This window comes from Nuphar pumila, chromosome 15, assembly GCF_984573655.1.
Source record: "Nuphar pumila chromosome 15, dmNupPumi1.hap1.1, whole genome shotgun sequence".
In the NCBI taxonomy this organism is placed as follows: Eukaryota; Viridiplantae; Streptophyta; class Magnoliopsida; order Nymphaeales; family Nymphaeaceae; genus Nuphar; species Nuphar pumila.
The window spans coordinates 18297572-18369660 of NC_143263.1; the positions used below are offsets into that span (position 1 = coordinate 18297572).

Sequence of the window (72089 nt, forward strand, 5' to 3'; positions counted from 1 at the left end):
AGATAAGATGCAGAACCGGCCCTATCAAGATCATGGCCTTCTCCTATTTTGCTCTAACCTCCACAACAAATTTTCAGTTTGTAATGTGAGAGGAGTGCATTTGGCATCACATGAAGGATGACCAAGTTCATGAAATCCAGTGTTTCTGTTACTAGAAACCGAAGATTTCGTGAACTTGATATACCTCTAGAGTACCCCTCAAACAAATTCTCTCTCTCTCTCTCTCTCTCTCTCTCTCTCTATATATATATATATATATATATATATATATATATATATATATATATACATTCTTCTTCCTGAGTAACTTCACCAACATCAGAAAAGAATTAGGAAAAAAGAAAAAAGAACAAATAACACAGTGAAGAGATTCAGCTTACCATGATGGAGGAGAAGCGGTTGTTAAGAGGCAAGAACTCATTCTTGAGAAGCTCAATGCCTTGCGCTTCATCAACTGGGCTCTCGAGCTCAAAAACAGCAAGAATATGAACAGAGAGTGTGGAGCTATTGAAGAACTGACCAGTGGGGCTAACAGGCATTCCGTCATCATTCTCTCCTCCTTTTGCCGATCCCATTGGGCTTGGCTTTTTTCTGCTGTACAATGAGGCTACTTAGTTTTCTTGAATGGACATGTTTTGCAGTTTTCTCCGACTTTATAAGTCACTGCATCATGAACTGGGGCTTCAGTGCAGTTATAAAATGACATAAAAAATAAATATGAAACCTGGTAAGGGTGGATGGCATTAATATTTTTTAGAACATTAGCAGATGCACCACAGGGAACTCATTAATGGTCACCTTATTATGCTAACTATAGTGAGGTGGCGTTTAGGAGAGAGAGAGAGAGAGAGAGAGAGAGAGAGAGAGAGACTATCACAGGTGCAAAAAATGGATATTTTATGTTGCCGTTTTAAACAACAAAATGTATCAGTTATTTTAGTGAAAAAATTGGTGATTTTATTTTTATTTCTTACTATTTTCATAATTTAAATTTATTTATTATTCAATATTTTTCCCATAAAAACATGAGAAACACAAAAAATTTTAATTTCTCACCATAAAGGTTTTTACTGGCCATCCACAAGCATTACTAATGCAAGGTCTGAAGCAGTTTGAACCAAGGTTGTAAGTATAATATTGTTACTCATATCGGTCGGGCCCAAAATATGATACATTTTATATTAAAAAATTAATTTAAAAAAATAAATAAATAAATAATTTAAAAAATCATGAAAAATAAAAAAAATAGTTAGAATTCTAAAAAAGTCATAACACAAAACTATAATGAATTGCACAAAATGCAATCATAAAATCACATATGAAGTATTTGTATATGAATTGCATAAGACATCATCATACATCAATTATCTCACAAGAACAATGCAAAATATTAAATATCTTGCAATTAAGTACATGCCACAATACTCGTACTTTCATATTACATGAATAAAAATATTAAGACAATAGTTGCACTAGATTTTCAGTCAGTTTTCACTTATTACTTGAATGCCTCGTTGCTATGACGAATCATGTGATGCCATCTTGTTGGAGGAGCATAAAGTTTGATTTCTACTTTTATGTAAATTTTTATTTTTCGTAGATCCAACATCATGATAAGTTGGTGGAGGGGTTGCGGGAGGACAACATACCACAAGGCAAAAAAAAATTTGAAGATAATTTTACTAATAATAAAGATTTTTTATCTTAATCCACTTTCTTGAGTGAAAACTGATAAAAATGCACTCCTACTAGAGAAACCCGCAAAAATCATTTCCATTGCACACAAATCTACCCCCAAATTGCTCTCAAGACACCTGGGGTGCATGAATATCCCTGTAATGACCTCTACATAAACGAGGGAGTCATCTCTCAAAATGTCTTTAAAACTAAAAAAATGGTTCAATCCTATTTAAAGTGCACCGAAGGTGTATCACACGCGATACACTTTACATCAGTGTTGTGAGAGGCGTACGCCTCAGTACCTGAAGCGTACGCCTCAAAGGCGAGGCACACGCTCAAGGTGCTGAGGCATTGCTGTGATTCGCTTAAAGTAAAGTTTCACTTCTAATATGCCATTAAGTCAACTGTACTCCCCATGTTTTTGACATCCAGCAGTGCAAGTTAGTGAAATGTTTCACTAGTGTGAGGCCTTGAGTGTGATGGCACGTATTTTTACGATATTTTAGATAATACTTAGCGTTGAGGCATCACACTCATGTTGTGAGAGGTGTACGCCTCAGAGGCGAAATGCAGGCTCAACGCCTCGCTTCGCCTCATCGCATTTAACAACCTTGCTTTACATCATACAATACGATACAATATAAAGTTGTATCATACAATACATATATGATACACACTCGTATCACGGTATGCGTGTTTATCATATCATTATTTTCTATAATAACAACACATATTATACAATGCAGTACAATATGTATGATACCATATCTTACGAGATGGTACTATACTTACAACATTGGTTTGAACTTTGATTAGTTAAAAAAAATCTGAAGAAAGTAAATACTTGTCGATATTTGGTAGTTTCTATTAGAAATAAAAATGAGCGGTCATGTTTCATCAGTCACTAGCCATGATAAATTATTAGTAAAGGTCAATATAGTTTTCCAGAAGTACCCTAGCCTTTTGGATTCTTTGTTGGCCGATTCCTTATCGACTAAGTTCCTTTATGATTTATGACTTTTGTATTCAATCATTTATTATTCTTAATATATTTTCTTTTCCCTCAAAAATGAAAAAGTAAAGGTCAAGAGAGTTGGCCATTTGAGTAAATACAACAATAGATAGTTCAGTTTTGATCCATTTTCTGCAACATTTGGGACCCATAATATTGGAGTAGAGCTTGAACCTTGTTGATCAATAATATTGAACAGGTTAAGTTAGGCTCGTTTACCGGCTATGTAATTGAAGTAGAAAGCAGCCAGGCCCAGCTATATTTATCGAAACCAATACCAAATTTCACATGGATTGTGATAATGATACAATAACCTTCATATCAAATTAATGAAGACACATTGCCCAATTTTGGACTAGGAACGAGCTTCAAGTGAAACGGATCAGACAAACTGAATCCACAAATCTCACTCATCCTCATCTTCTTGTGATTATATTTGCTTATATATAATTAAGAGTTTCGCCAAAATTACTATTATTGAAATATTATGGTAACAATTGGTTTTATTCTTGTTGCCAAAATATATACTTACAAATATCCTTTCACACACAGGCAAACACATACACACACAAAACAAACATTTCCTATTGTCAGGTGGATATGTTTAAATAAGTTCATCATCACATGTCATATGCTCTTTATTAGGTGTAACTTATACATTGTAATGGACAACACAAGATGGGGGAGGGCATCATTAAAATCCATGTGCTTTCCTTACAAATCGAGATACTTGGAAATAGGGATGGCAGTAGACCGGGGTGGGGGACAAGGTCTCCACCCCGCCCGATCTCAAAATTCTGCTCTCTATCCCCACACGGGTTTTGATTTTAACCTTCATCCCCTTTTCATGTCCTCCATCCCCGGCCCAAACGGGGAGAGGCAGTGCAGGTCCCCATTTCTCTTCGGTCCACTGTCATCCCTAAAGGCATTCCAGTTATTTTACTAACAGGGTGGGATCAAGGGCGGGGCGGGAGAAAGTGTAAGTGCATCCCTTTTTCATGTCCTCCATACCTGGTCCAAACAGGGGGAAGCGGTGAGGGGCGCCATTTCTCTTCGGTCCACTGCCATTCCTAAAGGTATTTTAGTTATTTTACTAACAGGAAAACAGGGCGGGGCGGGGAAAAGCATAAGTTCATCACCACATCAATCCCCACACAGGTTTTGATTTTAACCTACATCCCCAGTCCAAATGGGGCGAGGTAGGGCAGGACACCCTTTTCCCCAGTCCACTCTCATCCCTACTTGGAAAGAGTAAATAAAAGAAAACCCACTTAAATTTAGCAGCAACTGCCCTGTTGCCTACACACAGACTCAACACCCTTATGGGTCTGTTTGTTTAACCAGAAACAGTGGGGAAAAGGCCCATTTTTCTACTGTTTCCCACCCTTGATCAAACGGACAACCACTAAGGGGGGGCCCATGTTTTCCCTACGAAAGCCAAGTCCCATGTTGTTGAGGTAATCCTTTGAAAGGTGTGCCCTTTATACCCATCGGGATGCTCGATTGAGAATCTGAGATATCAAAAACTTGTCAAATAATGGATCTGTCATAGGTCCCACATTGGATTCTCCAGCCATGCAAACAAGAGATGTCATGTCGAAGAATCTGAGATGTCCAAAACTTGTCAAATACATGATTTTATTGATTGAATTTGGTTTTTAAAGAGAGTGGTTTGGTTTGTCCAGTTGTAAGTTTGAAGACGTCCAGTTGTAAGTTTTCATGTTTTAATCCTTTCTTGGCCAAGTCTCACATTCTCCAATTTCTAACCCTTACTTTAGGTTTTATTTAGAAGCAGGTACCAGACGGACGAGTTGGGAGGATGTGGAGACAGTTAGATGACTAATGAATATGGAGGAAGGAATGATTAATGAATATGGGCAAAAAATCAGCAAACTCCAAATCCTAACAACTTTAAATTTAAACTCCTCTCATAAAAGAGGAGGTATTTACAACTCCTTCAATCACTTGAATTTGCAGTGATTAGAATCTTTTATCGCATCTACCTAAATAAATCCTCTATTCATGAATAGGGAATTTACTGAGACAGTAAAAACTAACATGTTGATAGGATGTGTAGAATCATGAGCATATATTCCATAATAACAACACTACATATAAGCATTTGTGAAAGCATGATATATCTGTGCTAAGTGTAAGCGTGTGTAACCATCATAAATCAAACTACCAACAGTATACACTACATTTATAGTTGTGGATGTGCTAATTTTTTTTTACCAAAAATGGGTTTACAAAAGATTAATAAAGTTTTTAAATCAGTTTTTTTGCAAAACTAGGGTGCTCGACTTGCAAGTTGAATGCCTTTCCTCTCCAAGCAGTGAGGGGTCAGCTCCAACAGGATCTCAGATCCTTAGATTGGATCTTCACATATTCAGGTTGTGTATACCTTTCAACGGACTCCTGAAAATACAAAACAAGACCCTGATGGTGTTAGATACCACTAAGCTTGAGAAAAATACAAAGATCACAACAGAATGCAAGGTGTAAGGCTACGATCATGGTGTCCAAAACCATAGTAGCAGTCAAATCGATTCAGATCTAGCCTTGTCTGAACACCTGAACATATTTGGTCCACCTCGGTCTATAGAAGATGAATCAGATGCTAAAATTTTTGGGTAAATAGTCTCCACATCCCAAATTCCAAAATTAAATTTTGTTTCGCCTTGATCAGAGTAGTATGAGCCTCGATCTAAATGTCCCAAGTCAGGTTCTATCGATTTATTATAGATCTGAATAAGAACCAATTTTGGTTCTCTGATTCTAAATTTCTTTTCGAACAAATATGAGGCATACAAATCCCACAAAATCACTGTGATATCTTCCATCTTTGAAGAATTGTGGGTAAAAATTTCAGCCTCATATATGATACCCATCGAGCTCAGATTCTTTAGTATTGTAGACGGGTACCTGTTTACCAACCCAATCCTGAACCTGATGCTGAACTTAGACCTTAACTTTAGAATAATACCACATGGCTACCCTTCCTACAAAAATATGAAATTTTAGGCCTGTCTTGAATTAGGCCCAAGTTATAATTTAGAAAAACCATATCTCAGTCCTGAGATATATCCAGAAAAATGAGACCCTACCAGATTGTGACTGACGAAGACTAAATATGTCAGAGAATCATCGTATGTAGTATAATTAATTTACAACCCATAAAAGCAATTAAAATTTAAAAAGAAATACATGAACCTTACCTCCTACCTCAAACATTAAAACCGACCACTTTACCCGACCCAAAACCTCAACTAAACCCTATAACTCATTTAATGTAAAACCTATAAACTTTTAAGAGAAAATAAATAAAGGAATTGCATTATTTTGAGTTAAAAATATGTTTTTTATGTTTTATTAGAAATTTTGTGTCTCTTATATGCTTAACATGATCTTTCTAACAAAGAAAGGTAAAATGGTTATTTTAACAATTTTTGTAAATAAAATATTATTAAAATATTTAATTATCATGAAATTTAATCGTTTGAATGAGTCACAAAATCATTTAAGTGTTCTTGAGGTGTTCCAAACTTAACAAGATACATTTTTAGGATTTTCAGGATAAATTCTCAAAAGGGTATTTTGGTCACAAATTAATTTAGAGGAAACACCCTAATAAATAAATTGCTATTTTTAAAAATACCAAAACCCTTGAACTGTTTAAAATTAGATGAATAATTAATGAAAATAAAATGTAAGGAACTCTTGCAAAAATAAAAGCTAGGATTTTATAATGGATCCAAACTCTATACGAGTTTTACGAGATAAAATGAAGATTTCACTCTAACCTATTTGTGAATTTTTATATATTTATTAAAAATAAATTGTATTAACTATTTAGGTTAGGTTCAAACTATTTTATTTCTGTTATTATTAATTTTTCTTATTTATTTTATTGACTTTTGGTTTGGGACCGAACCGGACCCAAGCCGGGTCCGATCCGGACCCAACACCATTCACGCAATACGCAAACCCTAAATCCCCTCTTCCTTTTTTCTCACCCCAGCCGACACCCCCATTCTCCCCTTTCTCACTTCTGCAAATCCTCTTCCCACCACCGCCGAAGACCCTAGCGATGGCACCCGCCGGTGCCACCCTCAACGAAGCACCCATTGCCTGATAGGGCCACCTCCCTTTCCCTGTTTTCTCGAGGTATCTTCTCGGCCAAAAGCCACCCGCCGTGAAGCCTAGTTGTTGCAGAGCCCCTCTCCCTTCCAGGTGTTCTCGGGTTCGAGAACCACCAGCAGCCACCCATCCGGTTACAGTTGCCGTATTCTTCTCCTTTGTTTCCCTGAAGGCCACGGACGCCTCCATTTCTTTTCCTCCGCTTCTCGCCATCTTCCTATACACGGACATGCTGAAACAGGGTTTCCAGGGCAACAAGCTCACCTTCCCGCCCCTCATCCAAGCCTGGATCGTCCTATCCAGCCGGGAGGCTCGGGCTCCAGGTTCACGGCCCACGTCGTCGTCTCTGATGGTCGATGGGTACACCAGAAACGATGAGTTTTTTGCAGGTTCATGGAATGGCAATGGTCTCAGCTGTACAGGAAGCCCAAGCGGATAAGTTAAGATGCCATCAACAGCTTCTAAAACACAGATTTCTGCTGGTCAATCGGGTATGGAACTGTTGCCTTTGTCTGATAAGAACATTCTCAAAAAAAAAATGAAACAACAATCACCAGCCTTACTACAAAGCTAACATTCTCCAATTACAGAAAAGATAGACAAGATAAAGTTGTTATGACCTTTAATATTAAGTGGTCACCCCTTCTTTCAGTTTTAGAATAAGGGCCATACTTAGTGAAGTTCCACACACTGGAGTGATGCAGAGGTGCGGACTGGAGATGGTCCTAACCTTCTGCTTTTTGCATGGAGCAGCTGCTCTCAAGACTGAACCGTCTGTTTCTGTGATAATGCCAGAACACTAGATAATGGCCGTCTTTTCAGTTTAAGTATATATTAATATAGTATTATATATGTTTACTAGTTTGGCATGGGTTCCTTGTTTAGGTTCGTATTCTCAAAGGAATACTGATTTTCTTAAACAGAGTGCCTCGGATTTTGTGCCATCACAAGGGGTGATGCCTTGGACAGCGTGCAGATTGTGAAGTTACTCCAAGCGGCTGTCCAGTTTTGTTTGGAATTGTCATTGTGTTACTTGATTTTTGCCAATAGAGTTACCGATTTGCGTTTTAATTTTTGTCACTGAGAGCAAAATTAGATAAGTTGTTGTGTGTGCAGTTGTAGCACTTTCTCATTGTGAGAGGGACAATTAGATTGTATCGTGTAGCAGTTGGATCTCGAGTTATGATTTACTTTTTGTCGTATCGCAAAGGTAGGATTCCTAAACTAAAATTATAGAATGTAATTTCGGTTGTCACAATGCTAAAAAATATTTAGCATTATATTTGTATGTCAATATAGATGTGAGATTGCAGGTGCGTAACTGAGCAGTATAAGTGATGCTTAATGCTAAGTATCGCTTGTGGCTAGAAATGGCATGCAAAAGAAAAAAAGGAGAAAAATGCAAATGCAAAAACATGAAAATCGAGTAAATACCCGTGGTAAATAGGTGGTGCAAGCACATTTCACATTATGTACTTTCTTGGATGCAACACTTTCTTGCTTACACACCTACTTAGTCATGGATTTCTATGACAGTTAACAATTGTAGTTCAAAGATCATGTTGAGTACGATTTGAATGTTTGAAAATAGAAGTGATCTTATTTTTGTAATTTGAAACCATGTTTATCATGGTTTTAGTTAGCGGGATATTGAAGTGTGTTTGCTGCAAGTACATGTTTTTGCTTTGTAAAATGAATGATTGAGTGAATTGATATGTTTGACATGATTGTGTTAAATGCTTGCGTGAAATTATATTCGAATTAAGTATGCTCTGCATGCGAAAATTGTATCATGAAAGCATGTCTAAATTGAAGGTATTATGCTTGTGAATATGCACGCATTTTAGTGCATATCTTATTTGTGTCTGCAATTATGATGTGATGTATTTTGCACATGAAAATGTTGAATTATCTATGCATGCATAATAGCGCATGTGAGAGCATCTTGTATTAAGCATGTTGAGATCAAATCATGCATGAAAGCATGTTAGAAATGAATCATGCATATGAGCATGTATAGTTTAAATGATGCCATGATAGGATTATTCATGAAAGTGAATGCAATTTTGTTACGAAGATGCACAAGAGCATGTAAGTTTAAGTTATGCAAGTGGCATAGAGTTTTCAATTCATGTATGAGGGCATCAAAGAGTTATCTTGTGAGATTATAATGCTCGGTTTTGAGTCTTTTGACCAAGGATTTAATAATAAAGATAACCCCGGACCATGGGCCCAATTGAGGCATCATTGAAACTAGGCTCTCTGAGATGGTTGGGTCCGTCTCGATCTTTTGTCCTCGAGGGAGAAGGAAGGGTGGTACAAGCCTAGTAGGACATGTGTTTTTCGAGGGATGAAGGCGCCTCTTGTCCTTGTCCCACAGAGGTTAGGGGACATGTCTACCAATAATAAGTCTTAGGTGGTAGTACTACAACCCTGTAGAGTTAGGGATTTATGCCTGATTTTTCGCCGACAATGTTGGCTTGGCATAAGCCATGACTTGGGATCATGGGTCCGTTCTTCCAACTACTGCATTGAAGGGTTGAATCGCTCCGAAAAGAACCAGTTAAGTCATAGCAGGGCTAATAAAATACATAGAATAATAAATACTTCTATGGTTGTTTTTAAACATTTGATACTTCTTGTGGGTCGACTATGTTTTCGGTTTTGCCAGCCAGCCCATATATATCATTTTGGCCTCCAAGTCTGCCGACCCAAATTGGAACCCGATCCAATTTGCAACCCAATGCTAAAGGGGCAAACCAATCTTTTCACTAACAAAGAGGAGATGCTTCATTTATCGTACATCAACACAAGATCGACCGGCTGGTCGTGCTCTCCTCTTTAGGGTTTTAAGGGTTATATCAGATTCTATAAGAAAACGCTGCCAACGACTCCTCTGCGTTCGTGCCTACCAATCCATTGGGTTTATGCATCGTTGGTGGTTTCGATTCTTCGTTTTGGCATTTGAGATTCTTTTGTATTTTGGTTTCTTTGTTTCCAGATTGATGGAGTTCTTTTCTTACTCTATTAAGAATGATAATGGTGATGAGATTTGTACCTTTTTTTTCATCGTTATGAAGATTTAAGGGCGTTTATGCTTTTTTCTTGTTGTTTTTTTTCTTTTTCCAATAGGGATAAGGTGTTTTGATCTATAGGGGTTTTCTTTCTCTCATTTTGAGTATTTAATTGAATTTATTGAATCAGATGTATTGGGGTTTCAGGGTCCTTTGAATGATTCTATTTGGGGCTATTATCGTTTTAGGTTTGGTTTGTAATGTGGTTCTCCTAATGATGATGATGATGAATATGAAATTATTTGTTATGACCATTTGTATATGATTATGACATGCATTGCTACATTCTTTCTGAATCATTTTCAATTTTCTCTTATTTTCGTCTTCTACAATTCTTGCTTGTTTGAGTTTTTTAAGATGGATAGGGATGAAATAAAACTTAATCCAACACTCTAACTGAACCAAGTGCATGATGATGGATAATTTTTGTTTCTGATTATGTGGTCATTGATTTTGTTCTTTTTGAGAAACTTTACTTTTTTTATGGTTGATTCTTTTCATCATATGATGAGAACATAAAAATCTTAGGACACCTTCCTACACGGTTGGATTCAACAGTGGATGAGAAAAGAATTTTTATTTCTAATGATGAAAGAATCAATCAAGGAGCTTGATGCAAGTTGGTTGATTTTTGGTATTATTTTTTTTTATAAAAGGTTTCAAATATCCTTTTAGTTAGTAATTTTCTCTTTTGCAGCCCTTTTTTCTTTTTTTATTTTTGATTTGATATTTTTCACAACTTCAGAATTTGGAAAAATGTTTTTGTTTTTTCATGTCTATGCCTATGACTTTTGGGAGTTAAAAGGATTTATTTATCTTTAGGGAGGATTAGTCCGTGCACTTTCTACTTTTACATTCCATCTTGTTTTATATTGGATAATGAATGCCTTGTGGTCAAACGTGACACCATATACATAACGACATAGTTTTTTAAATTTGAGGTAATTGAACGTCCTATCTTGTCACTCACATTTACATTCCATCTTGTTGTAGATGGAATTATGATTGCCTTGTGGTCAAACACGACACCCTTTTCATAACAACATAGTTTTCTAAATTTGAGGTATTTGTACGTCTTGTCTTATCACTCACGTTTACATTCCATCTCGTTATAAGTGCAATTATGAATGCCTTGTTGTCAAACACGACACCATGTACCTAACTGAACATCATATCTTGTCACTCACATTTACATTCCAGCGTCTCCTCTTCGTTCGTGTCTACCAATCCCTTAGGTTTATGCATCGTGGGTGGTTTCGATTCTTCGTGTTGGCATTTGTGATTCTTTTGTGTTTTGGTTTCTTTGTTTGCGGATTGATGGGGTTCTTTTCTCATTCTCTCAAGATTCATAATGGTGATCAAATTTTTACCTATTTTTCATCGTTATGAACATTTAAGGGTGTTTATGTTTTTTCTTTGGTTTCTTTTTCTTTTTCCAACAAGGGTAAGGTGTTTTGATCTATAAGGGTTTGCTTTCTCTCATTTTGAGCATTTAATTGAATTTATTGAATCAGGTTTATTGGGGTTTAGGGTCCTTTGAATGATTCTATTTGTGGCTATTATTGTTTTGGGTTGGGTTTGTAATGTGGTTCTCCTGATGATGATGATGAATATGAAATTATTTGTTATGACCATTTGTATATGATTATGACATGCATTGCTACGTTCTTTCTGAATCATTTTCAATTCTCTTATTTTTGTCTTCTACAATTATTGCTTGTTTGAGTTTTTTTTTAAGATGGATAGGGATGAAATAAAACTTAATCCAACACTTGAACTGAAGCAAGTGCATTGTGATGGATAATTTTTGTTTCTGAATCTGTGGTCACTGATTTTGTTCTTTTTGAGAAACTTTACTTTTTTTTATGGTTGATTCTTTTCGTCATACGATGAGAACAGAAAAATCTTAGGACACCTTCCTACACGGTTGGATTCAACTGTGGATGAGAAAAGAATTTTCAATTCTGATGATGAAAGAATCAATGAAGTGTTTGATGCAAGTTGGTTTATTTTTGGTATTATTTTTTCTATAAAAGATTTCAATTATCCTTTTAGTTAGTAATTTTCTCTTTTGCAGCCCTTTTTTCTTTTTTGGTTTCTAATTTGATATTTTTCACGTCTTTAGAATCTGGAAAAATGTTTTTGTTTTTTCATGTCTATGCCTATGACTTTTGGGAGGTAAAAGGATTTATTTGTCCTTTACGGAGGATTAGTGCGTGCACTTTCTACGTTTACATTCCATGTTATTGTAAATGGAATTATTAATGCCTTGTGGTTAAATACGACACCATGTACATAACGACGTAGTTTTTTAAATTTGAGGTAATTGAACATCTTATCTTGTCACTCACGTTTACATTCCATTTTGTTGTAGTTGGAATTGTGATTGTCTTGTGATCAAACACGACACCATGTACATAACAAGATAGTTTTCTAAATTTGAGCTATCTGAACGTCCTATCTTGTCAGTCACGTTTATATTCCATCTTTTTATAAATGCAATTATGAATGCCTTGTGGTCAAACACGACACCATGTACATAACGACATAGTTTTTTAAATTTAAGGTAATTGAACATCCTGTCTTGTCAGTCACATTTACATTCCAGCGTCTCCTCTTCGTTCGTGTCTACCAATCCCTTGGGTTTATGCATGGTGGGTGGTTTCGATTCTTCGTGTTGGCGTTTGTGATTTTTTTGTGTTTTGGTTTCTTTGTTTGCAGATTGATGGGGTTCTTTTCTCATTCTCTCAAGATTCACAACGGTGATCAGATTTTTTCCTATTTTTCATCATTATGAAGAGTTAAGGGCGTTTATGTTTTTTCCATGCTTTCTTTTTCTTTTTTCAATAGGGATAAGGTGTTTTGATCTATAGGGGTTTTCTTTCTCTCATTTTGAGTATTTAATTGAATTTATTGAATCAGATTTATTGGGGTTTTGGGGTCCTTTGAATGATTCTATTTGGGGCTATTATCGTTTTGGGTTTGGTTTGTAATGTGGTTCTCCTGGTGGTGGTGGTGGTGGTGATGAAATTATTTCTTTTGACCATTTGTATATGATTATGACATGCATTGCTACGTTCTTTCTGAATCATTTTCAATTCTCTTATTTTGTCTTCTACAATTATTGTTTGTTTGAGTTTTTTTTAAAGATGGATATGGATGAAATAAAACTTAATCCAACACTTGAACTGAAGCAAGTGCATTGTGATGGATAATTTTTGTTTCTGAATTTGTGGTCACTGATTTTGTTCTTTTTGAGAAACTTTACTTTTTTTTATGGTTGATTCTTTTCATCATATGATGAGAACAGAAAAATCTCAGGACACCTTCCTACACGGTTGGATTCAACTGTGGATGAGAAAAGAATTTTCAATTCTGATGATGAAAGAATCAATGAAGTGTTTGATGCAAGTTGGTTTATTTTTGGTATTATTTTTTCTATAAAAGGTTTCAATTATCCTTTTAGTTAGTAATTTTCTCTTTTGCAGCCCTTTTTTCTTTTTTGGTTTCTAATTTGATATTTTTCACGTCTTTAGAATCTGGAAAAATGTTTTTGTTTTTTCATGTCTATGCCTATGACTTTTGGGAGTTAAAAGGATTTATTTGTCCTTTACGGAGGATTAGTGCGTGCACTTTCTACGTTTACATTCCATGTTATTGTAAATGGAATTATGAATGCCTTATGGTTAAATACAACACCATGTACATAATGACGCAGTTTTTTAAATTTGAGGTAATTGAACGTCTTATCTTGTCACTCACGTTTACATTCCATTTTGTTGTAGATGGAATTGTGATTGCCTTGTGATCAAACACGACACCATGTACATAACAAGATAGTTTTCTAAATTTGAGCTATCTGGACGTCTTATCTTGTCAGTCATGTTTACATTCCATCTTTTTATAAATGCAGTTATGAATGCCTTGTGGTCAAACACGACACCATGTACATAACGACATAGTTTTTTAAATTTAAGGTAATTGAACATCCTGTCTTGTCAGTCACATTTACATTCCAGCGTCTCCTCTTCGTTCGTGTCTACCAATCCCTTGGGTTTATGCATCGTGGGTGATTTCGATTCTTCGGGTTGGCGTTTATGATTTTTTTGTGTTTTGGTTTATTTGTTTGCGGATTGATTGGGTTCTTTTCTCATTCTCTCAGGATTCATAATGGTGATCAAATTTTTACCTATTTTTCATCGTTATGAAGAGTTATGGCGTTTATGTTTTTTCTTTGCTTTCTTTTTCTTTTTCCAACAAGGGTAAGGTGTTTTGATCTATAAGGGTTTGCTTTCTCTCATTTTGAGCATTTAATTGAATTTATTGAATCATGTTTATTGGGTTTTAGGGTCCTTTGAATGATTCTATTTGGGGCTATTATTGTTTTGGGTTGGGTTTGTAATGTGGTTCTCCTGATGATGATGATGAATATGAAATTATTTGTTATGACCATTTGTATATGATTATGACATGCATTGCTACGTTCTTTCTGAATCATTTTCAATTCTCTTATTTTTGTCTTCTACAATTATTGCTTGTTTGAGTTTTTTTTAAGATGGATAGGGATGAAATAAAACTTAATCCAACACTTGAACTGAAGCAAGTGCATTGTGATGGATAATTTTTGTTTCTGAATCTGTGGTACTGATTTTGTTCTTTTTGAGAAACTTTACTTTTTTTTTTATGGTTGATTCTTTTCATCATATGTTGAGAACAGAAAAATCTTAGGACACCTTCCTACACGGTTGGATTCAACTGTGGATGAGAAAAGAATTTTCATTTCTGATGATGAAAGAATCAAAGGAGTTTGATGCAAGTTGGTTGATTTTTGGTATTATTTTTTCTATAAAAGGTTTCAAATATAAATGCCTTGTGGTCAAACACGACACTATGTACATAACGACTTAGTTTTTTAAATTTAAGCTAACTGAACCTCCTATCTTGTCACTGACATTTACATTCTATCTTTCTAGATAAAATTATGAATGCCTTGTGGTCAAGCATGACATGTAAATAACCACATAGTTTTCTAAATTTAAGGATACTAAATGTCTTATGTTGTCACTCACATTTACATTGCATCTTGTTGTAGATGAAATTATGAGTGTCTTGTGGTCAAACACGACACCATGTATATAACGACATAATTTTTTTAAATTTGAGGTAACTAAACGTCCTATCTTGTCACTGACGTTTACATTTTATCTTGTTATATATGAAATTATGAACGCCTTGTGGTCAAGCATGATACCATGTACATAACAACATAGTATTTTAAATTTAAGGTAATTGAACGTTCTGTCTTGTCATTGATGTTTATGTTCCATCTTGTTGTAGATGGAATTATAAATGGGTTGTGGTCAAACACGACACCATGTACAGAACAACATTTTTTTAAATTTAAGGTAATTGAATGTTGTTTATAGTCACTCACGTTTATATTCCATATTGTTGTAGATGGAATTATAAATGCCTTGTGGTCAAACACGGCACCATCTACGTAACGACTTAGTTTTTTGAATTGGATGTACGTGAACGTCCTATCTTGTCACTCACGTTTACATTCCATCTTGTTATAAATACGATTATGCATGCTTGTGGTCAAACACGTCACCATGTATATAACAACGTAGTTTTCTAAATTTAGGGTTACTAAATGTCTTATGTTGACACTCACATTTACATTGCATCTTGTTGTAGATGAAATTATGAGTGTCTTGTGGTCAAACACGACATATTTGTTTTAAATTGGAGGTAACTAAATGTCCTATCTTGTCACTGACGTTTACATTCTATCTTGTTATAGATGAAATTATGAACGCCTTGTGGTCAAACATGATACCATGTACATAACAACATAGTTTTTTAAATTTAAGGTAACTGAACGTCCTGTCTTGTCACTCATGTTTATGTTCTGTCTTGTTGTAAATGAAATTATAAATGGGTTGTGGTCAAACACGACACAATGTACAAAACAACATTTTTTTAAATTTAAGGTAACTGAACGTTGTTTATAGTCACTCACGTTTATATTCCATATTGTTGTAGATGAAATTATAAATGCCTTGTGGTCAAACACGGCACCATCTACGTAACACCATAGTTTTTTAAATTTGATGTAACTGAACGTCCTATCTTGTCACTCACGTTTACATTCCATCTTGTTATAAATACAATTACGAATGCCTTGTGGTCAAATACGGCACCATGTATATAACAACGTAGTTTTCTAAATTTAGGGTTACTAAATGTCTTATGTTGTCACTCACATTTACATTGCATCTTGTTAACCCTTTGTTTCTATGTATGATATGAAAATAAAACCTCCATGCGATATGAAAGTTAATTAAGAAAGATGGTAAGAAAATGACCTTTTAAGACATGTGAGTTGGAAAAGACTCCAATATTTATGAATAAAATTCTTATGAAGAACATATGAAAAATCTGCAAGATGCATAACTAGCATACGAGTAACATTAATGTACAAAGATAAGCACAAAAATGCGAGAAAACTTTATAACACTATTCACCCTTTATTGTCAAGTGGAAGATGTTGGGTTGTGGCCATAAGGTAACCATTGACAGAGGCCACATCCAATGGGTACATGTTTCCCATTAGATAATCAAGTTATGCAAATAAGTAATTAAGATGCATAAGGGTGTGACTCTTGAGACGAAGGGACGTTTCTCCATAGGACATGACCATTCCGACCCCATTTTGGTTATTACATAAAGTCCTTCCAACGTGACGATTGATGACACCAGAAAAAGCTTCTAAACATAAAAAGGAAAGGGTTAGAGGCCGTGAGCATATTACCCGTCCTTGACAATTGATTGTGTAACAACACACACTGACTCGTGTTCCATCAGATACCTTCAATCCTCTCAAATTCTGATATGTTTCACAACATTGACACACTTCTCTACTTTAGAATGTTGAACTCTTGGGAACACAAGAGGACGACATGGAGAGAAATCTTTTGGTTAGAATCTTGGAAAGATAGAAACAATTATCTTGAGGCCATTAGCTTCTATGTCAACTTTGCACCCTTCATTGCTACAGGTTGCTTGCATGGTACTGTTTAGATAAGTGCGGATGTCACAATCTGGGTCCAGTAAAAGTAATGTCTTGCAACATGCATTTATGCATCTTATTTGGTATATTTTGCAACCAAAGATACATATGCACAGGAAGGGTTGTAGGGGAAGTTAATAAAGGCTTCAAATTACTTCAAGTTGAGAATTTTCCAGCTACTTAGGACAGCCTTTTCTTGTTTCCCCCATTGTTATGAACATGCAGTTTACTTTTTGTGGAGGCAGACAGAACATGGAACCTTCACAAGCCCTTCTAATATTAAATAATGTACCATATTACATAATAAAATATTAGAGAACACAACTTGGTCTGAAATGCACCAGCTAAACTATATGAAAGCAATAGAAGGGATAAATATTAGATAAAAACAAACATGATCTGATCTGGATTATTTAACTAGTACCAAATGCCCTGTTACTGCCTAATATAAAAAAAGAAATTCATCTCTCATTCTCAGTACACCAACCATACTTTTCTCTTCTTTCTATCTTTCTCGACAGTGCCTTGAATCACTAAAACCTTACGATGAAGAAATTGACACTCTCTCCCTCTCTCTGCTTCAACCCCAAAATGTGGTGAGGAATGGCCGAAAATAAAAGCGAGCTCCTCTTTTTCCCCACTTTGGTTTCTTTTCGTCTGATTCATTTGTGAAGCCTGCAAAAAAGTGAAAACCTTTACAGCCACCATTCATTTAAATGTTGATCTTATCTTGTAGTTGTCCTAATCTTATTTTTCTGCACTGCTGCCAATTACTTTTCCTTTCCTTGTGTAATTTTAATTCTTCGTGTCATACTGTGTTTGTTTTTGTCTGTTTGTATGTTTTGGTGTTTCCTTTTTTATTCTGCGGGCAAATATGGAGGAAAGTTGTGGAGAAGGATATTGCTGTTAAAGATGGAAAAAAGATTTGTGATTCCGAGATATAAGCTTCTTAGTATGCTAGTATTGCTTTCGGCAATTATGGTGTTTTATGAAGCCTCTTTGGCTTATTATTAGGATTGTGGTGTTTATTTTTTTCTTTTTTTTTAATCCATTCTTTCCCAACTGTTTTGGTTTTAGTTTTTTTCTATTTTTTTAAGGGTCTTATATCCTTTCATGAGGATAAAATAACACAATTTCTATTTTCTTTGACAATATCAATAACACTAAGTTGTCGCAGTCATGAGCTGGTCTACAAGGACCTATGTCACAAACTCTTCAACTAGGTGCAGCACCCGCGTCACACCCTCACCCGATGCGCTCAACCTGACCCTAGGTGCAGTCAACGCACTCAGGGTCATTTATATCAAACTTTTGAACTATATATATATATATATATAATTTTTTATATTTTTGCCGCACCTCGCACCCAAGTTTTTTGAAAGTGCCGCACCCCCACACCCGCACCCATGTGACATAGACAAGGACTATTCAATTGTTAAGATGTATCATAATACACCGTGGTATTATACAATTCTCTTTTTTTACATTTCATAAAACTTGAATGCCAGATTCAAACACATTAATGTAATAGTTTATAATCTCTTTCTTCCTACTATATATATATATATATATATATATATATATATATATATATATATGGGTAGCATGATACCATAGGGTGGTACATTGTTTTTATAGATTTAGACACTAAATGGTAGATCTATCCGTAGAGATGTGTTTAACATGATTTGTTTATGGTTTTATTATGTCTAATACGTCATAAGATTTTATTTTAAGAAAGTGAAAATCAATGGCTCGCAATTCATGAAAATAAAGGTGGTTTAGAAATGACATAAAACATTTTAGCACATGAAAATAATAAATAGGACATGTTAAATATGACCCGAAGGTTAGATTATTTGCATTTGAAGCTTAAATTTATGTAAATCAAGTGGGTACCACCATAGAAGCATCGTATATATATATATATATATATATATATATATATATATATATCGAGGCTTTGAAGAAAATGAAATCAAGGGCAGTTGGCCCAGATGGTATGCCTATCGAGGCTTGAAAATGCTTGGGTGAGAAACGTTTAGAATAATTTACAAATCTTTTCAACAAGATTTGACGGACAAATAAGATGCCTAATGAGTGGATGAATAGTACTTTGGTGCTTCTATATAAGAATAAGGTTGATATACAAGATTGCACAAACTATCGTGGTATAAAACTCATGAGTCATGCTATGAAACTTTGGGAGAGGGTGGTTGAGTATAGGTTGATGAAGGTTGTCATGATATCAGATAATCAATTTGGTTTTATGCCTGGAAGATCAACTATGGAAGCTATACATCTTTTTAAACAACTTATTGAGAGATATAGAGAGAGAGAAACAAATATTTGCGTATAGTTTTTATTGATTTGGAGAAGGCATACAATATAGTACCTAGGGAATTTCTTTGGTGGACAATGATGAAGAAAAGTGTTTCTCTCAAGTACTTTAGTATAATTAAAGATATGTACGAAAAAGTAATAACCAATGTCCGCACTTGTGGACGGATGACAACCAATTTTCCTATAACGGTTGGGTTACATCACGGATCTGCATTAAGCTCTTTCCTATTTGCTATAGTGATGGATGAGCTTATGAGATCAATTCAAGAAAATGTGCCATGGTGTATGTTGTTTGCTGATGATATTGTTTTGATTGATGAGTCTAGAGCTGAGGTTAATGCTAAGTTAGAATTATGGAGACAGACATTGGAAGCAAGATGTTTTAAGTTGAATAAGAGTAAGACAAAATATATGGAATGTCGGTTTAGTAAGCAACGGAGTAGTGATGGGAGTGTAGTGAAGCTTGGTGAGCAATAAATATCGGTGAATGACTGTTTCAAATATTTGGGATCTATCATTCAAAAGTATGGAGAAATTGATGAAGATGTAAAATATTTGGGATCTATCATTCAAAAGTATGGAGAAATTGATGAAGATGTAAATCATAGGATAAAGGTTGGGTGGATAAAATGAAAAAGTGCAACTGGAGTGTTGTGCGATCGTAGAATGCCATTACGGTTGAAGGAAAAGTTTTATAGGACGACAATTAGGCCCACTTTATTATATGGTACGGAATGTTGGGCTGCCACGAGACATCATATTAAAAAAATGAGTGTGCGTATGCTTAGTTGGATGTGTGAAAATACAATAAAAGATAAGATTCGAAAGGAGAAGATACGTAAGAAGGTAGGCGTTGCATCCATTGAAAATAAGATGAGCGAGAATCATTTACGGTGGTTTGAACATATTTAGTGAAGGCCTAATGATGCTCCATTTAGAAGGATGGAGAAATGAAAACATATATTAGTTAAAAGAAGTATGGGTAGGCCTAAGAAGACTTGGATGAAGATGTTAGGAAAGGATACAAGTGCTTTGAACCTCACCGAGAACATGGCATTGGATAGAAATGATGGGAGGAGGAGGATTCATGTGGAAGACCCAGAATGATTTTCTTTTTTGGTTCATATCATCGACCCCAATTGTTTTGGGATGAAGGCGGGATGGAAAGCATACCAACCCTACGCATTAAGTTTTTTTTATGGTTTTTTTTTCTAAATTCTGACCTGACAGGTGTTCAACATGATTGATTTACTAGGATCATACATTTTGAATGAACAAAAAGGCATTTGAAGACTCAAAAATTTATAAAAATTGTCAATGTTGATTTTGAACCTTATAAAAACCTATCCATGCACAAGAATCAAATGATCCAAGTGTCAATTTCTAGTAAATCAATCATATGTCCAATACATCTGTAAGGTTAGAATTTTGAAAAAAAACACTTACAGTCCCAGGCAATCTGATACCATCTGGTGGGGATGCAATCTGATACCATATATATATATATATGAGTCTCTGGTGTGGATGTGCGTGCCGTGTCAATGAGTTGAAACAAACAATATCTTATTGTGTGTTATTTTAAATCTAAGCTTATAGAAGTTTTCTAGTGATTAAAAAATCAACAATCTTAAATCTACTAATTTTCATTACTTAAAAAAGTATTTTTATGTTATAAAAAACATGATCCAAGGGTGAATCTCTAACAAATTAACTATGCTGAATAAATATGCAGGGAAGCAGATCAGGTCATGCTGAAAATCAGGGTTTTTGCTCATGCTGACATCGTGGCCATCCTACCCATATGCAAGGCCAGATTGAATCAAAACGACTTGCACCTGTGTTTCAACAACTCATTGATACTGTATGCACATCCACGTTAATTATCATGCTTGTTCAAAAAGAGAATGATATGAGTTATTCTAGTGAAAAATTGAAAAAAATAATTAAACTAGGTTAACTGTTTATCCAAACAGTAAAATCAGGTTTTCAGGGTTCCAAAAAACCGAGTTATAAAACTAAGTTTTCTGGAAACCATGTTTTAAAAGGACGGGTTTTGGGTGTCCCAACGCCCCAAAGAGAATACTTTTGACATCCAGCCTTCTTAGATGGCACTTAAAAGGCATGTTCTGCAAAATGACCATGCACTAACGTTTACAGAGAGAGAGAGAGAGAGAGAGAGAGAGAGAGAGAGAGAGAGAGAGAGAGAGTTACAGTATATATAACAGGTAACAAATGTAGCTATTTAACATAGAAACCGTGAAACATTTTACTTACAACATAGAATTACAGTATATATAAAAGGCAACAAATAAAGCTGTTTAACATAGAGACCCTGATGCATTTTACTTAGAACATAGAATTACAAATCAAGGCAATATATTAAAAAGCCAAACTTCCCCATAAGATATTCCGGAAAAGCTTTGCTCTTGGACAATTAATTTTCTTTCTTAGGTGTCTTTGTTTACGAGTTTGGGACTTATTTTAGGTAGCACCGCATCAGATATCTTGTCAAGGGCTTCTTGAAAGCACCCTGTGAGCGCTTCTGTATCTATGAATCCCTGCTCTCCTCCCACTACCACCCTTAGCTTACCCATGTAACTCAGCATTGTGATTGTCAGGCTCTGCACACAATCCATACTTCATCAGGAAACATAATGAAAGGCAAATTATAGAACATGACACAACCATTACTAAAGGGTTACACTTACAGTTCTGCAGATTTCCATCCTTTAAAAAAAAAAGAGAACCTCTTATCTTCAAAAATATCCTATTTCTTATTATTTTCATTTTTTTTGAAGAAACATCATTTTCAAGCTTAGCTGCGCGCGTGCGCACACACACGCACACACACACAGACAATCCTTGTATGTCACAGGGATACACCCTTTTAATTTGGCCCTGTATCTAGTGGCATGACACTTGACTGTCACGATTTACGTCCGTGCCTTTGTGACATATACACACACACAGAGGCCTACTAACCTGTGGTACACGTGTCACCATGAAATAGAAGCTCTTGACTGGACGGTCCGCCAACAATATTTTCTCCATTGGACCAATAATGTTGGAAATAGTCATGCTAGAGTTTTCTAGTGTTGAATGGATGTACTGAGCTGCTGCCTAGCTATGGCACAAGGAGATAAGCTATGAATTAGGCAATGAGGCATCTTATGTGAAGGAGCAAAATTCATAAACTCTAATTCTCCTTTCTATCATGCTCAACAGATTGGACGTGACCTTCAACATGCAGTGTTAAGTTTAACTGAATTGGACTCATGATTAACATGGGTTTTCAAAGTATGAAGCTCACCTCAGGGCCTCTTAGCTTCCTTATCACCTCTAAGAGCCTTCCAGTTAGATGGACACCTAGAGAGCTCTTCTTTCTTCTAATCAGTTCTTGTGCTTTGAAGACATAATCTATTGGGTTCACCTTCTCGATGCGCTTGCAAGCTGGGAGAGGTACATGTATGAACCCAAACTGGTTTCCCCATGGCGATTCCGAGCCATCTCTGCTTATATCCTCCAATGTCAGGCGCTGGGAGATAGTTCTTGTGTTTATAAGCACCAGTGCAGTTGTCTGTGCCTTCTCTGAGCTCTCACTCATGCGGTGCATGTATAATTGGATGCCATAGAAGATTGTCCCTGTGATTACATCGTTCACAGTCTGGCATGAAAAAGATGAAACAAATCAATTAAGAATAACAAAAACATTAATACAAAGCATACTGTATTTTTTTATTGTTTAATATAACTCTGACATTCGCTTTAAATCAGTTATATGGTTGAAATATGAAATTTAAATTGCGTATATAAGATAGAGGAAATGAAAGTATTTTCCATCTTATGATTGTGAAGGTGACAATTAATTTTCCTCGTATATAAAAAGATAAGCTTGGACAAAACAGGCTGTTTGGTTTTCCATTGAGCACAAGATACCCTTGAAAAGATTTAACCAAAAACATATGTTAATTCTAAAATTTGTTTTGAGGCATGGTTCTGTGTTTGGAGGAGAAAACTTTATAAGTGTTAGCCCCTTTGATGGGGCAGTACACTAGGGCCTCCCTTTTTAATAGGGGGCAGCTACTACGTGGTTCTACCTCAAACGCTGGATCTGCTTCCATATGTTTTGGATCATTCTTTACCCAAAAAATATGAGTTGGATATATATAATGGTCTTGCCAACACATTGTTGGTCAGACCAGTAGATCTCCAGGAGTGATATGAGTTGGATATAATATGAGTTGGATACAATTTCTAGAATTTGTAATTAGTGTAAACTAGCATTTTTTTTTTGTAAATTTCAAAATTTACAGAAAATCTAAGCAGATTTTGGTTTTGGCGAATTATCATTTCTTTGTCTTACAAAGAAGAAACGGATTTCAATTAGGGACATTACCTCGTTCCATCTAAGGTCTCATCTTTTCAATAATATCAAATTTAGAGGTAAGGTTTCATAAAAAGTGGCAGGTACGGTACATCTATTAGACAACAATGGGAAACGTGTAAATTTGTGTGAAGTTCGATTTTACATATTATTGCCTTTTTCTTGACAGTCAGAAAAGATGAGTGAAGGGTAAGTTTGTCATTCAAAAGTAGTTAACTCAGGTTAAGCGGGTGAAGGTAGGTCTTGGAAGGTCACCATTTGTCAATTGCCACAGAAAACCAGGCCTTTGCCAAGATTTAATATTTTAAAAAAAGGAAGTCTGCTTTTGGAATTATGGAAAAAGGCAGGTTCGTAAATGAAAATTCCTTTCTATTAATTACATGGATCCATAGAGAAGAACTAATAAAACAAAAAATGACAAAGAAAAAGTTTATTTATGCATAGATGGGAGAAATTAAGCCAAGAAATAGGGGAAGTAGGAGAAAAGAAAAAATAAGACTTACTGCCTTTAGTTCTTCTTTAACTTTTCGAATTTCCTCTAGTGAAAATACAACTGAAGAGATGGAGATTGGTCTAAATTCAACCCCAGGAGTCCCTGACCTGATAGGAGTCTTGGAATCTACAAGCCAACTACTCTTTAAAAGGCTCCAACCAAAGTCCAGAATAGTGAACCAAAGTGGCGAGATGTGCCTCCATATGGTCTCACTTTTACCTTTAGAATGGTGTTGCTGAGAGGAAACATTTGAAGACGGGAACGTCAAAGGCCGAGAAGGATCATCCGCTCTTCGCATGCTCGAAAACAGTGCTGTCATCAATGAAAAGCCATCTCCAATTGCATGGTGAAGCTTGAATACAACAGTATTCACTGCACTAGGAGTGCAGTACTTGAACAAATGGACCTCCCATAGGGGTTTGGTTTGGGAGAATTCTTCCATGACTATATCTGAGAGATATCCTTGCAGATGTTTCTCATATTCTTCAGGTGACAAACCAAGTGGAAAAGTTGGGACCTTGAAATGATCCTTAAGGTTGACCTTGACTCGCTTCCAATGTTTCACACCCTCTTCATCTTTGACCTATAACCATGGGAAGATTTTGATGCTAAAAGGTTGATAAAAAAAATTAAATGTCCTAAAATTTTCTACACAAAAGTCATAGAATTATGTCTATGGTAGGTTCGATTAGGATAACAAGTTTAGAAACATTGATGGATGGGGACCAGTAATTAGTTGTTCACATTGATGAAGGCAAATAAATTTATGAGCACACAAATACTACACAACCATAATGATAACCATTCTTCAGCTTTACCAAGCTGGAAATTCCCCTTGGAATTTAAAAAATTGAATTTTAGATTTTACCATAAATAGAATATTGCCTAGTTTATTTATGTATGTATGTATGACTTACAGTAGATGGGGACATTTATGAGTTGTGCCTTGGATCAATAGCGTGTTGAAATACACAAGTGCCAAAGTTTTTATTTCAAGGGCAAGGGGTAAGCCTAGATAGTTTTAGGCTGTCAGGACAGCGACCATAAATATGGCAGGCAGAGCCAACGCGGTTAGGTCTCTGATCCAGTGGGCAGTTTCTCCGTATAAATATCAAAAAAGAAATTGACAAAATCTATCAAGTGTCAAACATGAGCAAAGGTAGGTTCCCTGAGAAGATGAGAAAGTGCATCTCTGATAAGGATGTGAACAGATGAATATCAGGCAGAGTATGGCTCCTAATAATTAGACTCAGACTGGTGTTTGGTATTTTGCCCCCACCTGAGTTTGAATTCTTTTATATTTATACGTCCTGAAAATTTCGAAACAGGCCCAGTTAGCCCTTGCATTGATATCTCTTTATGAAAACTGATAGAGACTCAGGCTAAGCCTGTGTCTAATCTGGCCCGAGTCAGAAAACCCAGCATCCCTGAGAGGACATTTTCATTGCGGGGTCCCCACGTCGAACGAGTTCATCCAGGATGCAAGTTATAAATGGGTCGCGGAACGTGGGCCCGCCGCCAATGGCCGAGATGAGTGCATCCCAGCGGTTCAAACGCACTCTCAGATAAGATGCAGAACCGGCCCTATCAAGATCTTGGCCTTCTCCTATTTTGCTCTAACCTCCACAACAATTTTTCAGTTTGTAATGTGAGAGGAGTGCATTTGGCATCACATGAAGGATGACCAAGTTCATGAAATCCAGTGTTTCTGTTACTGGAAGCAGAAGATTTCATGAACTTGATATACCTCTAGAGTACCCATCAAACAAAATCTCTCTCTCTCTCTCTCTCTCTCTCTCTCTATATATATATATATATATATATATATATATATATATATATATATATATACACACACACACATTCTTCTTCCGGAGTAACTTCACCAACATCAGAAAAGAATTAGGAAAAAAGAAAAAAGAACAAATAACACAGTGAAGAGATTCAGCTTACCATGATGGAGGAGAAGCGGTTGTTAAGAGGCAAGAACTCATTCTTGAGAAGCTCAATGCCTTGCGCTTCATCAACTGGGCTCTCGAGCTCAAAAACAGCAAGAATGTAAACAGAGAGTGTGGAGCTATTGAAGAACTGACCGGTGGGGCTAACAGGCGTGCACTCGTCATTCTCTCCTCCTTTTGCTGATCCCATTGGGCTTGGCTTTTTTCTGCTGTTCAATGAGGCTACTTTTTTTTTCTTGAATGGACATGTTTCTTTTGCAGTTTTCTCCGACTTTATAAGTCACTGCATCATGAACTGGGGGGCTTCAGTGCAGTTATAAAATGACATAAAAAATAAATATGAAAGCAGGTAAGGGTAGATGGCATTAATATTTTTTAGTACATTTGCAGATGCACCACAGGGAACTCATTAATGGTCACCTTATTATGCTAACTATAGCAGTCAAGGGCGTAGTTAGGGGGGGGGCAGTCCTTTTTTGTTTTTTTTTTAAAAGCCCAGTCCTAGCCCAGCCCTGATTCCATATGAAATAGATTTTTATCCATTTTTGTAGCCCAGTCCAGTTCTAGCCCAACCCTGACTACAGCAAATAATTTGATTTGTCCATATGAAATAGATTTTTATTAATAATTGTAGCCATTTTTTATTTTATCTCAAAAAATTTTTTCGGGGACGCTGCCCACGAACCCCCAACTATCGCACAAATATATTTCTTTTTCATACACCCCTGTTTGCCCCCCCCCCTCACATGAATCCTAACTACGCCCCTGATAGCAGTCACTATACTAGAATTACCGCCCAGGAAGAGCATTACGCTCTCCCTTGCAGAGGACCGTTGGCGTGAGATCTGGATGACACCCTTGCAGAGACGCTGGCCTCATCCCCTCAATCCAGCACTTCCTATTTGTGATTATTTCCCCCCGGGCAGAGACTCTCGTCCTTATCCTCCCCATCCTAATCTTTTGTATATATAACCGTGAGAGGCTCTAGCTCATCATCATCTTTTGAAAAAATAAAAGAGACTCTTTTCACCATGGATGTAGGCTTCCATAGCCAAACCATGTAACTTCTCCTCATTTGCGATACATCTTGCTGTTTAACATGGTATCAGAGAAGGATGCGACATGATCGCCCCTCTCACCCGTTTCCGACCATGAGCAACACCGACAACATTGAAGGACAGCATGACGACACCATTGCCAATACCTCCACACAAGAGCAGAACCCCACCCTCAGGATCACCACGACGCTACTCAACGGGACCAACTACCTAGCATGGTCGAAGGCTTCCATGCTATACCTGAGTGGGAAAGGTAAGCTTGGATTCATCAACGGGAAAAACCCTGCCCCTACCAGAGAGGACGTCACATACGACGAATGGGAATCGGGAAACCATCTCGTCATGTCATGGCTCCTAAACTCCATGGAGCCAAGACTGGACGAGGGTTTCTTATTTCATGACACAACCCAAGAACTATGAGAATCTCTATCGGAGGTATACAGACAACAAAATAACATGGCGCGAGTATATCAACTCCAACAACAGATCTCAAAACTCCAAATGGGTTATAAGCCCTTCCACGAATACGTGGGCAAATTGTGCGAAATGATGAACGAGTTGAGCCAATACCGGCCCATCACGACCGACGTGACTGTGCTCAAACGCCAAGATGATGAAGACAAGGTCTTCAAGCTCCTCACAGGACTGCACGAAAGCTATGACGGCCTACGGAGCCAGTCGTGATGTCGAACACTCCCGTATCATTCAACAATGTATGCACCATCATACAACGCGAAGAGACCAGACAACATGCAATGGGGACACAAACTAAAAGCAACGACAACAACACCCACGAGAAATCGGCATTCACCGCGCAAAATGCCATGGAACCCATCCACAATCCAGGAAAGAGCTCATATGAAAAAAACCGCAACAGGGAACGCACCAGGCCTAAATGCACTCACTGCAACAAACTTGGGCACTCCAAAGACCAATGTTGGGAAATCGTCGGAAGGCCCGACCACCCAAACAACCAGACCCACAAAAAATCTACAACACCCGAGATTTGTTTGGACGACCTTGCCAAACTCATCAAACAACTCAGCCAGGCAAACCTAGCTGTAAGGACTGCGACAGACGGTAAAGTCGAACCCTCAGGTATGACTCCTATCGCTCTTGCTGTTAGTTCTCTTCAAGACAGATGGCTCATGGATTCCAGTGCCATGGACCACATGACAGGCCGTCATGAATGGATTGAATCAGTCCGCGAAACGCTACTCAGTTCGATGTGTATAGTTGACGGTACTCTCGTACCCGTCCAAGGCAAGGGAACCCAAACTTTCTTACAAAACGCAACTACCTCCGATGTTCTTTGTATCCCCAAGTTCCCGACCAACCTTATATCCGTCAGTAAAATCACCAAATATCACGGATGCAACGTAATATTTTCCGCTAAAGAAGTGATTTTTTCAGGACATCAAGATGATGAAAACAATTGGTAGAGGAACGAAACTCAACGAACTCTACGTGTTGGACAAAAAAACCAAGGCAATGTTAGCAAATAAAAGGCTGGATGAAAATAAGTTGTGGCACTACCGTCTAGGCCATCCCTTCGATCGAGTCCTAAAGGCGCTCCTTCCAGATTCGACAACAGACCCACACACACCTTGCGATGCATGCCAATACGCAAAACAAGCAGGGTTGCCGTTTGAAGCTTTCGAAGACCGACACAAAAACATTTTTGAGCTGGTCCACTCAGACGTCTGGGGACCGGCCCCAACCATCTCTCATTCTGGTTTTAAATACTTTGTTACTTTGATCGATGACTGTTTAAGAGCCACATGGATTTACTTCTTACAAAATAAAAATGAGGTTCTTAATATGTTAAAAGACTTTTGTAATATGGTGATTAGACAATTCGGCACCCACGTCAAGACCCTCCGATCAAATTACGGAGGAGAATACACCAACGATGAGTTTAAAGAATACCTCAGTCAACAATGCATCTTACCTCAGAACACATGCGCTGACACACCCCAACAGAATGGAGTCGCCGAGCGCAAAAATCAACACTTATTGAACGTCGCAAGAGCTCTCTCATGTTCCAAACCAACGTCCCCAAACAATTCTGGTATGATGCCTTGGCTGTCGCATGCTACACCATAAACAAGCTACCCAGCAGAAACATCGGAGACACGAGCCCCATACACATATTGCGAGGAAAGCCCCTATTCATCGCTTATCTAAGAGTCTTCGGATGCACATGCTACGTTCACCTACAAAGTAAAGACATGGACAAATTGGACAAACGGGCCATCAAATGCATATTTTTGGGTTACTCTATCAAAAAAGGGTACAAATGCTTCGACCCGCAACAAAACAAGCTCCACATTTCCCGCGATGTGCAATTCTTTGAGCATGAGCCATTCTTTCAGAGCACCAACTCGGCCGAATCGGAGCAGGAACCTGAGGGGGAGCCCACCAACATCAATACCCAGGTCCCTGAAAACCTCGTCCTACCAAACATACACAACTATGAATCCCACTCATACGCTCACATTCAACAACACTCGCCACCATCCGATGTTTCAGCTACACCTATCACTCAGACAACTCAGCCCGCCGTGGAACCCGAGCCTACTAGAAGATCAACCCGTACCACTCAGATTTCAACGCGCCTACAAGACTACTACACCTACCTCACCTCCAACACTACCCCCAAATCCACTCATCACCCCATTGAAAAATACATATCCTTCCAAAAGATGTCCACCCAGTACCTAACTTTTCTGGCCGCCACCTACTCCCAGACAGAACCAACTTCATTTCAAGAGACCGACTCTCAACCACATTGGAAGAAAGCCATGCAAGATGAAATCTCGACCCTAAAGAAAAGCCACACTTGGGACATTGTCCCCCTACCCACAGGAAAAAAGCTGGTTGAGTGCAAATGGACATACAAAACAAAATACAACAGTGATGGAAGCATAGAACGTTTCAAAGCCAGACTAGTGGCAAAGGGCTACACTCAGATAAAAGGCATTGACTTCAATGAGACCTTCGCTCCAGTCGCTAAGATGAACTCCATCAAAGAATCCTCCTCTCCATAGCCTCAAATAGGAAATGGAACGTGTACCAACTCGATGTCAAGAATGCCTTCCTCCACGGAGACCTAGAGGAAGAGGTATACATGGAATTGCCTCCAGGACTCAACAAAGCTCATAGCCGAGGCAGAGTATGCAGACTTAAGAAAGCGTTGTACGGCCTAAAGCAATCATCAAGGGCTTGGTTCACAAAGCTGAGTGAAGCGCTTCTCAACCAAGGATTCAAAAGAAGCAACGCCGATCACTCCATGTTCGCTGCCAAGCGAACATCCGACACTGTCATCATCCTCGTCTATGTTGACGACATCATCGTGATAGGAGACGACAATGACGGCATGGAAGAGGTGAAGCGAAACCTCCATAAAAAATTTGAGATCAAGGATCTCGGAAAGCTGAGATATTTCTTAGGCATAGAGGTCGCCCACTCCGACCAAGGAATATTCATATGCCAGCGTAAATACACCTTAGACCTCTTGAAAGAGACCGGAACCCTCGAAATCAGGCCAGTAGAGTCACCCATGGAAATGAACCACAAGACACTCAAAGACAGTGGAGAACCCATTGCAGACGTCGGAAGCTTCCAACGCCTAGTCGGGAGACTGATATACCTTACCGTGACCAGGCCTGACATCTCCTATGCCGTAAACCAAATAAGCCAGTTCATGCACTCCCCAAGAGTACCTCACCTAGAAGCCGCCCACAGAATTCTGAGATACCTCAAGGCCACCCCGGCAAAAGGCATACTCCTAAGCCGACACAGACACACTGACATAGTAGGATACTCGGACGCCAATTGGGCAGGTGACCCGAACGATCAGAGATCGACCACGGGATATTGCATCTTTGTGGGAGGAAACCTCACCACGTTTAAAAGCAAAAAGCAAACAGTGGTGGCCCGCTCTAGCGTCGAAGCCGAATATAGGGCAATGGCTTCGTCCACATGCGAGCTCATATGGGTAAGATCACTTCTTGAAGACATGGGAATCATCACACCTGCACCAATGCAGTTAAAGTGCGACAACAAAGCGACCATCCACATCGCCGCGAACCCGGTCTTCCACGAGAGGACTAAACACATAGAGGCCGACTGCCATTTCATACGTGAAAAAATCCAATGGAAAATCATCAGCACCCCGTTTGTCAGAAGTGAGCATAAACTCGCATACATCTTCACTAAGGCCCTAAGTCGGAATCGATTTGAAAACATTTGCGGCAAGCTGAGGCTGATCGACATCAACCCGTCAGCTTGAGGGGGAGTATTAGAATTACCGCCCAGGAAGAGCGTTTCGCTCTCCCTTGCGCACGGAGAGCCGTTGGCGTGAGATCCGAATGACACCCTTGCAGAGACACTGGCCTCATCCCCTCAATCAGGCATTTCCTATTTGTGATTATTTCCCCTCTGGCAGAGACTCTCGTCCTTATCCTCCCCATCCTAATCTTTTGTATATATAACCGTGAGAGGCTGTAGCTTATCATCATCTTTTGAAAAAATAAAAGTGACTCTTTACACCGTGGATGTAGGCTTCCTTAGGGGAACCACGTAACTTCTCCTCATCTGCGATACATCTTGTTGTTTAACACACTAGCCATGATAAATTATTAGTTAATAATGTCAACAGAGTTTTTCAGAAGTACCCTACCCTTTTGGATTCTTTGTTGGACGATTCCTTATCAACTAAGTTTCCTTTATGATTTATGACTTTTGTATTCAATCATTTATTATTCTTAATATATTTTCTTTCCACTCAAAAATGAAAAAGTAAAGGTCAAGAGAGCTGGCCATTTGAGTAAATACAACAATAGACAATTCAGTTTTGATCCATTTTTTGCAAGATTTGGGACCCATAATATTGGACTAGAGTTTGAACCTTGTTAAACAATAATGTTGAACATGCTAAGTTCGGCTCGTTTACCAGCTCTGCAATCGAAGTAGAAAGCAGCCAGACCCAGCTATATTTATCGAAACCAATACCAAATTTTACCTGGATTGTGATAATGATACAATAATCAATATGTAAATTCATATCAAATTAATGAAGACACATTGCCCAATTTTGGACTAGGAACGAGCAAGTGAAACATATCAGACAAACTGAATCCACAAATCTCACTCATCCTCATCTTCTTGTGATTATATTTGCTTATATATAATTAAGAGTTTTGCCAAAATTGCTATTATTGAAACATTATGGTAACAATTGGTTTTATTCTTGTTGCCAAAATATATACCTACAAATATCCTTTCACACAGAGGCACACACGCAAACACATACACACAAAACCCTTACAAATCCAGATCCTTGGAAATAGGGATGGTCTGTAGACCGGGGCGGGGGACAAGGTCTCCACCCCACCCCATCTCAAAATTCTACTCTCTATCCCCACCTCTATCCCCGCACGGGTTTTGATTTTAACCTTCATCCCCACCACCATTCCCTTTTCATGTCCTCCATCCCTGGCCCAAGCGGGGGGAGGCAGTGCATAACCCCATTTCTCTTAGGTCTACTACCATCCCTAAAGGCATTTTAGTTATTTTATTAACATGGATCAAGGGCGGGGCGGGAGAAAGTGTAAGTGCATCCTCTTTTCATGTCCTCCATCCCTGATCCAACCAGGGCAAAGCGGTGCGGGGCCCCATTTCACTTTCGTCCACTGCCATCTCTAAATGTATTTTTAGTTATTTTACTAACAGGAACCAAGGGCGGGGTGGGGGAAAGCATAAGTCCATCCCCACCTCAATCCCCACACAGGTTTTGATTTTAACCTTCATCCCCGCTTCCATCCCCATTTCATGTCCTCTATCCCCGGTCCAAATGGGGGCGAGGTAGGGCGGAGCCCCCTTTTCCTCGGTCCACTGTCATCCCTACTTGAAAAGCGTAAATAAAAGAAAACCCACTTAAATTTAGCAGCAACTGCCGTGTTGCCTACCCACATACTCAACACCCTTGTGGGTCTGTTTGTTTAACCAGAAACAGTGGGGAAAATGCCCATTTTCCTACTGTTTCCCACCCTTGGTCGAACGACCAACCACTAAGGGGGGCCCCATGTTTTCCCTACGAAAGCCAAGTCCCATGTTGTTGGGGTGATCCTTTAAATGGTGTGCCCACCGGGATGCTCGATCATTAATATGTGAGATATCAAAAACTAGTCAAATAATGGATCTAGATTGGGTCCCACGTTACATCCTCCATCCATGCAAACAAGAGATGTCATATCGGAGAATCTAAGACATTCAAAACTTGCCAAATACACGATTTTATTGATTGAATTTGGTTTTTAAAGGGAGTGGTTTGGTTTCGTCCAATTCTATGTTTTCATGTATCATCTAGTTCTAAGTTTTCATGTTTTAATCTTTTCTTGGCCAAGTCTCAATTTCTTCAATTTTCAACCCTTACTTTAGGTTCTGTTTAGGAGCAGGGTACCAGAGGAATTGGGAGGATGCAGAGACAGTTAGATGATGTGGCAGGGTCCAAAAGAATTTGGAGGAAGGAATGAATATGGGCAAAAAATCAGCAAACTCCAAATCCTAACAACTTTAAATATAAACTCCTCTCATAAAAGAGGAGGTATTTACAACTCCTTCAATCACAAGGATTGCGGTGGGTCCTTGAATTTGCGATGATTCAAATCTTTTATCACATCTACCTAGATAAATCCTCTATTCAAGAATAGGGGATTTACTGAGGCAATAAAAACTAACATGTTGATAGGATGTGTAGAATCATGAGGATATATTCATATGTATAATAACAATACTACATATAAACATTTGTGAAAGCATGATATATCTGTGCTAAGTGTAATTGTGTGTAAGCATCATAAATCAAGCTACCAACATTGTACTCTATATTTATAGTTGTGGATGTACTGATTTTTTTTTACCAAAAATGGTTTTACAAAAGATAAGGTTTTTAAATTAAAATTTTGCAAAACTGTGTGTACTCAGACCTACAAGTTGAATGTCTTTCCTCTCCAATCAGTGAGGGATCAATTCCAATAGGATCACAGCTCCTTAGATTGGATCTTCACATATTCAGGTTGCGTAAAACTTTCGTAAAACTCCTAAAAATACAAAACGAGACCCTGATGGTGTTAGACACTACCGAAGCTCGAAAAAAATACGGAAATCACATGTAAGATAAAATCAAACTTAAATGATAATAATAATAAAAAAAAAGACAAATCGAAGAGAGTGTTCATAACAGGCTTAGGTAGCCCTCCTAAACGGCTTGACGAGTTTAGGATGAATGTGACAGAGCTTTCATAATGCTAGGGCTCTATGAACCTAGGTCTGGCAAAATGGACCTAGTTGGCTAAGACTATGGACTTAGAACCAAGTCAAATGGGTTAAGTAGGCTCGATCATATTAAGGGTGTTTGGGCTAGGCCAGGCTCAATGTAGCGGGGTGTTCTCACTCTGGTTTAGGATCCTCAAGTCTCTTTGATACCAACCTGGCTTCAGTCTAGTGACTTTTCTTTTATTATTTTATTTTTTGTTTGGGAGTGGGTTTGAATATCTCTTATTAGGAACTTATGAATATAATGATCCAAACAGGTGCATGAAGTATTAGGGGTTACTAAGAGAGACACAGAGGTCGTTTAAGGTTAATAAAGGTTGTATGAAAAATAATTGAATTGATAAGGATAAGGAAGTCTTTTGGTTTGGCTCAACGCCCCACCAAGGGCCTGCTAGTCTTTTAACATGACTCAATGCTCTCAGGGGCATTGTCATCATTAGTCGAGAGAGACAATTTCTAAGATGAAAAACTCTAGGTGGCATTATAGATTGTGTCATATTCTGAATTCTAATTCAATTGAGAATTATTTAATTTAACTTGCTATCTTTTTAGAAGGATTAACTCTTCTTTTTTGAAGAGTTTGGATTTTCAAAAGAGATTCTTTTTTTTCTGTCACTTTCCAAAAGGTGTGAACTCCCTTCCTAAATCCCTCTCTCTCTCTCTCTCCATTCATTTCTCCCATAATCTCTCTCCCTCACGCCTTCCCAAATCTCTTTCTCTCCCTCTCATGCCCCCACAAGCTTTCACTCTCTCTCTCTCTCTCTCTCATGCCCGCACAAGCTCTCTCAATCTCTCTCTTACACACCCAGAAGCTCTCTCAATATCTCACACCTCCCTAGCCTCTCTATTTCTCACCCACGCCTTCCTCTACCTGGACTGCTACCATTTAATATCAGAGAGAGCCATCTTTGGCTGCTAGAGTTAAGATAGAAGCACGATCTGGCATCCCCACTGTTAGATTCAATGATTCCATTGTTGGATATACCCAAAGCATTCTTAGAAATGGTGATTTACCCTGTTTAAGAGCTTCACAACATCCGATCTATCATCCAATCTTCTTGAAGGTTAGATCCATTCTTTTGTGGTCATTCCAACTCATACGAACCTCTAATCTATGCAAGACGATCATCTGGACACAAGCTTAGTGTCCAAAACCATAGTAGCAGTCAAATCTATTCAGATCTAGCCTTATCTGAACACCTTAACATGTTTGGTCCACCCCGATCTATAGAAGACGAATCAAAAGCTAAAATTTTGGGTAAGTATTCTTCACATCCCAAATTCCAAAATTAAATTTTGTTTCACCCTAATCAAAGTAGTATAAGCCTCGATCTAAATGCCCCAAGTTAGGTTTTATCGATTTATTATAGATCTGAATAGAAACCAATTTTGGTTCTTTGATTCTAAATTTCTTTTCTGACAAATATGAGGCAAACAAAACCCACAAAATCACTCTGATATCTTCCATCTTTGTATAATTGTGGGTAAAAATTTCAGCCTCATATATGATACCCATCGAGCTTAGGTTCTTTCGTATTGCAGACGGGTTACCTGTTTATCAACCCAGTTCTAAACCTGATGCTAAACTAAGACCCAAATTTTGATTAATGCCATATGGTGACCCTTCCCACAAAAAATCTGAAATTTTAGGAAAAAATAACCTTACTTGTCTTGAATTAGACCCAAGTTATAATTTAGAAAAACCATATCTCAGACCTGCCAGACTGTGACTAATGAAGGCTAAATATGTCACAAAATCATTGCCTGTAGTATAATTAATTTTCAACCCATAAAAGCAATTAAAATTTCAAAAAAAACACCTGAACATTGCCGACCCTTTTACCCGACCTAAAACCTCACCTAAACCCTATAACTGACAATAGATACTAGCCAACAATACTCTGTCCTACATGATTGCAATGGTGCACATAATGAAGGAGTGGATGCTTGAATGGGTTGATCTTAAGGTGCGGTTAGATTTAGATTAGATAATCGTTCGTGCAAATCTACTATTGAAGCTAGCTGATCAGCGTGGAATGACATCAAGGACCAAGGATCCATATAATTGCATCTCGATTATGTAATCCCATTGCATTTTTGGTATGCATTACTCATTTAAGGGACTTTCTAAAGCTATCATGAAGCTCAACCTCTGTAGTTTGCTTGTGTGCAGATAACAAACAGAAATTATGCAACTGCAGAAAGCACCATGGCAGCTTACTGATTTTCTAAAAACTACACTTTGTGAAAATGAAAAACCCAAAAACTGTTCTGAACTAAAAATAAAAGAAATTCAAAACAAGGTATAACAATTGATTCAATAAAAGAATCAAAGGCACAACTACTGGTATTACATCAACTAAATACCTTGATATCACCATGGACAATCCTCCAAGATGAATGTCATAATCACAAAGTGTGGAAACTGCCTTGGAATGGTAAAAATAAAAATCTCAATCCATCATTGAGGACAAGGTTTATTTGAAGCGAGTGAGATTGATAACATCTTGATGCCACCCTCTTGATTTTTCTTTATTATTGTATTTTCTGTTTGGGGTGAGTTTGGATCTTTTTCTCATTAAGAACTTGTGGATTTTGAACTGCACTCAATTAGGGTGGGCATCGAGCCGTTGACCAGAAAAGGGTCGGGTTTTGGCCCGGTTATTAACGGGCTCGGGTTTGAAGAGAAGCTTATGGCCTGGCTCATTGGCCCAATGGGCCAATAGAGTTATTTTTCTTTATTTCTATGATACACACTAAAACATAAATTTTAATTGGTACAACTAATTAGGTAAATAGTAATAATTAACAAATAGCAAGTTATCATACAACTAATTAGGTAAACAATAATACTTAATTTTTTAAATTTTATATTATTAAAAAATTTAATAAATAACTCAGGCTTATCAGGCCGGCCCATGTTCAGCCCAAGTATGTAATGAGCTGGATTTCAGCTCGAGCGCTAGCCTAAAATCATGGCCCAAACCCAGCCCAGGACGGGCTGGGTTGGCTTGGCCCATCCTGCCGCCCAGCCCATCCCATTGCCCACCCCTAAGTATACAATTATATGCAATAATCCACATGTAAGGATGCTTTTTGTAATTAAGTTATGTAGCCTTTTGTAAAATTTTCTAATGAGAACAGAACATACTAGGCCCATTTCTCGTTCTGCCCCATAAGTTTTAAGTGTTTTATCATAAATCTGAACTGTTAGACGTGTTTAGCATGCTCGATGACTCTTGGACCATGTTTTTTCGGTGAAAAATCAAGTTTTTATGAGCTTAGAAAAACTGGTATTTTCATAGCCATTAACAAAAACTGGTATTAGATCACAGAAAAATCAGATTCAAGCAATCCAAATGCTGGTATTATATCACATCTACTGTGTTAGAGGTGAGAAAAAAATACATAAACTATGATTTTTGAAGGGGCCTAGGAGACCTAACCAAAAAAGGCGGCCTAACCAACACATTCTAATAATAATTATCCAAGCCAAGATACTCTTTTTGACTTTGGGTTCGGATATGAGACCACCCCGAATTCTACGAGGACCTCAACGGCTATTCTTTTTCGAATTTCAAATGATGTTGTCTGTTTTGCTCCATCCTATTCAGTTGGGTTGCCGAGAGAGAGAGAGAGAGAGAGAGAGAGAGAGAGAGAGATCCCACCATCTTGCGTCTTTCCTCTCCCTCTCAAGTACCATGGCAGTCAGCAGCCCTCTGATCACACCCACCAAGACCCCAAACCAGAAATCCAGAAGGCTACAACCCTCGTACCAAGACTCCCAAGCCAAACCAATGGAGCCACCATCCACCACCGATTCCTTCAGGTCCAGATTCGAGGCCTACAATCGGTTGCAGGCTGCCGCCGTGGCGTTCGGCGAGAAGCTTCCGATCCCGGAGATCGTCGCCCTCGGCGGCCAATCAGATGGGAAAAGTTCCCTTCTTGAAGCACTTCTGGGGTTCAGATTCAACGTCCGGGAGGTGGAGATGGGAACCCGTAGGCCGCTGATTCTTCAGATGGTTCACGACCAGTCTGCGCTCGAGCCGAGGTGCCGCTTCCAGGTTTGTCTCTGTGGACATCTGTTTTTAGGGTTTTCGGTCTCCGTTTGTCTGGAACTAGTGAGTTGCTTTCCAAGATTTGGTTTTAGGGTTTTCTTTTCATGATCATGGGAATTGCAGTGTTCTGGGGTTTTAAAGTTTTTTCCCCCATTGTCATGAGAGGTATTTTTGGTTTTAGGTTTATGGAGATTAAGGAAATCACCTCTTCTAAATATTATGATTTCTTTCAGCATGTCAAATGAAGAGGAGTTTTGAGATTTTGGGGATTTTTGTTTTTGTAAATTTCCAGGAATATTGGATTCTTTTCATTTTGGAAATGTGATGAATTGAGTTTTAGGTTTTCGTGTGGCTATGGTTTGCCTTTTCTTTTTGTGGTTTGTTTGTTTATTTGGGGATTATTGTCCTTTGACGGCGTTCGGAAATCGGGTTTAGTGTTCAGCATTCATTTCATATCAAATTCCACTTTGTAATTTAGGGTTATACCAAGAAGATCGGCTCTGTTGGGGGTTAAATAATGAGACTTTCTGTTTCGGCTATTAAACTGTCCTCATGAATTTCCTCGTTTGAATTTAATCTGGAGAATGTTTGTGAAATTTAGATTTCATCCTCAGCCTTGGTGATTAGAACCGAGTTTAATCTAATATAGAAACGTTCCTGATTTTGATCTCCTTTTCTTCCTTAACTCTCTATAGGGATATATGGCTTAGTGTTATGTTCACTTATGTGCTATCTTATGTTTGTTTGATTTTCAGTTCTGATAGGTGTGCCTGTTCATTGATTTATCCATTTAAGCATTTACTTGATCTAGATACTAGACTGTGATTTTCTTTAGTGCATTTTGTTGGGTGTTCAATTTTCACGTTGGAACACTTCTGTTCTTTCTCCATGCTGTTATATTCTCTTCTTTATAATTACATTGTAGAATCGTGGCCCAATGGATGCTTCCAATTGATTAGTGCCTTCTCTGTTAATGCAGTTCCAATACATTTGGCCTTACCAAGATTGTTATTATATTATCTCATTAATCACAAATGCACTAATAGGGGTTTGAAACCCTGCAGGAAGAGGATTCTGATGATTATGGAAGTCCGATTGTTTCATCTTCTGCCATTGCAGAGGTTATCAAGTCCAGGACAGATGCACATTTGAAAAAGACTAGAACCGCTGTTTCTGCAAAGCCCATCGTGATGAGAGCAGAATATGCACATTGCCCCAATCTCACCATTATTGACACACCTGGATTTGTTCTGAAGGTGATTTATATATGACAAATGATATTGCTTAAAGGCTTTTCTCTTTCATGTGTCCGTTCTTTCTTTGTTTTGACTGTAAATCTCAATTGCCTTCTTGAAGGCTAAGAAGGGTGAGCCGGATAGCACCCCTGAGGAGATTTTGTCAATGGTTAAAGCATTAGCAGGCCCTCCACACCGTCTGCTCTTGTTCCTCCAACAGAGCAGTGTTGAATGGTGTTCTTCACTATGGCTAGATGTTGTTCGCAGTGTCGATCCCACTCTGCGCCGCACAATAGTTGTTGTTTCCAAGTTTGACAATAGACTGAAGGTATTGCAAGTCGAACTCATTTCAATTTAATGTAACTCGATATCAAAAAGCCTCAAAATGATGGATGGCCAATTATGGAATTTACAGTATGTGATTCAAATGAAAGTCTTTGGTTCATTAATGAGAATAAAATGGACTCATACAGGAATTCAGTGATCGATGGGAAGTTGATCGATATTTGAGTGCAAGTGGTTACCTTGGTGACAGTACACGACCCTTTTTTGTAGCTTTGCCAAAGGACAAAGGTACTATTTCAAATGAAGAATTTCGCAGGCAGATCTCCCAGGTTGACTCAGAAATTGTTCATCACCTTCACGGAAACATTAATGGAGGATTTGATGAAGAAAAGTATGGACCTTTTATTGGTTTTGGATGTCTAAGAAAATTTTTGGAGTATGAGCTTCAGAAGAGATACAAAGAGGCTGCTCCTGCAACTCTTGCCTTGCTGGAACAACGTTGTGCTGAAGTTTCAACTGAGCTATCTCGAGCTGATACTAAGTTACATGCTACTTCTGATGTTGCTTCTCTCCGGAGATTGGCAATGTTACATGCTGCTTCTATTAGCGGACATGTGGTATGTGTTTTTCCTTCATTTTTCTTAGCAGAAACTTTATGCAGAAAAGCTCACTCTTTTGGAATTTCTTGGTTTAACACAGTGGGCACTGATTGATGGAGCAGTTGATCCTGCTCCAGAGGAATGGGGAAAGACAACAAATGAAGAACGGCTTGGGAGTGGCCTCGGAAGCTGGCCTGGGGTGGTTGAAGATGTAAAGCCACCAAATTCTGTTCTCAAACTTTATGGTGGAGCAGCATTCGAGAGGGTAATGCATGAGTTTCGATGTGCTACCTATTCTATAGAATGCCCAACAGTGTCAAGGGAGAAGGTAAGTCTCTCATTTGGAATACTTTTGAACCAGTGTTAAAATATTCATTTGCTAGCCATGCTTGTTATGGGATGATTATGCTTCATATTATTAATATTGTGTGTTTTTGGTACAACAGGTTGCTAACATTTTACTTGCCCATGCTGGTAGAGGTGGGGGTGGGGGTGTTGCAGGTGCAGCAGCAGAGATAGCTCGCACATCAGCTCGGTCATGGTTGGCTCCTCTTTTAGACACCGCATGTGATCGCCTTGCTTTTGTCTTACGGAATCTTTTCGATCTTGCTGCTGAGCGTAACCGGAACAATGAATCATTAGATGGTAAAATTTGTAAAGGTGTTTCCTTGTTAATTTGTGTTCATATTTTGTGCTTTAAAGTTTAAAAGTACCATGACTGCTTCAATTTCATCATTCATCATAGTCTATCTCCTTGATCCACAGTTTGCTGCATGCTTGTTGACCATTCATGGGCATGCTTGGTTTTGTCTTATCTGTAATTTGTTAACTTTATGTTGATCTAAAAGCATGTTTTCCTCTCCAAACTTATGAGATCTAGGATTCAATCAGAGTTCAGTTGGATATTGAAATCAATTAAGTTCCAATTTTCTCTTTAATTTCATGTTATTTCTTTAATTTCCATTTATTTACAGTTTTCCATAACTTTAGAAATTCGTAGAAGTGTAGCTTCAGGTAGATTTTCCATGATCTTGGTTTTTGAAATTGCATCAATGTTGCAACCAAAATGAAGATATAGGCATGATGAAATGCATGCCCAAAAACATCATTGTTATATATCATCATAATTAGGGAAGGAAACAGCCTTTTTTCAGTGTCTTGGGATGCCTGATTTACTATCATGCTTTCAATTCGCCTCTGACTATGAAATGAAGTGTGAATAACCCATCCTCCTCTCTTTGAAACACCAAGTGTTTTTTTTCATTGGGAATGTATAAGCATTTTTTCCTGCTTGTTTTTTTTCAATTTCTTGCTTGTTTATTTGTTTGCCTCCATCTCCAATAATTATTTTATGCATCTGAGATGGACAAAGTAACTTCTATTTCTATTTTATCCTTTTCCATCGCATGATGCAAACCTATGTCACAGGGATTCGGCTAGCAGGGTGCCGGCACCGGGTGCAGTCAACCTGACCCTGGGTGCGGTCAACGCACCCAGGGTCATTTTGGTCCAATTCTCGGACTTAAAAAAAATGCCAAGAATTTTTTTTTGCCCTATATGTCACAGGGATTCTCCAACTAGGTGCCGCACCCGATGCGGTCAACCTGACCCTGGGGTGCATAACGCACCCAGGGTCATTTACGTCCAACTTTTGGACTTTATATATATATATATATATATATATATATATATATATATATATATATATATATATATATATAATTTTTTATATTTTTGCCGCACCCCCGCACCCAGGATTTTTGAAAGTGCCGCATCCCCGCACCCGCACCGGCACCCACACCCGCACCCGCACCCGCACCCATGTGACATAGATGCAAACCAATGCTTCAATGAAACGGGGGTGATTTTAGCATCAAGGTTGTGAGCCTGTTTATCGATTTGTCACTAATTTATTTATTGCAAATCAGAGTTTTCCTTATTTTTTAGCATTTTTTGCTCTTTCTTTTTCAATAGAGACTTCATTGGGTTCTTTGTTTTCTAGAGAAAAATGGAGTCTTCTCCTTAATTTTGTGTTTTTTGTGCATGGAGAAAGCCTTAAAGTTTTATAATTATAAATTATATTTCATTAACGATCTGGTGGGCAAGATGTGATAAGTATGAACCCTTACTAAATCTTCATACGAAAATGCAAACTGAATGGTTCACATAGGTGATTGAGAGGCTTAATTGATTACATTCTTTAAATATCATTTTTCATCATGGTTTACCATTAGTTTCTGGAGATTTGCACTTTGCATTTCAGAATTTTGGAAGTGCTGGTTTACCATCACGTTCATCCTTTTACTATTTTCTCTCTCATGATTCTAATTGATGGATGTCATTCAATGCTGTAAAACTTGTATCTGATTGTGAACCAAACGATTCTCAGGATAAACATAATTGGAAGATCATGTTTCTAGACTTGAAGTTTGCATGTGTTTTATTGTGTATCTTCCGAGTTGGTAAAATAAGGATACAAACCATCTTTTCCTTTCAGCTTAGTTATCGAGATTGATGACTTTTTTTTCCATGAGGAACGGGGAAACCACCCCCAGGATCAGAGACGTAGTCACACTGGCTATACTTACGGTCGCTTTCCCGGCGGTGTAAACCCATGGCGCACCACTTGCCCCATGGAGTCACCTTGCTTCGGCACTAACAAGGGACATAATGCCCTTGCCCCTTCTTATATGCAAGGGGCTGACACCCATGGGAATGGAACCCTGACCACCTGTCTAGTGGCGCCAAACCCCTTGGGGCTATTGAGATTGATGACAGTGCCACTTGAAAACAATGAATTAGTTTTTCATTTCGGTAACTTAATCATATTTTGATGTCTTCTATGGACAGATGAAAAATGGAAAGGAAGCATGGACGGATATGTTGGTTTTCATGCTGCACTGCAGCATTCATACAATCAGTTCATTCATGACTTGGCACAGCAATGCAAGCAACTAGTTCGTCACCACCTGGATTCAGTTACCAGCCCATACTCTCAGATCTACTACTATGATAATGATTCATTTGGATCTGCGGGTTTTGGTGGTGCAACTTCAATTCACAGATTCAACTTTAGCTCCTCTCTTGCTGCCTGTGTGGACCTATCAGGCAGGACTGAAGACAGTGTGATGGATGAGCAGGAGAATGTGCCTCCAAAAGGCCATGTTTCTCAGCAGAACACCCCAGGAAAAGCAGCAGAAAAGGAAGCTCTAAGAGAGAGTGAAATGACTATTCCTGAGACACCATCTCCTGACCAACCCGGTGATGCAATGGCTGCAGGTAAGAAAAAGGATCATGGTAACCATGGTGAAATCGGAATGAGAAAACGGCACATGAGGATCATGCCCAGCAACAATGGTGTGGATCTTCAAGGAAATGGAAACCTGTTTGGTGGGAGAAATGATAATGCTTCCAGATCAGGTTCTGCCTACTCTGAGGTATGTGCTGTTGCATCTCAGCATTTTGCCAGAATCAGAGAAATTCTTATTGAGAGAAGCGTGCTGTCAACCCTGAACTCTGGATTCTTAACTCCATGGTAAGCTTTGGACTCTTGGCTCCGTAGTGTTAACAGTTTGAATAGTTGAGGTCTGAACACTGATGGCATTAGTTTGGTTAAGGCACTAAACTGTCTAACCCTTTTGTAGATGAGACTTTAATCCAACTTGAACTATGAACTAGACCAAGCAAGCTCAGCAGCTAGACCCAGTTTGGTGACTTGAACCAACAATCTATTTCTTTATACAAGAGAACAAGAGAAAGTTCTCCCAAGATTTTATTAGGCTTAGCTGTATTAAGTCATGTCAAATGGATACTGTCATTTTTATGAAGTTTCCAATATGACAGGGACATGGAACGGAAGTCAAATGAAGTATCCACGAGACATAGTCAAATGGATAAGCCCTTTATTCTAATCATGTATTTGTCTCTAAATTTTCTTTTATTCTGTTGGCAGCCGAGATCGATTGGTGGTGGCATTGGGGTTGGATTTGTTTGCTGTGAATGATGAGAAGTTCATGGACATGTTTGTGGCACCTGGAGCTGTTGATATGCTCAGGAGTGAAAGGGAGATGCTTCAGAAGAGGCTGAAGATACTTCTGTCATGCTTGAGTGAGTTCAAGAATGTTGCTCGAGCACTTTGACATAGCTTGTATCGTGTGAAATATCTTGTGTTCACGGCTAGTGAATACATCTGATTCTTGATGCCTGTTTTTCTGGCATCCACACCTTACGTGTCTGAACTATGTCATTCTTCATTAGTTGATCATAAATTTATCTCTTGTTTTTGTAATATCTCTCTCGTGCACACATGCCTGCACACACAATTCACATTAGGTTCATTCTATGTTAGCTCCAAGCTGCAGGGAAGGAATGCCCAAACAGTTATATACATCATGAGGCTTCATAACTCTCCTTGTTCCCCTACGACCTACTTTGTATTCTTCGAGCCACCCATGCAATTTGGTTCTGGTTGATCAATACCCAGAAGGGTTAGCTTGTGGATCTGAAATGTAATGAGCCTTTAGACAAAAATGTGAATGAATGCAAATGCGAAGAATTTTCTTTTGTCCACCCTCGTTGTGATTGCTTTCGAGTGATTGCGATTTTTCTCTCTCTATTCTTTCGCTCTCTTGCACTCTCAGTTATCAAAGTTTCCGCAATGGCAAGCAAGAGATCGGAAGGCTTGCGGCGGTAAGAAAAGACTGTTGCACTGCACTGGCCTATTGAAGAAGTAGGCTCGTAACAAGTGGTACTAGAGTCCGTTTTTGAGTTGGAAAAGGGACTCAAGAGTCGGTGTCAAGAGACTCATCGACAAACCACGATTTGTAAACAATATATCATGGTGCCCCGATACAACTTGCGGAGCACCAAAGGAAAGACAGTTGCCAAAGCCGAAGAGATGTGTTCACCTTGGGGCCATGAGCAGATGGTCGCGATTGTCAACAAATTGACGGTTGATGTGACTTTGCACGAGGAGGCAATTTCACGCACAATTGAGTCGTTCGGAGGACTGGACGACGAGGTGACGAGCTTACAAAAGCAGGTAAACTTGTTGATGAGACATGTTACTTTGCTGATTACGATAGTAACCACCCTGCAGATTGAAGTTGAGGAGCTTCAGTTAAAGAACCGCTTTCTACAGCAGACAGTTACCCTCAATGGCAGAACTGGTGATAAGCCATCAAAGATAGATGTGTCGAGGCCAGCTAAATTCAATGGTTTCAGCGATAGAAAGGCCATAGAAAACTTTTTGTTTCAGGTGGAAGACTACTTGGACATTCAGAATGTATTGGTCGAGGAGCTCAGGGCGAAAGCAGTAGTAGCTCTACTCGACAGAGATGCTATAGCCTAGTGGAGACGGAAGCGTATCGACATGAAAAGGGGTCACTATGTGATTGATACCTTTGAAGTTTTCAAAATTGAGCTACAAAACTACTTTGTGACAAGAAATGTACAATGTCAAGCTTATCACATGGTGGCAAAACTCAAACACACTGGAGTCTTGATAGACTACATCATGACATTCTAGAAGCTCATGCTAGACATTCTCAATATGTCAGATGAAGACAAACTCAACTGGTTTATTGTAGGACTACAACCTTAGGCACAATTCAAAGTAGAAAGGAGCAATCCCCAGACTTTGGAAGATGCGTATACGACGATCAAGCAACTAGTGGATACACAACGCAAGTCTTTCACTCCGTCGACTAAGGTTAGGAAAAAGTTAGACCACGGAAGCAAAAAAAAGGATTGACGCGACAATAAAACTGCGTCATTGACCCAATATCATTATGAAAGAAGGAGAATGATAGAAGACACAACAATAACGGCAACAAGGGGCCAGTTGTGACTTGTTGGTTTTGTGGCGAGCAGCATATTGCCAGGCAATGTCCAAAATGTCTCGTAAAGGATGACAAACAAACCAATGTATTGCAGGCGAAAAGTAGTGACACCAAGGTCATGCAAACAAGGATATGAGCCATGCAGACAATCAATACAATTAAGAGTTACGTAGCCGAGAGCATGCCAGTTAGCAAAAAGCTCATGTATCTGGAAGTCATTGCGAATGAGAAGTCTACTATGACAATGGTAGACTCTAGGGCCACACATGCATTTGTCTCGTTGGAAGAGGCAAAGCGGTTGGAATTGAAGCCTGGGCCAAAACAGAGGACTATTAAGACGGTGAACTCTGAGGCCAAGTCAATCCTTGGTGAAGCAAGGGATGTGGCTATCCAAATTGTGAGTTGAGCTGTCAAAGCCAACTTTTCAGTGGTGTCCCTGGATGACTTCAGAATGATTTTGGGGCAGAAGTTTCTTCGCAGCCGGCAAAACCAACTCGTTGACAATCATGGGGCCAAACTTTTCACACACGGTATAGTGCGTTACTCTTGGAGGTAAGTCTTCAATGCTATCTGCTATGCAATTGAATAAGGGTGTCAAGCGAGGAGAGCAAACATTCCTAGTCATCGTGTGTACCGAAGAAGGGAAGGTGGAAGCAGCAGTGCCACCGACCCTTACCCTACTATTGGTTGAGTTTTGAGGAGTGATGCCTCTAGAACTGCCGAAGCGTCTGCCGTCTAGACATGAGGTCGACCACAAGATAGAGTTGACCCCTGGAGTAAAGCCTTCTGCCATGGTCCCTTGTCGTATGGGGCCGACTGAATTGAAAGAGCTACGCAGGCAGCTGGATGAGATGTTAGAGGCAGACATTATTCGTCATTCTAAAGTACTCTTTGGTGCCCCAGTACTCTTCCAGGTGAAGCATGATGGCTCCAAATGGCTATGTGTGGACTACCATGCGTTGAACAAGGTTATATTGAAAAACAAATATTCGTTGCCACTGATAGTGGTCTTGTTCGACCGGCTAGGCAGTATCCGTATCTTTTCAAAGCTAGATCTGCGATTGGGTTACTAACAAGTAAGGATTGCTGACGTTGATGAGCCCAAGATGACTTGTATCACTCGCTATGATGCCTATGAATTCCTAGTGATGTCATTCAGATTGACGAATGCTCTGACAACTTTCACAACGTTGATGAACAAGATCTTCTACCCTTACTTAGACAAGTTTATGGTAGTCTATCTCGATGATATTGTGATTTACAACAGTAGCATGAAGGAACATGTCGAGCACTTGCAAAAAGTGTTTCAGGTGTTGAAGGAGAATGACCTTTATGTCAATCGAGAGAAGTGTATCTTTAGACAGGAGGATATCAGTTTTCTTAGCCACGTCGTGGGGTGTGGTTTGTTGTGCATGAACATGCAGAAGATAAGAGTCATCTAGGAATGAAATCTGCCGACCAAAGTGCCACACTTGCGGTCATTACTTGCCTTGGCCAACTATTATCGGCTATTCATCGAAGGTTACTCCCTCATTACTGCACTCCTCAAGGATTTGTTAAAGAAAAATTGGGTATGGCTCTGAATAGGAGCCTGTCAAAATGCCTTCGACGGCTTGAAGAAGGGCCTGATAAGGAAACTAGTGCTGCAATTGCTGGACCACTCAAGACCCTTTGAAGTTCACACAAATGCCTCAGAATTCGCCATCGATAAAGTTATTATGTAGGAGGGCCACCTAATTGCCTATGAGAGTCGAAAGCTAAAGGATACAGAGAGGTGCTACACAGTGCATGAACATGAGATGACGACCATCGTGTATTGCCTTAGGACCTGACAACACTATCTTCTGGGTACCCAGTTCATCGTCAAGACGGACAACGTCGCCACAAGCTATTTCTGACACAAAAGAGGCTAACACTCAAGCAAGCTCGATGACAAATGTTTCTAGCTGAGTTTGACTTTACTTTGGAGTATAAGGTGAGGAAAACCAATGTTGTTGCTTATGCCGTGAGTTGCAAGGCATAACTGACAGTTGTGCGGGCAAAGCCTTCCAAATTTTGCTTGAAGGGCGCATTGCTAGACTAAATCCGTGAAGGAATACAACAAGACACAACAACGTAACACCTTGTCTCTCTGACGTAAGCGAAAAAGACTTACCGATTCTCGCTACGGGACGACCTTCTTGTGACTAAAGGGGGATGCATCTTCGTGCCACGGTGGGAAAGCCTTCGCCGCAAATTGCTTAAAGAGTGCCATGATACTTTATGGGTCGATCATCTATGTCAAGAGCGGACCTTAGCACTCCTTGAACGCGGTTACTATTGGTCATAAATAAGAGACGATGTGGAGGGGTATGTGCGAACGTGCCTCGTCTTTCAACAAGATAAGGGGACCAACCAGAAAACTGCTGGCGTTCTTAGGCCTCTACCTATCCTAGAATGTCCTTGGAAAAGTATTTTTATGGACTTCATTGTTAGCTTGCCGAAAGTAGATGGTTTAGCTGCATCCTGGTGGTGGTGGATCATTTCTCTAAATACCGCACCTTCATCCCAACTTCCAAAGAGTGCGCTGTAGAGAAGACGACAGAGCTGTTCATCAAGTATGTGGTGAAGCATTGGGGTGTACCAAGAAACATTGTGAGTGATCATGATGCTTGCTTCACAGGCAAATTCTGGTGTGAAGTGTTTTGGCTACTCAGTTCCGATTTGCTATTTTCAACAAGTTTCCACTTATAGACCGATGGGCAGATAAAGTGAATCAACAAAATATTGGAGCAATACCTAAGGCACTTTGTTAGTACCAATCAAAAAGAGTGGGTAAAGCTCCTAGACGTGACTCAATTCTGCTACAATCTTCAGAAGAGTGAGTCTTCAGGCCACAACCTATTCGAGATAGCCACGGGACAGCAATCGCTGACTCCGTATACTCTAGACGCGCATGAGAAGGGAAAGCCATCCTTTTTTTATTAGTTTGTTCGAGATTGGCACGAGTAGACCAAGCTGGTGAAGGCATTTCTGCACAAAGCGGCCAATAGGATGAAGAAGTGGGCGGACAAGCATCGTCATCCTACTGGGTTCCATGTTGGAGACCAGGTGTTGGTAAAACTCTACCCAGATCACACAAGTATCTTACGTGAACGACATCGCAGACTGATAAGGAAGTAAGAGGGATCATTCACCATCACCAAGAAAGTGGGCAACCTAGCGTACAAGCTAAACCTTCCCCCAAACTTTAAGGTGCACCCGGTGTTCCACGTGTGCAACCTGAAACCGTTCCACGAGGACAAGAGGGATCCAGAACGTAGCGTACCACAATGTGTTCTTGTCTTGTAGAGGGCCTCAGCAGTACAACGGGCCAAGAAGCATCTCAGCAAGATCCTTCGTCACAAGGTCAATTACTTGGGCAAAATGAAGAAGTATATGGTGCAGTGGAAGGAGATAACAAAGCCGATATGGGATCCAACATTCTGGATGAAGAGCCGTTATCCAGCCAAAGTTAGGGCCTACCTCGAAGCAGATGGCACCGAGGGCGACACATGATTTGAAGGGAGGAGCATGTTCTCCTGCGACCTACTTTGTACAGTTGTGTTGAGAGTTTGTTTTACTTTGGTTGAGTCTTGATGTAAAGTGTCGAGTCACTTGTAACTTTCTTCAAGCCAGCCATGTACTTTGGTTCAGGTTGATCAATACCCTGAAGGGTTAACCTGTATATCTGAACTGTAACGATCCCTCGGGCAAAAATGTGAATTAATGCAAATGCGAAGAGCTTTCTTTTGTTCACCCTCATTGTGATTGCTTTCTAGTAATTGTGATTTCTCTCTCTTTCTATTAGTTTTCTCTCTTGCACTCTCAGTTATAAAAGCTTCTGCAGCGGCAAGCAAGCAATCAAAATGCTTGCGATGGTAAGGAAGGACCATCGCACCACACTGGCCTATTGAAGAAGTAGGCCTGTGACACTCCTGATTATTACATTTATAAGAAACATCGATATTATTGAGCCTGGCAAATTATTTACTAATTTAGTTTTCTTTTGGTGAGATCCAATACTTGAATGTTTTGTTTAGAAATCATTGAGATATCATTTGACTCAGCAATTAGATCATTGGGGTTCATACACTTTTAACTATAGGTATGTTTCAGGGAGCAATATGGGCTAATGAGACGAGGATCTTATTGGAATTGGGACCCCACTGGTCGTTTATTGCAATTTATTCACATACTAGCAACTTTGAATGATCATGGATAAGGCTTGCAAAGGAGATGAGTTGCTCGTGAGCTCAGCTCGACGAGAAATCGTTCGGACTCAAAGTGAGCTTGGCAAGCCAAACCACAAGCAGCTTGTAAGCATATATGAGTCGAGCATGAACAATTATTATATACATTATATATTTGTTATACATATTATATCTTATACACATGTTACTATATATATATATATAATAGATTGGTAATGACGCCATTATGTACAAACGAGTTTGGATCTCCCATGTGCAAGTTGTTTTGATCCAAACCAACCTCATGGATGGATGCAACATGTTCAAAATAGTGGGAACCGGCTTTTGGATCATGTTTTTTTTTAATGAAAAACATGATTTTATGACCCAGGAAAGTATCATATCACACATTGTAGGCCATTGATTTTTGAAGCCTTATAAAATCCTACCTATGAATCTTAATCGAACGATTCAAAAGTTGATCCCCACTAAGTGAAACATGTAGATCACATCTGGAAGGTTGGTTTTATGAAAAACAATAATAAAAATGAAAAGAATGAGATGTTTATAGGTCGTGGTGACATTACTAAATGATTATATATAAATAAATAAATAAATAAATAAATAAATAAATAAATAAATATATATATATATAAAGCTTGGACTCACTTTAAGCGTGTGATGTGCTCATGAGCTGAGCACAAGTAGGGGTTCACCCTTAACAAGCCTAGCCCAAATAGACTGAGCTCGGCTTGTTCATTTTCACCAGCCTTAGTCATGGAGCTATGAACAAAGTGGAGTGGAATGACCAAAACAATGCCATATTTGCACAATAGTGTAGACATTTTTTCAATTTGCAACTTTGCAGGCCAATTGCTTCCCCAAAAAGAAACATCCATGTCTATAAATTAACAATGTTCATATTTTTATTATATCTATTATATACTTGATATTGTCGTTAATTGGATAAGATTCAAAATATACCATGGAAACTTAAAGCAAGTCTTGTGTGGTACTAGTGTTTCCAGTGATGTTTATGTCGGGAAAAACTGCTCTTGTTAGACTTACGAATGGCTCATTCAAACTTGTGAAATAGGGCTCAGCAAGCACAACAGAAACTATAAGTATTGAGCTTGGCTCAACTCGTATAGCGAAACTGTATACATAAGGGAAACGTAGGATCTTCTATATGCTTATAGTTTTTCTCCCTCTTTGGAGTTTATGTACCAACTGTATGGACATATCTTGATTTCACCTTGATCTTGTCAATGGGACATCTTCTATTGGATCCACATTCATATCCAGGTCTCTCCATGCCGCTTTCAATATGATACATTTAGTGGTCGGTTGTTTCACCCAATTTACATATGAAAATGGGGGTTTACGTATGAAACCGTTCATTTTTCATATGCAGGTGAAACAAACATATCAACTCCATTTCCCTGTGGAGTCCTCTGTCATCATGAGTTTCTTTTCACTTTGACCATGCATTTACCATGTAAATCCCTACACACACAACCCCCTCCCCACTTGTGAATGGATTTACATATGTATTTTTTCACACATGGGATGCCTTTGGGCCTAGTGGAATTATGGATCAAGGTTGGTCCAAGAGAGTGCCTACCGAAAATAAAGGGTTTGCTCTGAGTGAAGAAGATGCTAACGTTTGTGTAAACCAAGTTGAGAGCTTTACATGCATCTCGTGCAATCTTTAATTGATAATTGCGTATAAAATCACTTGCATTGACACTAGCCACACTAAAAAATGCAAATTTGTTTTTCATCTAGATTTTGAGTTGCAAAATTTATTTCTATATTTTATGTTTTCATTGTTTTTTTTTTTTTTGAGAGGAAGAAAAATCAGTGACTCTTTAATCAGGAGAAAGTTGCAGTTGAGGAGGACTCAACCAACAATGAGAGGAACATATATATATATTGTTCGGAAATGATCTGAACATTGGCCGGCCGAAGCCAAGATACAGCAAAGTCATGGTGTAGACACTTGATGGTTTGAAATACATGAGTAAGAATATGCTTAGCAATAACATCGATAGGCAGTCGTTCATTGTATAAAAATATTGGCATTCCTCTAAATCCAAACCACCCACCAACTCAGTTAAAAGCCGGCCATATACACCAGGCCTTCCTGATACGCCAAGCATGCTTCCAACTCTTGTTATGTCCAAGTGCAGCCGGACCGAGAAGTAGGTCGCTTGCAAATGATTCTGACCAGACCACGACACTAGCACAGTCCCAGGAATCATGGGACACATGGGACACCTGGGACCGAGAAGTATTTGCTGAAAGAAGGAGATGCACTGCCAACACATGGGACACATGCTGGCCATGGGGAGACCTCTTCTCTTAACATTGCACTTGTCTTTAGACTCGGGGTGAGACGGTGGGCCCAAAATACAGACGCACGAAGCTCCATCCCACCCAGTTTTGGTAGCAGACAACCCTAGGGTTTCAGTTGATGATTTATCAAAAACACAGCTTTCAGTTGAAACAAGTGGGTCGTCACTGACCCATATTGGACAAGCCAAAAGAGAATGTATCTGGGACCCGTCTCCCAATTGGGCTGGCGACACATACCCCCAGACTTTTCTCCAAATCTGACCCACCACCATTTGGCCAACATGGCTAGGTTTGCCTCCGCAACTTGACCTGCTTCCATCTGACCCGGACCAAGGGCGATTTATTCGAGTCCGTGCGAGGTTCCACTCTAAACCGCAGCAATGATCCAATCCTTTTCTCCACCCAGTAGACAAACATGAAGTTGCAGAGATTCTGCTAATGATTCTCCTTGATTATCAAGTTGTCGATGGGCAGAGCCTAAAATGGTGGCGATAGCGGAGGTCCTCAAATATGAATTGGAGACAGTTACCCAGGCATTTGCTTTCGTTGATCTCCTCGATGCACTAGATATAATATGAGAGAAGGACCAGAGAGTGACTGCCAATTCCAGATCATCATCTATTAAAATGGACGCCGAATATCATCCGCGTAAAGAAGGGCAGTTCTGCTTAATTCACGATCGATGATGAACAAGTTTAATAAAACCGGTATCACCTGCATGCCTAAGAAAGGCCAAGAGACCATTGAACAGTAAGGGGGATGGTGAGTTTTGATGTGGGCCCTAGTTTGTCTATTGACACAGGAAGCGAGTAACTAAGCCACAAATCCAGCGGAGCAGGTTATATGTTCCCCCCGGAACATGCAGGTGCGTGTTCTCGGGTCTAAATGAGCGCTACTTATGTAAGCACGTGGGGCTTATTTTCCCGTGTGTGTCAGCATCACTTAGCATCAGAGTCTGGTGCATTTGCAAAGACTTAAGTACCCTTTCCCGCCATTAACTCCACAAAATGATGTTTTGAGTAAAAGACAAAAATGTCCTCCCGCTAGAAAGGGTTAAAATCATCATCATTTTCGCCCTAAGGAGTAAACTCCTCTGCTTTAACAGGAGCTCATCGCAATATGTCGCCCTAAACGTTCTGGATCACCCTTTGGCAATGCACCATCTGCTGTAACAGGAGCTCCGATTGATGACGCACCCTTTGTCGTCGTCTGCTGCCACTGGAGCACCCTTTGTTGTCGTCTGCTGTCATCGAAGCGCCCTTTGCCATCGCCGTCGTCTATTATCGTCGGAGCACCTTTTGTCATTGTCTGTTCGTGAGAAATAAGAACTATCAGAAAAATTAATATTTTGTCTATTGTTCATCATGATACGAGAGTACAAACGTCGAACTGAGTAGACCAAGAATAACGATTTACAACAGAGATAATGATGGCAACGTCAAACTGAGTAGAATAGTGATTTATAATAGAAATCAGATAAGAGAGTAACGATTTACAGTAGAAATCAAATCAGAGAGTAGCGATTTACAGTAGAAATCAGATAAGAGAGTAGCGATTTAAAGTAGAAATCAAATCAGAGAGTAGCGATTTACAATAGAAATCAGATAAGAGAGTAACGATTTATAATAGAAATCAGATAAGAGAGCAACGATAATAGAAATCAAATCAGAAAATAGTGATTTACAGTAAAAATCAGATCAAAGAGTAGCGATTTACAGTAGAAATCAAATCAGAAAGTAGTGATTTATAATACAAATCAAATCAGAGAGTAACGATTTACAGTGAAAATCAGATAAGAGAGTAGCGATTTACAGTAGAAATCAGATAAGAGAATAGCGATAGTAGAAATCAAATCAGAAAGTAACGATTTACAGTAAAAATCAGATCAAAGAGTAGCGATTTACAGTAAAAATCAAATCAAAGAGTAGCGATTTACAGTAGAAATCAAATAAGAGAGTAGCAATTTATAGTAGAAATCAAATAAGAGAGTAGCGATTTACAATAAAAATCAGATAAGAGAGTAACAATTTACAGTAGAAATCAGATAAGAGAGTAACAATTTACAGTAGAAATCAGATCAAAGAGTAACGATTTACAGTAGAAATCAAATAACAAAATAACGATTTACAGTACAAATCAGATTTTTACTGTAAATCGCTATTCTCTGATTTGATTTCTACTGTAAATCGCTACTCTCTGATCTAATTTCTACTATAAATCGCTACTCTTTGATTTGATTTCTACTGTAAATCGCTACTCTTTGATTTGATTTTTATTGTAAATCGCTACTCTCTTATCTGATTTTTATTGTAAATCGCTACTTTTATATCTGATTTTTACTGTAAATCGCTACTCTCTGATTTGATTTTTACTGTAAATCGCTACTCTCTAATTTGATTTCTACTGTAAATTGCTTTTTTCAACAAAAAGAGAATAAAAAAACCCATGGCCGCTCAGAGAGAAATCTTATTGCTCTTTTCAACAGTTACAAGAGAGAAAGAAAAGAAAGAATTTATACAAGGCAAGAGCGACAACCCTAAACCTAAACAAGTTGGGTCTAATCCATAAGAAACCGAGTCTAAAACATAAGCCCCCAAAAAAATTCTTCCTACAAGAGCAGAAACTTTGAATCAGGCAGGAACGAGAAGGCGGCCATGTGTTGTAACACAAGCTAAAAACAAAGGCGCAACGTGCAAATCTATTTACGGGGAGCGGGAAGACATTTTCATCTAACGCATATCTATCTTATCGGAGGACATTTCTATCAAAAGCATATCTACCTTTTTTATATGTTATTTTATTATAAAGTCATCGTGGGCAACATTGGCATATGAATTATCATGGGTCCCAAGATATTCCTTCGTACACACAAGAACACGCAGATTTGTGTTTCGGGGAGAACACACACCACCCTTCCCAAATCCAGTTGCTCCATTTTTGGTTGCATCCCATCATTTAAAGTGTTTCTATCGAAAAGTCTGTTAAGGATCTCACACCATCTGCTCCAGATTCACCTCCGAATAGAGATATGGTTGGCACTCTAGATCCATTTAGAGGAAGAGATAAAAGATCGGCTCCCAGGAAGTTAGGCAGGAAGGTATCTCAAGAAAGTTACTAGAAGATTTGAAGAAAGATAATTCAGAGAAACTTCTCAATGAAACACTTCTTTTCAAGAGATAATAGATGAGATTCCCTCTGCATGTAAACAATTATCAAAATGTAATTCAGTTTAGAATTTAAAGGAACATTCTCCTCTCATACAGGAGAGAGAGCGAAGAGAAATCATCGGAGTCGTGGATGTAGGTTGAGCAAACCGAACCATGTTACATTATAAGTTTGTATGCATGTGTTTGGTTTTGTTCATCGTATTAGAGAATAACCGAACTAACGATCATGTCGAGTTCCTCATCTTCGTCCAGCATGTTGTCCTCTTCAAATTCAAGCTTCAATGAATCAGGTCTGAGTTCATTCATGCTCCAACAAATCTTCTTGCCTACAAAATTGTCATCAAACAATTTTTTATTACGAAAATCTCAGTTTAAACCTCTCCTAAAGAGTTATAGCTAGGAGGGTTTTGTTGATGGCACCTTGTCATGCCCAAGCAAATTTCTGTCTGAACCAAGAAAAGTGAGTCTTTAATTTTGAGTATCTTCAATGGTGGCACTAGGATCAACAGCTTTTGAGCTGGCTATTGTCCCCTCTAACCGACCAGGTGCATAGCCAAGTTGTAGGAATGTCAACTCGTTTGAGGTTTGGCCAGCCTTGAAACAGATGTACTCAACTTACTCTAAAGCCAAAGTTCAACAAATTCATTTCCAACTCCAGACTATGAAGAAAGGAAGTTCGACCATAATTGAATACTTCCATAAAGCAAAAACCTTGGCTCATCAATTGACTTTAGTGGGCAAGCCAATCTCTGACAAAGTCCGGGCCTCATTTATTTTGTCTGGTCTTCTATCGAGTGAATATGGATTTCTCAGGACTGCTCTTAATACTAGAGTTGAACTGATAGATCTTAAAAGCCTGTTTGGTCATGAGACAGAGAATCAAGTCATTGAATCTAAATGGGTCAGAATCCATGAACCCAACGGCCAATGTGTCCCAACACCAGATCAACAGAGGTCATGGGTTTTATCGAGGTGGTCATAATAGAGGAGGTCATGGCCGTTATAATGGTGATCAATTTTAGAGAGGAGGTAACAACAATAGGAAGTACAATCAAAATCCAAATCGAGACAGTTATGTGATATGTCAAGCATGCGGTCAATCTGGTCATTCTATGCTTCAGTGTCGTGTTTATAAATTTCAAAAAGAGGAAGCCACAACAGAGATTTATCATGCTTTCGTTATAGTTTGATGATGGGGTTGGTACTTTGATTCAGATGTTTATTATCATGTTATTACCAATCTCAATAACGTGTCTATCGATTCAGAGTACCATGTCAATGATAAAGTAAAGATCATAAATGAAAAATGTTTGAAAATCACTTGCATTGGTTACTCCTCATTTACCTCTCAAGTATAAATTTATCAAGAAAGATATTTTATGTGTGCCCTCTATTACCAAAAATCTTATGCTAGTTTAATTAGAGGTTTGCTAGAAGCAATGACGTATATTTTGAGTTTCACCCCCACTTTCCGCTAAGTGAAGTATGACCAGATATGGACACTCGTGTTGCAGGGCTCCAGTAAAGGTGGTCTCTATCGTTTTGATTTGAATAAAGAAGAGCATCCACAAGCATATGTTGGTGACAGGACTTCTATTGACCAATGGCACAAGAGACTTGGTCACCGTATTTTTAAATTAGTTCATGCTATTATTAATAAATAATTTGGGTTGCCTTACTCCAAGAAATCTGAGATCAAATTGTGTGAAACCTATCAACAAGGCAAGAGTCACGCCCTGCCCTTTGACAAATCCACAGACAAATTATCACAGCCTCTTGATCTTGTGTTTTCATATGTTTGGGTACCTTAACTCATGGACGTAAGTATTATATTAGTTTTCTTTATGCTCATTCTAGATTATCTTGGATTTATGTTATTGTTTTTAAGTCAGATGTGTTGCATGTGTTCAAATTATTTAAGCAGCTTGTTGAAAATTTATTTAGGAGGAAAATCAAAGCTTTCCAAACAGATTGGAGAGGAGAGTTCAAACCAGTTTTTGAGTATCTCAAGTAGTGTGACATTGACCATCATGTTTCTTATCTACACACCCATGAGAAAAATGGGTTAACCCTGCTAGCCCAATCTGGTGTTCCTCACAAATTTTGGGATTTTGTTTTTGTTACGACTGTATATTTAATCAATAGAATGTCATCTTCTAGCCTTCAAATAAAATCTCACTATCGAAAGCTTTTTAAGAGTTCCAGATTATCGATTCCTGCATGTTTTTTATTGTTGTTGTTATCCTTGTTTAAGGCCTACTAATAATCATAAAATACATTTTAAAAATATAAAGTGTATTTTTTGGGGGCTATAGTACTCAACATAGAGGATATCTTTGCCTAGATAACTCCCATGGTTCTTGTCTCTCAAAATGTAGTGTTTAATGAGACTGTGTTCCCCTTTAAGGACCTCCCTCTCACTAGCTTTTCCTCAGTCCTCCTCATTGCAAACCAAGCCCCTTTGTATACCTGCTCCTCTTATGGTCGTTCTGGCAGACCCTACGCCGAGCACAATGCCTTCTCATGCCCTTACCCCCTTCTTCAGCGATCACCTTATTATCCTCAATCCCTGAGTTGTCTGTTTCCACTTCTTCCTTGCCTGTCTTTGATCTTATTACATGTACTCATCATATAGTTACCTAGTTTCAAATAGGATCTCTTAGGCTCAAAGCCTTTGTCTCCACCAAATATCCTCTTCCCCAAGCCTTATTACTTGAACTCCAACAAGATACAAAACTGGCATGTTTTAACTCAGGCTCAGAAAAACCCAAAACGGATGAAGATATGGCCCTTGAGTTCATGCCCTTCTTCACAATCGAACATGGACTCTTGTACCCCCCTTTTCTTACAAATGGATTTACAAAATTAAGAGGCAGACTAATGACAATCTTGAAAGATATAAGGCTTGTCTTGTAGCTAAAGGCTATACTCAAGAAGAAGGTGTGAACTATTTTGAAACATTTAGCCCTGTTATAAAACCTACTACTATTATTATTGTGGTTACTATTGATGCCTTCAGGGGCTGGGTCATCTGTCAATTAGACGTTCATAATGCTTTTTTTCATGGTTATCTAGCACAAGAGGTGTACATGATCCAACCCCAAGGGTTGACAAACTCATGTTTTCCTACTCATGTTTGCAGCTCAATAGATTTATAGGCTTAAGCAGGCTCTCCGAGCTTGGTTTCAATGGTTAAGTGAGTTCCTACATAAATTAGGATTCTAGGGTCCTCATATTGATTCCTCCATTCATTATGCCTCCCTGCAGGTTTATATTTTAATTTATGTTGATGATATCTTAGTTAATGGTAATAATCATCAATATGTTAAGCAGCAGCTTGGTTAGGAATCTGCCCTCAAAGATCTTGGTCTCCTGAATTATTTTTGGGGAACTGAGGTCATTTCTAAACTTGATGGTTATTTCTTATCTCAATCCAAATATGTGGGTGACTTTCTTAGACGCACGACTATGGATCAATCCAAAATGTCTGCTAATGATGGTGATCGTTTCTGAATCCAACTAAATATCGTCAGGTTGTGGGTGCTCTGCAATATGTTACATTGACCAAACTTGATTTGTCATTTGCAGCCAGTAAGGTGTGTCAATCCATTGGGCAACAGTCAAGCAGATCCTTTATTATCTCAAACACATCATTTTTTATGGTCTTTCTATTTCCAAAGCCAATCATTCCAAGTGACCACTTTTTCGAATGCAGACTGGGCAGGCTGATGATAGAAAATCCATTGGTAGTTTTGCAGTCTTTCTTGGATCCTCTCATATTTCTCAGTCGACTCGCAAGTAACCCACTGTTGCACGGTCTAGTATGGAGGTTGAATGTAAGGCTCTTGGATCTGTTGCTGCAGAAACATTATAAATATCTTATCTTCTTCAAGAACTTGGTATCTAGTTAGTTTCTCCTCCAACATTGTAGTGTGATAATGTGGGTGCTACCTATACGACGGTGAAAAGTAAACACATTGAAATCAACCATTACTTTGTATGTGACCATGTCAGCAAGAAGCATTTATCAGTTCAGTATGTTTTTATGGTTGACCAGCTGGCTGACATTTTTACCAAAGCACCAACTCATGCTCGGTTTCATGTTTTCATAAGCTCAACCTCTTTGACAAGCCACTGAACTTGAGGAGGGCTGTTAAGGATCATTTAGATCTCACGCCATCTACTCCAGATCCACCTCCGGATAGAGATACGATTGGCTCTCTAGATCCATCCAGAGAAAGAGATAAGATCGGCTCGCAGGAAGTTAGGCAGTAAGGTAACTCTCGAAAGTTACCAAAAGATTTGGAGAAAGATAATTCGGGGAAACTTTCAAATAAAACAAACTTCTTTTCAAGAGATATAGATGAGATTCCCCTACATGTAAATAATTATCAATATGTAAAACAGTTGAGAATTTAAGGGAACCTTCTCCTCTCATACGTGTGTGAGAGAGAGAATAGAAATCGTTCCAGCCGTGGACTTACGTCGAGCAGACCTAACCACGTTAAGTACGTTCTGTGTTCGTGTGCGTGTGTGTGGTTTTTTTAAAGTCCCACGATATTGAGTCAAAAGCTTTCCACAAGTCCAGTTTTAGCATAAAGTAAGGGCGAATAGAACTAGTAATGACATGAGAGGCCTAGAACAACACATTTATTGATCCATCGTCCAGGACATGGTCAATAAGTTTGGCAGCTACATGATTGAAACGAGAAGCAAGCAATTTTATACAGTTGCAATGATTTTATGCACTGAACCCATTAATGAGATTGGCCTCAAGTCCCCGACATGCTGGGCCCCCGCCCCCACGTGCTTAGGAATGAGAATATATAAGATCAGACCTTGTGAAGGCTTTCATAATTGTTTTTTTTTTTTTTTGAAAGGCAAGCTGGGGTTAGGCGAACCCCTACCAGAAGAACAGCCGCCCCCATGTGGCAGAGGAATTCTATCCTGGGCCCTCAGCTTGACACAGGACCCCGCTTACCACATGAGATACCACCTCGTTGGTGAAGGCTTTCATAATGATGCCACTATATATCGTGGAACTCTGCATAAGGTCTGCCCACAGCTGATGCCAGAACCATTTGTAAAAGTCGCCATGGGAACCTACTGCTTTCTGCTGATTTCATCCTAGTGAAATATTAAAGTACTTGTTCTAGAGATGATGAAATTATCCTTCTGTAATACTTTGTTACCTCATAGTTTTGTGGTTCCCAATTAGTTTTCTACTTGTTTTAACCAGTCATCGCGTTCATAAGTTCATCAAGCACGATGTGTATGGTTCCCAAAAGATAATGGTTAAAGACAGAAGCAAAATGTCGACATGACAAACATATCTCTTAGCATTATTGGTGTCATGTCTGGTGTGAATGAGATACTTGAACCCCACACATGTGAAGTATATGCACCTTGAAGATCTCTGCAAGGTAAGAACGGCTAAAAGCAAAAAGTTTGGTCGATCATCGACAGAGAGAAAAATGAAATAACTGATAGTCAGGAGCGGCTCAAGAGAGGTTGAGGCCCATATTTCTCCATGTTTTTTTTTTCTCATTGGAGGCCCTCAGCATGTGAAATATAAGGGTTAATACTTTTTTTTCATTTGAGGTCCTAGGGAGTGGCTTCAAATATCAAAGAGGCCAGCCTGCCCTGCTGGAGAGGGTGTTGTGTGTTATCCCCGGAATACAAATTCGTGTGTTCCGGTGTGTACGGAGGAATATCTTGGGATCCGCGATAATTCATATGCCAATGTTGCCCACGATGACTTTATAATAAAATAACATATAAAAAAGGTAGATATGTTTTAGACGAAAATGTCCTCCCCTAAGATAGATATGCGTTGGACGAAAATATCCTCCCGCTCCCTGTATATAGATTTGCATGTTCCACCTTTGCTTTTAGCTTGTGTTACTACACATGGCTGCCTTCTCATTCCGGTCTTGTGTTAGATAGAAAACATTCTCGGGTTCGTTCCTATCTCATCGAGATAACCATAAATCAAATGACTGGTTCGATCATTGATGGTCATCATAGAGAGATTGGTCGGCCATCGTTTTTTACAATCATCTCTTCTTCTTCGTTTTCATTAGGCAGTATAGAAAAAAGCAATAACGCACAAACACTCCAACAAGTGCCGTTAAGGCGCGGTGAGTACATTTTTATGTCATCATGCTATTATTGAAGAACGTATATCGTCGTGAGTGTCATTAAGGTGTTTTTTTGTTATTGCAAGTAGATTTTATCATTTCGACGGTTAGAAGCTTAAAGATATTTGTAAGACACTGGGACCTGTTGACAAGAATGCTTGGTTACAGATGCGAGCAAGGGCCTCTACCCCATCCGGTGTCATCCATTCACTCAGTATATGCAATGTAACGCAAATCACGGTTGTAGTATCAATTTGGTGATATTGTTTTATTTGTTAATATCTATTTATAAGTTATCAAGCCAAAGAGAAGTGAAAATTCTTACCAGCTTTCTTAGAAATGGGAACTTCAGGGTCATTAATTGATGAAATAGGAAAAGGTTCATCAACGGGTTCAATCTTTGGCTTTTTAATGTCAGTCTAATTACTGTTTTTGGCAGCACACCCTCTCTTTTCTCGAGCAAATAAATGAAGTGAAACTGCCTCCGCAACCCGCCTTTTTTAGAATGCAGCTTTTCGATATAGTGTCGATTGGTGATATTGTTTTGTTTGTTAATATCGATTTGTAATATATTATGCTGAATTGCCGTATATCGATATGTAAGATACTATGTATTTTCTAGTATCAATTTGTGAGATATTGTTTTGTTTGTTAATATCGATTTGTAATATATTATGTTGAATTGTCGTATATTGATTTGTAAGATATTATGTGTTTTGTAGTGTCAATTTGTGAGATATTGTTGTGTTTGTTAATATCGATTTGTAATATATTATGCTGAATTGTCGTATATCGATTTATAAAATATTATGTATTTTCTAGTGTCGAATTGTGAGATATTGTTTTGTTTGTTAATATCGATTTATAATATATTATGCTGAATTATCGTATATCGATTTGTAAGATATTATGTATTTTCTAGTATCGATTTATGATATATTATTTTGTTTGTTAATATCGATTTGTAATATATTATGCTGAATTGTCGTATATCGATTTGTAAGATATTATGTGTTTTCTAGTGTCAATTTGTGAGATATTGTTTTGTTTGTTAATATTGATTTGTAATATATTATGTTGAATTGTCATATATCGATTTGTAAGATATGTGTTTTCTAATGTCAATTTGTGAGATATTGTTTTGTTTGTTAATATTGATTTGTAATATATTATGTTGAATTGCCGTATATCGATTTGTAAGATATTATGTATTTTCTAGTGTCGATTTGTGAGATATGGTAAACGATTGTTAATATCGATTTGTAATATATTATACTGAATTGTCGTATATCGATTTGTAAGATATTATGTGTTTTCTAGTGTTGATTTGTGAGATATGGTTTTGTTTGTTATTATCTAATTGTAAGCTATTATTTTGTTGCTTTGATATTGTGATTCATTCAATCGTTTCTTTGCCTTGCTTAACTAATCGATAGTCGTTGTTATATGCATCTTGAATAAATAGTAGTAAACGTATGCACTGGCTAACACAAATTGATATTTTGCTCATGACAGTGTTGAGCATATCAGCTAGTTGTAGTGAAGATGATGTGTCTCAATCACTGGAAAGTCATGGGAGCAACAAACATCCGTACTATCGACGCACCTGAAGAAGTGAATATGTGAACTAATGATGCACATGATAAGAAGGGTGCAGGCATTGGATTCACTCTAGACTTGAATATTCCAGCATACGAAATGCAATTCGATAATGATATTCCAGCAGACGAAATGCAATTCGATAATGAGGTAGACAATCATGACAGTGCACTTGACAAAGGTGCAGGCACCTCAAGTCTACATGATAGTACACTTGACTCTCTTCCTGTAGAAGGAATGCAATTTAATAATAAGAAAGTTGCATACAAATTTTACAATGATTATGCATTAAAACTTGGCTTCAGTGTTAGAAAGTATTTTTTGGCAAAAAATGCACAGAGTGTCATGGTGAGAAAGGCATATATTTGTTCTAAGCAAGGTTGGAAGAAGTCAAGTGAAAATCCAACAAGGAGTAAGTCAGATTCAAGATGCGACTGTCCAACGAAAATGATGTTAAGAAGACTTCTGAATGGGAAATATGTAGTTCATACTTTAATAAATGATCATAAACATGAATTAGTCGTTTCATTTATGACTCCTATGTTAAGGTCACATCATAAAGTAACTGAAGCGCATGCTGCAATTGCTGAAATGGATGATAGTGTCAGCATTGCACTAAGGAAGATATACAATTTGTGTGTGCACGTAGATGGTAGTTGCGAGAATGTACCATTCACACCTATGGATCTAAGAAACCACTTGAGAATGAAGAGGTCAGAAAATATGAAGAATGGAGGAATATGTTCTTTGGTTGATTACCTACAGAAGCATTCAAGCAATGACCCTGGTTTCTTTAGTGCAATGCAACTGAATGAAGATGGGTATGCTGTGAATATGTTTTGGGCAGATTCAAAGTCAAGAGTAGATTATGAATGCTTCAATGATGTGTTTTTTTTTATAAGACAGTGAAGATTAATACAGAACAATGGCCATTTGCGCAGTTTGTCAGAGTGAACCATCACTCACAGAGTTGCATATTAGGCAATGCTTTTTTATATGACTAGATCAAGAAAACCTTTGAGTGGTTGTTCAGAGTATTTATACAGGCAATGAATGAGAAGCACCCTGAAACTGTACTTATAGATGGTGATTATACAATTGCGGCTGGAGTGTCTCATGTATGACCATATGCACATCATCGCTTATGTTTGTGGCAAATCTTTCAAAATGCAACAAAGAACATAGGACACATTTTTAATCAGAAGACATGGTTTGATAAAAGGTTTAGACAGTGTGTACTTGAGAGTATAGGCGAAGTAACCTTTATGTCTGATTTGGTGCAAATCATTCAGATGTATGACCTTGAAGACTGTGTGTAGTTACAACATTTATATGCAGACAAAGAGAAGTTGGCATTGGCATATGGAAGATAATACTTTTATGCAGGTATGATAAGCACATAAAGAGCCGAAACTATACATGTCACACTGAAAAAAACCTTGTATTCATGTTTAACAATGTTTCACTTTATGAAACAATATGAATTATGTGTAGACGGTTTTAGACAAAATGAGCTTGAACAAGATATAAAATGCTTCAACACCCGCCTTGTAACTTTGGGCATGAAATTATTGACGCAACCTGCAGATCTGTATACACTAATTGTATTTGAATATACTAAAAAAAAAGTTATACAGGTCATGAATTGCAACATAGAAGGACGTATGCAATATGAGAATATGCACAAATACCATGTTGTATGGGAGGACGAAGAGCATCCATAAAAGGCAAGAAGCACATGTTATGTAAAATGTTGACAACAGAACAGTTGAATGTACATGCAAAATATTTGAATTTAAAGGTATTTTATATCGTCATGCATTAAAGATACTTAATCAAGACAAGATACAAGAAATACCTGAGTCATATATAATGTGAAGATGGATGAGACAAGCAAAGATTAAACTGCTGGATACAAATAATGTCAATCCATTCAGTGTTGATGAGAAGTGTCACATAGCCTCCTGTTACCAGAGGCGTAGCTAGGGGGGGGCAGGACTGGGCTGTAGCCCAGTCCTGCCTCCCCAAACAGTTAAATTTTTTTTTTTTAAAGCCCAGTCCTAGCCCTGCCCTGATTCCATATGAAATAGATTTTTATCCATTTTTTAGCCCAGCTCTGACTGCAGCAAATACTTTGATTTGTCCATATGAAATAGATTTTTATTAATAATTGTAGCCATTTTTATTTTATCTCAAAAAAAAAAAATTTCCGGGGGCACTGCCCCCGAACCCCCGACTATCACACAAATAAAATCTTTTTTGCTGCACCCCTGTTTGCCCCCCCTCACATGAATCCTAGCTACGCCTCTGCCTGTTACCAACAACTATGTAGGTCACTTATGCATGTTGCAGATTTGGCATAAAAAAGTGAAGAAGCCTATGTATGTATGAGAAAAGAGTCAAAGAAATTACTTGAAAAAGTGCAGTTAATTCACCATGAGTCTGTTGCAACTCATGAAGACCAATCTAAGAAAATGTGATCGAACAACATAGGTAAAAATCATGCTTCTTCTGACCCTTGTGAGAAGTTGCGCCGAAGCATAAACATCATCTTCAATAAGTCTGGCGTAAACATTGTAGATTATGATAGAAATATTCACCTAGCGAAGGGTATCAAAAGAAAACCTACCTCTGATCGCAGTCGTCAGAGGACAAAGGGTGCACTGGAATTGGTTGGCAAGAAAATATCTAAGAAACAACCAACCCCTAAGCAACCAAGCTCTTCGCATGAATTGGCATGCAATACAATATATTGCCTCCCATATAAATTATATTATGTGCAACCTATTGATATCTAACTTGTGTAATTTTCAACATGCAACAATACCATACAGATGTGCACTACAACGTTGAAACCTACAATCCACCAGGCCTCTTTGAGTGGAATGATGACATGAGTTTGACAAGTCTTTTGGTATGTAACAATTTTGGGAGGATGTTTGCATTTCTTATTGAACGTAATGTAGTGTCTGATATTGTTTTATTTCATAACAGACTCGGCTCAATTCAAAAGTAAGCTACGCAACACAGGAATCACATGTGGATTCTTCAGCTACAAAATAGTTGTAGCATTTAACTTTCATTAGTGTAAATCATTATAATGTTTAGCATTCTATAATTCTTTGTTGTAAATCGATAATTCTTTGTTATAATTCTATAATTCTTTGTTGTAAATCGATAATTCTTTGTTGTAATGTTATAATTCTTTGTTGTAATTCTACAATAGAAATTATACTACAAATATCATAAAAATCGTTACTAAAATATATATATTATCTTACAAATCGATATGTACGACAATTCAACATAATATATTACAAATCAATATATGTCAATTGAGCATAATATCCTACAAATTGATATACGACAATTCAACATAATATATTACAAATCAATACTAACAAGCAAAATAATATCTCATAAATCAATATTAGAAAACACATAATAACTTATAAATCAATATACGGCAATTCAACATAATATATTACAAATCGATATTAACAAACAAAATAATATCTCACAAATCGACACTAGAAAATACATAATATCTTACAAATTAATATACGACAATTCAACATAATATATTACAAATCAATATTAACAAACAAAACAATATCTCACAAATCGGCACTAGAAAACAGGTATATCATCCCGAAAATCTTGAAAACAGGTATAATATATTACAAATCGGTATACGTCAATTCAACATAATATCTCACAAATCGACACTAGTCTGGGTTTTTGTATCTTGCTCAACTAGAAAATTCATCAATTTTTTGCATAGTTCTGTGCGAAATCCAGGTATATCATCTTTAAAAAAAAACCTGAAAGTCAGACCAATATAGAAATGTAGTCACCAAAAAACCCGAAAGTCAGATCGATTTGTACTTTACTAAGTCTAAACATCATGTCGATTTGGGTACACATGCGTAAAACCTTACAAAATATAAAACCCTAATATAGATATATATAAAACCTGACCCGACCCATTGTCCATGTGTAAAACCCTAGTCTATTCAACCTCTCTTCCTCTTTTCTGTGGCAACGTAGCTTCTTCTTCTTCTTCTTCATCTTCCTTTTTCTCCTCCGCCTTCATCTTCTTCTTCTTTTCCTTCTTCGACATTTCTGTCAAACACATATCTATCTTTTAGAGACTCTCATTTTTACAGAAGAGATCACCAAAACATCCATATCGTTCATCGTCGAGTTCATTTCCTGTTGCAAAGCGATTTTATGTGTAGCTGCGGATACATCCTCTCCAAGAAAATGAACTCATTAGTAATGGCAACCCACTGTACCATTTTTCTCGGACTGAGGCTGATTCTTAGAGACCCTAGCATTGGTGCACTCTTGACAATATGCTTCACAAACTTTAGCTCAAGCATTGTCCTCTTGAAGGAGCCGATGAGCTACATCATAAATCACATTTACGTATTTGTCTTCGATATACTTCATGACAAATACGTAAAAGTGATTTATGATGTAGCCCATCGGCTCTTCAAGGGGATAGTGCCTGAGCTGAAGTTTGTGAAGCATATTCTCAAGGTGCACCATTGCTAGAGTCTCTATCAGTCTCAGTCGAAGGAAAATGGTGCAGTGAGCTACCATTACTAATGCACTCATTTTCTTGTAGAGGATGTATCCGTAGTTGCACATGGAATCGCTTTACAACAGGAAATGAACTCGATGATGAACGATATGGATATTTTGGTGATCTCTTCTGTAAAAATGGGAGTCTCTAAAAGATAGATATGCATTTGACGGAAATGTCCTCCCATAAATAGCTTTCCACATTCTCGCACCTGGATTGGATTAAAAGCACGTCACTATTTTGGACGTGGGCTTCATACTGGTGATGATATATGTTTTCTTTCTTTATGATGGTCATGCATTGTATCTAAGCCAAACCATTGGTCATGATGTATTGTAACTAAATACTAATATTTTTTGTATATGAATATGGTTGTAAATCATGTGGATTTGTAGTTATAAAGTTACGGTGAGAACGATATGTCTTTGTGAACGAAATCGATTTATGTTTAAGAAGTTAACTCGATTTGTATCGTTGAAGTAAAACCCAAAATCCTTAAACCTAAAACCTAAACCCTAAACCCCATTCGCCCGTAAAAGCGATTAGAAAATATCGTTGACATAGACATAGCCCGTAAAAACAAATCGCGATAGCACGTAGCCTTCATACGTCATTGTGTAAATCACGATGGTACGTGTCATGCACTTAGATAAAGCTCATTGTCTAAAAGACATATGTCATTATGTAAATCGTGATGGTATAACGATTTATAAAATGACGTCTATGTTGGCCACATCTGGATAAAAATCGCACTGTGCATGAGTACAAATCACGATCAATGTTTGTGCAAATTGATTCATCCATTTATCAATGTTTATGCAAACTGTTTTATCCGCTTATCAATGTTTGTGCAAATCATTTCAGACATTTATCAATCATTGTGTAAATCGTGATAAGAACACATCTCGTAAAAGCAAATTAGTGGCATTTTCACTGTACACAACGCTAAATGCTTGTTTGATTTTTTTTACGAATGCCTATTATTACAATGATTTGTTCAATGGAATTTGTGTGCTACACTTATACATAAATCGATATTAAAAAAAAATCATATCTCACAAATCAACACTAGAAAACATATATAATCCTACAAATCGATATACGACAATTCAACATAATATATTATAAATCAGTATACGACAATTTAGCATAACATCTTACAAATCGATATACGGAAATTCAACATAATATATTACAAATCGATATTAACAACCAAAACAATATCTCACAAATCGACTCTAGAAAACACATAATATCTTACAAATCGATATATGACAATTCAACATAGTATATTACGAATCGATATTAACAACCACAACAATATATCACAAATCGATACTAGAAAATACATATTATCTTACAAATCGATATACGACAATTCAACATAATATATTACAAATCGGCATACGTCAATTCAACATAATATCTTACAAATCGATATACAACAATTCAGCATAATATATTATAAAATCGGCATGCGTGTGCTAGGTTCATAATTTTGGTTTATGGATCAATGTAAATTTCTATTGATATCTTAAAATCGATATTTAGAATCAAAACAATATCTTAAAACGATATTAAGAATCAAAACCATATCTTAAATCGATATTAAGAATCAACATAGAAATCAATATTAAGATTGAGAACAATATCTTAAATAGATTGGAAATTCATATTGATATCTATAAAATCGATATTTAGAATCAGAATAATATCTTAAATCGATATTAAGAATCAATATAGAAATCAATATTAAGATTCAAAACAATATCTTAAATTGATTTGGAAATTCGTATTGATATATTAAAAATCGATATTTAGAATCAAAACAATATCTTAAATCAATATTAAGAATCAAAACATCTTAAATCGATATGAAAATTCCTATTGATATCTTAAAAATTGATATTTAGAATCAAAATAATATCTTAAATATGAGGTTTAGTAAGATATTAAGGGTTTAGGGTTTAGAGTATAAGGTTAGGTATAGTAATATATTATGAGATATATGTACCAATTTATAAAATATTAAGTGCTTTCTAGTATCGATTTTTAAAATATTATGTGCTTTCTAGTATCACTTTTACATATCTCATAAATCGATACTAGAAAACACATAATATCTTACAAATCGATATACAAGAATTCAGCATAATATATTACAAATCGATATTAACAAACAAATTAATATCTCATAAAAATCGATATGGATATTTTGGAAATTCGTATTGATATCTTAAAAATCGACATTTAGAATCAAAACAATATCTTAAATCGAGATTAATAATCAAAACAATATCTTACGGGTTTAGGGTTTAAGGTTTTTAGGGTATAGGGTTTAGGGTTTAGTTTAGGTTAGGGTTTAGGTTTAGGGTTTAGAGTTTAGGGTTTAGGGTTTAGGGTTTGGGGTTTGGGGTTTGGGGTTTAGGGTTTAGGGTTTAGGGTTTAGGGTTTAGGGTTTAATAATATATTATGGGTTTAGGGTTATGGTTTAGTAAGATATTAAGGGTTTAGGGTTTAGAGTATATGGTTAGGTATAGTAATATATTATGAGATATATGTACCGATTTGTAAAATATTAAGTGCTTTCTAGTATCGATTTGTAAGATATTGTAGTATGTAATTGAAAACTGTGCGTGAAGAATTTATATTGTAGCGACATGAGGTGGCCATTTGCGTGTTCAAATCGTTGCTTATTTAGCGATTTCTATGAAAATCACTTTAAAGCTTCGTACCTATAATTAAATAGCTATCACGTGAATCACTATCATCAACAAGTATACATCACTATTTTATCAAACGTATAAATCATTCTTGCTTTAAACGTACAAATTGTTGCTTCAAACGTACAAATCGATGTAGAAATCGCACCCTTCATAAGTACACATCATTGTAACATTTGGGATTCAACAGTAAACATCGTTCCACATCTCGCTCGTTGTTGAAAATTTATATGCCTTATGAGTCATGGATTCTGGTTGACGATTTACGCGATTTACACAACGATTTGCCTTTATATAGAAAATATTGGAATAGTATAACACAAATCACGATATGTAAGCTATTATGCTAAATTTTTGTATCAATTTGTAATATATTATGCGATATGTATATCGATTTGTAACATATTTTGTGTTTGCTAGTGTCGATTTGTAAGATATTTGTATTATGATATTGAAACATGTGCATGCGGTATTTATATTATTGTGTGATTGCAGTGGTGATTTGCGTATTCAAATCATTGTTCATTTAGCGATTAAAATTGAAATCGCTTTATAGCATCGTCGCTGTCATTAAATCGCTGTCACGTGAATCGCTATCGTCAACACACATATATGATAAGTCATTTCTTTAATTGGCACGGTAAATAACAAGTCGATGCATAGTATAGTGCGATGCAACTGATGATCATGATAGATAACATGTAGAATGATGTGCATGTAGATTT

General features: G+C 38.0%; 2 protein-coding genes, 1 long non-coding RNA gene and 9 other non-coding genes across 13 annotated transcripts; 11 read left to right on the forward strand and 1 right to left on the reverse strand.

Moving 5' to 3' along the window:
* The first annotated feature begins 6725 nt into the window (after window positions 1-6725).
* Window positions 6726-21273, forward strand: LOC149814681 (uncharacterized). The gene is made up of 2 exons (XR_016428007.1): window positions 6726-7323; window positions 21057-21273. It is a non-coding gene; the product is annotated as an uncharacterized LOC149814681 (long non-coding RNA).
* Window positions 10403-10499, forward strand: LOC149814682 (small nucleolar RNA snoR31/Z110/Z27). Its single transcript, XR_016428156.1, has one exon. It is a non-coding gene; the product is annotated as a small nucleolar RNA snoR31/Z110/Z27 (small nucleolar RNA).
* Window positions 11502-11588, forward strand: LOC149814683 (small nucleolar RNA R32/R81/Z41). The gene has a single exon (XR_016428160.1). It is a non-coding gene; the product is annotated as a small nucleolar RNA R32/R81/Z41 (small nucleolar RNA).
* On the forward strand, window positions 11646-11729 carry LOC149814684 (small nucleolar RNA snoR31). Its single transcript, XR_016428166.1, has one exon. It is a non-coding gene; the product is annotated as a small nucleolar RNA snoR31 (small nucleolar RNA).
* Window positions 11785-11881, forward strand: LOC149814685 (small nucleolar RNA snoR31/Z110/Z27). Its single transcript, XR_016428153.1, has one exon. It is a non-coding gene; the product is annotated as a small nucleolar RNA snoR31/Z110/Z27 (small nucleolar RNA).
* LOC149814686 (small nucleolar RNA snoR31) lies at window positions 13057-13140 on the forward strand. The gene has a single exon (XR_016428169.1). It is a non-coding gene; the product is annotated as a small nucleolar RNA snoR31 (small nucleolar RNA).
* Window positions 13196-13292, forward strand: LOC149814687 (small nucleolar RNA snoR31/Z110/Z27). Its single transcript, XR_016428152.1, has one exon. It is a non-coding gene; the product is annotated as a small nucleolar RNA snoR31/Z110/Z27 (small nucleolar RNA).
* On the forward strand, window positions 14320-14406 carry LOC149814688 (small nucleolar RNA R32/R81/Z41). The gene has a single exon (XR_016428161.1). It is a non-coding gene; the product is annotated as a small nucleolar RNA R32/R81/Z41 (small nucleolar RNA).
* LOC149814689 (small nucleolar RNA snoR31) lies at window positions 14463-14546 on the forward strand. Its single transcript, XR_016428167.1, has one exon. It is a non-coding gene; the product is annotated as a small nucleolar RNA snoR31 (small nucleolar RNA).
* On the forward strand, window positions 14603-14699 carry LOC149814690 (small nucleolar RNA snoR31/Z110/Z27). Its single transcript, XR_016428155.1, has one exon. It is a non-coding gene; the product is annotated as a small nucleolar RNA snoR31/Z110/Z27 (small nucleolar RNA).
* A 498-nt stretch (window positions 21274-21771) lies between the features above and the next one.
* LOC149814691 (wax ester synthase/diacylglycerol acyltransferase 4-like) lies at window positions 21772-26349 on the reverse strand. The gene is made up of 5 exons (XM_089990414.1): window positions 26155-26349; window positions 24212-24784; window positions 22635-22988; window positions 22307-22444; window positions 21772-21945 (listed from the first exon to the last, which is right to left on the reverse strand). The coding sequence occupies exons 1-5, from the start codon at window positions 26347-26349 to the stop codon at window positions 21772-21774; spliced, it is 1434 nt and encodes a 477-aa protein (XP_089846540.1).
* Window positions 26350-38259: 11910 nt separating this feature from the next.
* Window positions 38260-44874, forward strand: LOC149814692 (dynamin-related protein 5A-like). 2 transcript variants are annotated; one of them, XM_089989825.1, is made up of 8 exons: window positions 38260-38622; window positions 39681-39872; window positions 39973-40179; window positions 40325-40753; window positions 40836-41063; window positions 41182-41389; window positions 43586-44270; window positions 44688-44874. In XM_089989825.1, exons 1-8 carry the CDS (start codon window positions 38260-38262, stop codon window positions 44872-44874), a joined length of 2499 nt encoding a protein of 832 aa, XP_089845951.1. The 2 variants fall into 2 exon arrangements, with proteins under 2 accessions (XP_089845951.1, XP_089845952.1); XM_089989826.1 differs by having other exon boundaries at window positions 41182-41380.
* The last annotated feature ends 27215 nt before the right edge of the window (window positions 44875-72089 follow it).

Bases quoted from the DNA above. Each gene is read 5' to 3' on its own strand.
- LOC149814691 (XM_089990414.1), bottom strand. From the start codon at position 26,349: ATGGGATCAGCAAAAGGAGGAGAGAATGACGAGTGCACGCCTGTTAGC. The intron at 24,785-26,154 runs GTAAGCTGAATC...CCATGGTTATAG, and splicing joins ACCGCTTCTCCTCCATCATG to GTCAAAGATGAAGAGGGTGT. The intron at 22,989-24,211 runs GTAAGTCTTATT...TTTTCATGCCAG, and splicing joins TTAAAGAAGAACTAAAGGCA to ACTGTGAACGATGTAATCAC.
- LOC149814692 (XM_089989825.1), top strand. From the start codon at position 38,260: ATGGCAGTCAGCAGCCCTCTGATCACACCCACCAAGACCCCAAACCAG. The intron at 40,180-40,324 runs GTATTGCAAGTC...GGACTCATACAG, and splicing joins AGTTTGACAATAGACTGAAG to GAATTCAGTGATCGATGGGA. The intron at 40,754-40,835 runs GTATGTGTTTTT...GGTTTAACACAG, and splicing joins CTTCTATTAGCGGACATGTG to TGGGCACTGATTGATGGAGC.